Source organism: Euleptes europaea, chromosome 18 (genome assembly GCF_029931775.1).
Source record: "Euleptes europaea isolate rEulEur1 chromosome 18, rEulEur1.hap1, whole genome shotgun sequence".
Classification (NCBI taxonomy): domain Eukaryota; kingdom Metazoa; phylum Chordata; class Lepidosauria; order Squamata; family Sphaerodactylidae; genus Euleptes; species Euleptes europaea.
Genome location: NC_079329.1, coordinates 37,253,759 through 37,309,313, shown reverse-complemented (window position 1 = coordinate 37,309,313; position 55,555 = coordinate 37,253,759). Strand labels below are relative to the sequence as shown.

Below are 55,555 nucleotides of genomic sequence, written 5' to 3'. Positions count from 1 at the left end.
TGCCCTCTCTGAAGCCAGCTTGCTCTTCTGCAATTATGGCCTCCTGGTCCAGCCAAATTGAGAATTTATCACAAAGATGTTTAGCATACACTAAGTAGACTAATAGGCCTGTAATTTGCAGGGTCATCTCTCCTTCCCTTCTTATAAAAGGGCACCACTATTGCCATACCCCAATCCTTGGGTATATGTCCAGTTCTATCAATGTAGGTAAAGAATACCCAGCCCCCCTTCAGCCTCCCCGGCCCCTTCCCTGGGGGCACTGCCACCTTATATGAGTGATACCCATCAAGCTCCAAGTCCTCGATGGTCCATGTTTCTTGGATTAAGATTATATCAAGGTCCTTTGAAATGAAAAGATTTTATGGGCTACGGTGAAAGCATTGGGCCCAGCCTGCGACAGAACTCCAGCTGATAGAGATCAGTTCACCTGGAGAGAAAAAATGGCTGCTTTGACAACTGGACTCTATGGCATTGAAGCCCCTCCCCTCCCCAAACCCCACCCTCCTCAGGCTCCGCCCCAAAAACCTCTCGCCGGTGGCGAAGAGGGATCTGGCAACTCCATGTCTATAGCTGCACAGAGATGTCTACTTTGTGCCTCTTTTTTATTAAACAAATATTTAATTCTTATGCATGTATTTTGGGGGAAATGTTTTTATTGAATCATTTCTAAATGTAATTTTATTATTTATGAAACGTTTATTTATTTAATATTAGGGAAACGTACTGTTAAGATTAGGTATATTTAACAGGCATGTGTTAAGTAAAAATTATGCCTCTGGATCTGCGTCAAGGGAGAGTCCATGGCAGGTTTGCATTCGTTAACTGTTGTAATCATCACATTTATACTGTGACTTTTATTGGTTTTATAATCTTAGCTTTTACTATTTTTTTTTAATTTATAGCATAACCTGCCTTGAGTCCACAAGGGAGAAAGGAGTCTAATAAATGTTTTAAATAATAAATAACTTTATCAAGCACTGTGGAGGTTCCATTTCTGAAACAATTGTTAATTTATCTATTAATAAATATTCATTTTATTGGGCACAAAGCAGTTTGCAACGACAATAATAATAAGGCATAAACTTTCTCAGTCTAATTCCCAGATAAACTATTATTATTGTTAGGTTATCGGGATATATTATTACTAATATATGCCGCTATTATTATTATTACTAATTATTATTATTATACTGACGAACCTCACATAACAACGCATTTCTGACAGGAGTTGATGGAGGGTCGCTCATGCTGCCGCCCGCCCCTTTCCTCCTCCTTTAGCCAATCACCTTTCGAACACTGGGGTCCTCGCACCAATCAGGATTCTCTCTCACCTTCCTCCCTTTTTTATTGAGCGGGAAAAGGGGCGGATTTATTCCAACCGCCTTTTGCTCATTCTTATCTCCGGGTGAACACAACAATTCCTCGTCTTTCCCATTGGTTACAGTGTATCCAATGGTAAGGAAGAGCTCAGCCAATAAGGTAGGGAGCCAAAAAGCAAGGCGAGGATGAGCGTAGGTTGCAAGAGCGGCCGAATAACTCAAGCGCGTGAGGAATCGCGGGCTAAAAAAAAAAACACACACAGCGGAGAACCGTTCGACAACGGTCATTGGGCGCAGAACTGGAAGGGGGAGGGAGGAAACGTTGAGAGGCGCTCCTCATTGGTTACTCTGAGATAATACGAATAGGAGAGAGGGAGGGGGAAATCCGAGGGAAGAAGAAGCAGCCCTATATTGGTTGTCTCCTCATCCGCAACAACCAATCGCCTTCCGGGGCAGGGAAAAGGGGTGTGTGGGGGGGGGGGGAAGCCCTGCGAGTCCCCGCCCCCTCGCCTGTCCATCACTCGGTCAGTCAGCCAGCCAGCCAGCGGTGGTAACGGCTGTTCTGGTTCTTCTCTCTCCTCCCGGGCTGCGCCTCAGTCCAAGCCGGTCGCGGCCCAGAATCGGGGGGAAGGGACCGCCCGGCCATGGCGGCGGCCCCGCGCTGCTTCCCCCTGGCGCCTGGTCTCCCATGAGGAGACGGAGTGAGAGGCGCCCTTTAAGCCTGTGTAGGGGAGGGGATGGAGGTGAGGGGGTGGGCGAGCAGGAGCTGAGGCGGCGGGCAGGGAGGGAGGGGGCGAGGCGCTGGAAGACGTTGGGCGAAGGGAGAGGCGTTGAGGGGGGCTGCGGGGATTAAAGGAAGGGGGGCTTGTTTATTGAGGGCACTTCTCTTTCCGCCCCCCCCTTTTACGAATCTCAGAGCAGCAGCTTTGGTGGCTGTCCTGCCCTCCGCTCAATCCTCACAGCAACCCCGTGAGGTAGGTTAAGAACGACTCCTCAGTTTTGTGGCCACAACAGCCCTGTGAGGCAGGTCAGGCTGAGAGAGAAGGACTCTTCCAGTTTATCCTCACAATAAACCTGGGAGGCAGGTCAGGCTGAGAGAGAAGGACTCTTCCCGTTTATCCTCACAATAAACCTGTGAGGCAGGTCAAGCTGAGAGAAACTCCTCTCTTTTATCCTCACAACAGCCCTGGGGGATGGGTTAGGCGGAGAGAAAATTACTGCCTCGAGGTCGTCCAGGATGTTTTCACAGCCAGAGGGGATTTGAACCTGAGTCCAGTCCAATAGGTTAACTGCCGCACCACACAAGCTCTCCGCACTGGAGCATAAGAAAGAGCTGAGGAGCCATGTTTTGTAGTGGTTAGAGCACTACACCTAGGAATGGAGACATGGGTTCAAAGTTTCTCTCTGCTATGAAGCTCCCTTGGGGCAGTTGCGCTCTCAGCCAGTTTGCCTCACAGGGTGGTTGGGAAGATCAGTGGAATGAGGGGATAAACATGTAAGCCACCTAGAGCCTCTTGGAGGAAAAAATGGGGGGTGTAGAAGTAAAATGAAATGGGAAGGATATAGAAAAGGAGGGGAGAGGAAATAGAAGTTACTAGGATGGAAAAGATTGAGGAAGCGAAGAGATGTAAAAGAATTAAGACAGGAGAGAGTGAAAACTGAATGTGTGTGGTGAAGTCGGTACATCACAGGAAAACCACTGGCTGTATAGACCCAGCTACTTGCGTAGCTGGCTCTTCATTTTTTCTCCTCGGCTGCTTTTCAGTGGACAAGCATTTTGTTCTTTTGTTAGAAGTTTGGATGTGAGAGGCCAGATTTTTTGTTCTGGGTACTACAAAAAATGGTTTAACAAAAATATGTTTGAAAACACCTTTAATATGTAGTTTGAATAAAATAAGCATATTTTAAAAGGGTATTTGCTGTGTCAACTGCCATTTCCAGCTCCTATAAATCACCCATCTCTTAGACTTCTACAACCTAGCACAGAGTTGGCCAAATTCTCAAAGGCATGGAGACTAACACTTTCCATACTTCATGACATGACTAGAGTTGTCTTCCTTCAAACGAGAGAAAAATTTGAGGGGCTGTAAAGGTTTTTATTGATATAGTGATTCCCAGCATAGTGAGGAGTGCAAGAAATCTGAAGGGCTAAACATTTGGTAATAATGTAAAACAAGCAATTTAGATGAGGGTGTAATTATTTATCTTTTTCTACATTCATTTTTTTTCTCAGCCTAAGATAGCTTTCAGAGGTACCAGTCGCTATTGGACTAGTGCAGAGCCCAGTGGAAGACTGACAGATGTGTTCAATAACGTTATCATGACAGGTTGCAGCTCCTTCTATGATTGCTACAAGTTGCAGGTTCAGTCAGTTATTATATTTATTTATGTGTATATTTTTAAACAGAGGCACTTCAGAAATACACAACAGAGTAAGCATAATGAAGCCTTGTGCAGCAGTAATATGGTTTTGTTTAATAATAAACACTGCAATAAAAGTGCATTAGAGCTTGTTCTCATGTAATTTCTATACTGTGAGTGATCCTGTCTTTACCCTATTGTATTTTCTTTGCTTCCCTTGCACCTGTGTTATATAATGATGTTTCAGGAGGCAGCTGCAAGCATTCAGGCTCTTGTCATACCCAGAAGAGTGAGAACGGAAAGGGGCTAAATAAAAGTCTCTCCCATCGCTCTTCTATATACCTCATATTTTGTTCCCAAACTCTACTCCTCCATTTCTCAGAGAGCCACGCAGGAATTCGGGAGAATATCCTAAACATGATTTTTGTGAACAAAAAAGTAGCCTCTGGAATAAGCAGGCTTGAATAAGCCTATTCCAGAGTATAGATAAAATGACTTTAATTGCTTAATGATTTTAGAGTAGCATACAGGCATTTTGGGTTATGTCTCATCCAGGTACTGGCCAGGCTAAGAGTATTTAACTTAAAATATGACAGTATAGGCCATTTGTGACTAGGGTAGTAACAAATATATTCAGTGATTTTTAAAATTATTCTTAAGTAAGATACTGTACTAGTTAAAGTGTTTCAGAAAGCTATAGCAGTTGTTGCATTAGTGCCTTGTCATGCTCTTGGATATGATGAGCTAATGCAGGATGTGAAGGTGCAGAGCCATGTATGTTGAACTCTATGCACTACTTCACTGAAAAGTACATAGTCTCATACTCCTTTCCAGCTCTTTGGTGTTGATGCATCTTCTTTTAAAAGTTATATATTTGCCTTTAAAAATTGAAGTACTCAGTAATCTTTCACTTGCTCTTATCTAGCCTTAATTTTTGATGGGTTATTTTTAAGCATGATAACTTATGAAGCAATTTAAAAGGGTGCAGGTTTGGTGAACTAATAAGTCGCATGGCTACTGTAGTATGTAAAAATATATGTATGTTCTTTCCGGTTTTATCTGGCTAAGGGCCGTAAATAAATTATCTATCTATATGTATGTTCAGATAGAGTACTAACCAGACCTTAATTACATGCAGCAAGTGCCATACATAATGAATTCTGTAACCATAGTTGCTTATAGCTATGGCTATGGAGCTATCTTCATATCCCCACTTGCCGATGAACTCTAGGTGACTTCCGGTGAATCTTGTCTCTTCAGTTAGATTTCCAGTTGTCAGTACAGTCTTTCAGGTTGATGGACTGGGCTGACATCACATTGCATGGGCAGCTGAAATTTGATCCTGGTATCCATGCTAGGAAAATATTTCAATTTCCTGTTATAAAGACAAAGTGAAAATAATTGTAAAGTTCTTTGCTCATTAAAGGTAGTTTATGATAATATATCTGAATGGATAAATATGGAAAAGGAATAAACAGTCTTCAGCAATTCCAAGTTTAAGACATACATCTTAATCCTCATCTTGATTGACGTATGTGTAAGCTGTTGATTTTATATATAAATATCACAGTGCCCTAATTTTTAATTTTTGAAAATAAACCTAAATTATTCTAATCTGAGAATCTCAGGAGCTGCAGAAGATTGCACGCAGAGCGTTAACACCCATGGAAACAGTATGCCTGGTTCACAAATCTGTATACAGGCGTTCTCATGGAGTAAGGGAAGCAGAGCTTCAGGATTTCTCTCTAGATGTGACCTGTCTCCCAAGCAGCCGCCTTTCATGTATCCAGTGTAAAAATAATTTGCCTATGTGGAATGTGTTTCCTGGATTAGGATCACACAATGCACACAATTTCTATTAGTTGCAGAAAGAGTGAATGAAAGAAACATAACTAATATTTGATACAACACACTTAATGCCTCAATGGTAAGTGAAATAGTAACAAGTACTGTAAAAGGTTTTAATTCCCCATTGTTGCACAAAAAACCCTGCTGAACTGTGCTCAGTATCAGTGTATACAAAGTGTTAGGGCTTGCTACTATTTTTAGGGTTAATGTGAGAACAAATTAGAATATTTACTGTTCACCATGCAAATTGTAAATCACAATATTAACTGTTGGTGGTGTAAAATAATATCACTGGAACAGTAGGAATAAAAAGTCTCAAAGGTTTTTAAGACAAGAATTTGATACATTTGTGAATAATCTTCTGGCCCACTGAGACTTTCCCACAGATGGAACTAGCTAATTACCAAAGTTGGAGGATCCAGCAGTATATGGCATTCATTCATTACCTTTATTAGGCATTAAGCAGTATATGTCATGGCTCATTCCTAACAATTGTGTGAACCTACCTACTTACAGTACTATGTTGTGTCAAGAGATACTGAACCTTTTGATACTTTCTAAGCCGTTGATTCTTATTCAGTGATGACATTGTATTCTAAAATAACTTGCTGCTTTTTACAATTAATGATCTCTTCTTCTATTTAAAATACAGAGTGAAGAGAATATAGATTTGCATCAGACTTACAGTACTTCGCTTCCTACAGCCTCTGAATGTTCAAACCATGCTGACTCTTCTCTTTTCTATGTCCCGTGGTCTACATATACAGATGACATTAAACAACCCCTTAGTTCTCAGATTAATGTAAAGAACAGGTACATGAATTAACCAAATAAATTGAAAAGAAAACTACACGGTAGACTGGTATTGGTTGATACATCTCTATAGGACTGAAGGAGTCAAATTAAAACAAATATATAGCTGTCGAAGGCTTTCACTGTCAGAGTTCATTGGTTCTTGTAGGTTATCCGGGCTGTGAGACCATGGTCTTGGTATTTTCTTTCCTGACATTTCGCCAGCAGCTGTGGCAGGCATCTTCAGAGGAGTAACACTGAAGGACAGTGTCTCCTTTGTGACAGTGACAGAGACACTGTCCTTCAGTGTTACTCCTCTGAAGATGCCTGCCACAGCTGCTGGCGAAACGTCAGGAAAGAAAATACCAAGACCACGGTCACACAGCACGGATAACCTACAAGAACCAAATATATAGCTATCCAAATTAAGCCAGCCACTTCGTAATATTTTTTTACTACTGTCAGAGGCCAGCCAGTTTCCTTTTATTTGTGCTTGAAGTGCAGTTCTCAGAGGCCAGCCAGTTTCCTTTTATTTGTGCTTGGAGTGCAGTTCTCAGGTCAGATTTCCTAGTAGAATTGACAGTCTGCCTTGGTAGAATGTGGCATTGTTCACTTCTTATTTGGATGGTTTTCCTAAACTATTTTACTGGCATAGAACAATTTGTTCCATTCTTACCATCTGTTGTAGCATACGCTGTTCTGGAAAGTATAGTTAGTATCTGGAGAAAGTTAATGTGTGGAATATGTTTTAGACCAGGGGAAGGTGATCTAGATGATTTTGAGATTCTTTCCAGCCCATTGAATCTATGGTTTGGTTTAGATTTAACTGCAGAGAATGAGTGTGGGTCATTTAGGGGCTTGCTCGCTCTATCCCCCTCAGCAGGGTTTCAAGGGGAATTTTGGGCCATTGCAGGCGGAGGGCAGGCAGGGAATTCTTGCTCCACAGTGGAAATCCTTGTACTTGCAGAAATGTTAGTCTGGATCCAAGCCGGTGGTTGCCATTATATCTGCACCAATCCTATGTATTCAGTCTGGTTCCGGCACTTGCTTCTCCCTTTTTTTGCTACTTGTTCAGTGAGTTCACTATTTGTTTTGCCTACCTGGTGAAGCAGAAATGTTGACAAAAATTGTTGTTGCTGTAATATCAAAAGAATTACAAGATAGAGCTCAGTGACTTCGACAGTAACAGTTTGGATAAGGTATTAAAGAAATTAATTTTAATGGAGTGACTTAAATGTATTTATTACGTTTTGAATCACTTTTAGAAGATGGCACATAGCAGTGGCAGATTGGCCATTAAGACCATTGGGGAAAGTTGTGGTGGGCTGATGGTTGGCCACCTCCCACCTCAAGTGTAACCCCTGCCCCAAGTGAGGAGTGGCCCTCATCCTGTTTGGGGTGGTACTTATAGCTGTGGCAAGCCATTGGCTCTTACAGCCGTGACAGAGCATGGCTGCCCTGGCCCTATGTGGGGCGGGCAAGCACCTACCCTGGTGGAGAGTGAGATGACTGCCCCGCCCCCATGAGAGGTGAGTGTGCGGTGACAGCCAGCCAGAAGGCTTTTACTCATTCCCCCAGTCTATTGGGGGCCAGGGCCCTTTCCAGGGCCATTTTTGCTTCCCTGTCCACTCCTGCTGCATAGAAAAGCTGCTTGTATGAGAGTTTGTTTATTTATAATACAATTATATGATTGTACTTCTTTGTTTATTTATAATACAATTATATGATCATACTTCTTCGTAAGATTATGTTTTTAATCTCTGAAAAGACTGGTGTGCTGAGGTATCTCAACCGTTCTTGGAAGTTTGGCTATAAGCCAAATCCACATGCAGTCAAACTAAACTGGAGTGGGCAAGTTAAATTATTAGACTATTTTTAGGTGTTACTTTCTGGCAGCAAGTGGAACATATACTAATCTGTGCAGATTCTTGACGGTACAGCCTCTTAGTATAAAATGTATTAGAAATAATCTTAGCAAAACTGGATTTGTCAGGCCTCATGCTAAAACAGTAATTGTATATTTGGCTGTTAGAAAGTCAAGACAATAGAATGATATGGATCTCCATTTCATTTTTATAGATGGGGATCTCACAGCTATTGCCTAAGTCTCCAAGTCCATACCCATGTTTTAAATCTTTTATGCCATTAAAGGTATTTGTACTTGTACTTGTAAATCTTTTATCTTTAACCACACTAAAGCCCTCAAACAATTCTGTGAACTAGTGACATCTCTCTAAAACATTATTGGTGCTAAACAAGTAGTAGTTCTTGGGTACATCATCACATTTTGTGTGCAAATAATACACTAGGAGAATACATTTCGATATAATAAGACAAATTCTTAGTTGGTACTTAACATACTTTATTTGTTCTTAGGATTCAAGCAGAAAGAAGTGACTATGGCAGTGAAACAGACTTATATGGACTTGTATCTAACATCTTGGAAGAACAAGATAAATCACAGCCATATTTTGCAGAGGGGTTAGTATAATATTGGACATGGGCTAATAATCTCTTTCTCTGATACGCACAGAAACTCCACACGCATCTTCCAGCAGTGGAAGCTTGCAGTGTAACTCCTGATTCCAAGACAGTTGTGGTATATATTTATTTAAAACTTTGGACCAGGGGCTTTTATGTTTGTTTTTTTGTCAAGTTCTTTAAACAGTATAATGTACATCATTCAAGACATTATGTATATCAGGTGTGTGTTAAATAAAACAAACATGCCAGCTATGGGCAGACCTCAGGTTAAAATTTTGCACCTCCTATGTGTTTACTAAACCTTGAGAATCTTAAAGGCTGCAAACCAAATTGGTTCTTTTGAAGTTTTTGTTACCGAGCTTGATATATGTCATTATTTGAAATTACAATTATAGCACATAGATCATGGGACTTTCTAAAATTAAAAACAAAGTAATTTATTGGGATATAAACCAACTAAGGAATTGTACCTCTATTTGTCTTTCATTTTTTTGTAGGGCATGTGCCTCCAGTTTAAAATCAGTATGGCCTGTGAACACTAACCGATTTACAGACCCCCCTGACCTGCTGTCAGAAACAAAGAGACCAGTAGATGGAGCTATCCCTCAACAGGCTTTTTATGGTGGAGAAAATTTATCAGTGTTGGACAAACAGTATCTGCATGCTGGTAACCTAACTTTGCAACAGAAGGTGGATGACCTTTACCATGGGCTCACTAACATCGACCTTGAAGAGCAATGGCTGTACCCTTCTCGGAGTGATCATGTCAGTAGTTATACTGAGAATGCAAAGGCTCCACAGTTTCAAGATTTTTCCTATGTGAAAGCATGTTTTACCCAGCAAACCAGTCTTTCAGAGGCAATAAAAGAATCTGGAGGAGATGCTTTTGCTTATGGAAGGGATAAGGTGGGCCCCAAGGGACAAGATACACAGGTGAACCAAAAAAGAGCTGAGATATTTTTGTCACAATTTAACAGATATGGCGAATGTGCTGATTATTGTAGATACCCAGAGTATTCCCATCCAAATAAAGCAAAGAATAATAAAAATGTAAATTATGGTGTCCAAGACAGTAAAAAATTACCAACTGGAACACCTGAGTTACCAGCCTTAGAAACAGATAATTATAGTAAATTGTTCCAGAATAAGCCAGCTGTCCAGAAGAAAATGGAAGATGTTTCTTTGGAACAGCAAAATTTTACATTTCAAAAAACTTCAGGACTCATGTCAGAAAAGCAGTTTGTGAATGAAACTTCTTTTACCACGGACCTTGGTTTAAAATCAGATTTTGCCCTAAACTCTCACACAGCTGTCCCAGGGAGTGGTGATTTTACAAATGGTGCAGAAAATTCTGACTATTTCAAATCACTGAATATTTTATCAACAAACACAGGAACTACTTCCTCAAGCACAAATATAAGGCCAGCATGGATCAACATCCAAACAAAAGTAAATTCTGTCCCTACTCGGAATCAAGGCACCTTGATAAAGTTGAATAATAATTTATCTGCAGGTTCAAAAGGTTCTAGTCGTTCTTACGATTTTTCTCAGTTACCATCGACCAATGTAAATTTAAATAATAATTTGTTGCTTCAGAAATATTGTCAAGAAACACCCACAGTATTTTCCAGTTTTGATTTTAATGATGGCAGTGCTACAGATCGAATTCAATCTGCCAGTCATACAGAAGGACTGAGTAAGGTGGGAGAAGAAAGCCTCTTTGAGTCCATTATTGACAAAAAAATTAAGCCATCAAATGGTTTTTTTGATAACTATTCACAGCAATATGGGATAATTGAAAATGTGAACAAGAACAGTTTTCAAGCTAAGCCACAAAATGGACATTATGATGCAGAGGAAGGACACAAGACTCTAGATGGACTGTCACAGAACACTTACCAAGATTTAATAGAGTCTCAGGGCCACTTCAGTAGCCACAGGCAAGGAAGTGGTGACAATAATATTGTCAATAACCGTGTGAATCGCACTCAGGCGTCATGCTTTTCAAATAATTTCATGATGGGAGACTTGAGGCAAAGTCCAAGCATCTCGCAGCTTGGCTCCAACAGGTTTCCTATAAAATCCACCCACCCATTTGGACACTCTGTCATTCCTCTGATGGATTCCTATGATTTGTTCTCCTACGATGACTTAAGCCACTTGTATCCTTATTTTAACGATATGATGTATGGAGACCACTCTTTCACAGGCTTCATGCCAACATTTGGATTCCAAAGACCAATGAAAACTAGGAGTGGACCAGCCAGTGAACTTCATATTAGGTTGGAAGAATGTTATGAACAATGGAGAGCTTTGGAAAAAGAACGTAAAAAGGTAAGAGGTGATTAGCAAGGAATTACATGGTTAATTGTTACAATACAGGTGTGTGTGTGGGGTTGGGGTGGGGTGACAAATCAAGGAGAGAACAATTTGGAGACACCCTGTAGGATTAAGGTCTCAGGTACTTCTGAGGGATAATCTCTCCCACACACTTGCTTTTAACTGACTCTCAGCTGCTGTCAATATTCTATGCCTTCAAGAGTATTTTCAGTCTGTAGGAGGCTGTATTTGGGTGTTATTTCCCTTTGATTAATTTATAAAGTCACTTTTCTGCATACCTTAGGAATCCTTCGAGAATCCTAAGGTATGCAAAAAAATCCTTCTACTTTTCCTGTGGGTAGAAATCCTCCTGCTTTGCCTGTGGGTAGCCTGGTTTGGTGTTTTCATAATTGTAACAGGGTTCAGCCACTTTATTATGGGATATAGTGGTGATGATGATAAATGTGTGAGCTGCAAAATTTCTGTCACTCTAATGTAATCAATAAATTCATAATGGAACTAGGCAGATAAGACCAGGCCTAATTTTCAGAAACGGATGCCTTTAGTGGCAGTTGGTAGGCAACCACAACAGCATTGAAGCTTTGGTTTTAAAAAAAGATACCACAAATTAGGGCATTGACAAAAACTATTTTTCTTATTTGGATTTCATTATCTGTTCTTCATGCAGCACCAAATAGTTTAGTCAAAGCTTTGTAGATAATATACCTGTTAAACTGAACTTCTGAAGAGACAAATTATTCTTGCAGTCTCCTGGCCACCTTTATAAATAAGGTTTCTGTGTATTGGACTTAATGGAACAAAACTGGACTTGTTAGATCACCTGCCAACAGCAGGGCTTTCATTTTGGTTCTCATATTCCTTTTGACTAATATGTCAATCAGAAGACACAGCCAAACAATAAATGTTGCTTGGTTTGCAAATAATAATAATGATAAAGCTATAGGTCCTCCTTTATAATATTGGGGGCTTTTAACCCCTCCATGGATCTGTTTTAGATTTCAGGGTTTTTTGCACACCTGGGGCTTTTTTCAGCTGTCTGTTCACAGCTTTAATCTCCGGATTTAAGAATCCATATATTTGGATGCTTTTAGAATTAGATACACTGATGATTACCATCATAAGCAAAAACCACCTTGCTCTTAATTATGGAGAAATCCATAATTTTGGCAATAAGATGCAGAACTAACCTACATATTTATTAAGCAAGTTTAACTGTACACTCATTAAAAATCACTTTTGTATTTCAGTTGTAACTCTTAATTTACAACGATTCTTAATTTAAAATATTGAGTCCAGGTGGAATTAAAAAAATTGGACAGCTTTCCTGAAAATGCCAGTAGAATGTTGAGGCTTATGACATTGACCATTTTCACACTGGTTATTTGGGCTCAATGCTGTTGGGAAGTGGATCTTTTTTTCCCTACTTCACATCAGTGTGGTGCACTTCTACGTCTCCTAGGGATTCCCTGGCTTTTCTCCAGTCTTTCCTAAACCTGCTTTGCTGCAAAGTTTTGGGAGTGATCACAGCAAAGACTGAATGGCTGCTGTGAGGGTGGGAAAGTTTGGATATTCTTAATCCCACCCACATGGCAGCCATTTTCCTTGGAGTCCCCTTGCCACCAGAGTAGGGGGATTTTTAAAATTGGTTATAACAATCTCTGTATCAGGTTCTCTGAATTTCCATCTTTCATTTTAAACAAAGTAAGTATGTAGCCCTTTATATTGCAGAGCTATAAGGGGAAAGGCATATCTCTGCAACAGAAGGGGATAGAGACTTACTTTTTAAAAAAATTAAAGTTGGGAATTCAGAGATCCTGATACACAAGATAATATATTGTTATTATAATGTTAGTGCTTTTTGTTTTTAAAAAGTGCTAGTACTCATCTATTAGCTTGTGCTGAGTTCCACCAATTCCCTCCTCCATCTGCAAATCACCACTCGGTTGTTCCTGGAGGGTCTACTCTCTCTTTCTCCAGCTGAGAGGGGTAGGCTGGTGCCTATATCAGGACTTGAGAGAGCCCCTAAAAGGGTTTGTTAAAAAAAAATTCCACCTGGACTCAATATTTTAAATTAAGAATAGTTTGGAAAAGGGTTGCTAAGTACTGGTGAGTACTGTCACAAAAAAGCCCTGACAATATTAAATTACCAATTTAAAAAGCAGAAAAAACCCTGGTGACATGGAGGGTGGGTGGACGGCCTCTGCCAGTGGGAAACTACAGGAAACTGCCATTTGAAACCCTGTAGCTGCTGTGCTGTATTGGAAGCCACAGCAGCAACAGGGAAGCTACACAAGCTGGTCTAAGTGTGAAAAATACCTTCTCCTTGCCATTTATTTCTAAGGCTGCAGTCCTGTGCAGTGCCTGGAAGTAAGCATGATTAGGCAGGGTGGGCTTTGCTTCTGAATAAACAGGCATAGTATGAGTCTAAAATAAATTGAGCATTTGCTTAACAAAAGCTCTCTAGCCAATTGTAATGCAATATTTACATTACTAATATAATACTGAATCTTACAAAGATGTATCATAAATTTACGTTTCATCTCTTCTAAAGTTTTAATTAACAAATTTAATGTATTATGTTTTATTATGCTTTATTTTGGAAGCTACCTTGCTTCATCTCTTCTAAAGTTTTAATTAACAAATCTTAATGTATTATGCTTTTATTGTTCTTTATTTTGGAAGCTGCCTTGCACAGGCTCCTTAGAGAGGTTGTATAATTTTTTAAAAATCAAAACTTAGGAGGAGCCACTTCAAAGAGACAGAGAGAAGTTTTTATCCTGAGCAGGAAGTCTCCACTGAAGTTGGGGGAATTAGCTGGCGATAGAGAGCAAGAGGGGGTAGCTGGGATTTATAACCTATGTATACCAGGATCATTCGGATGAGAACTCTTAAATGAGTAGGCTGTAATTATAATTGGAACGGGTTTTATTAAAGAATAATAATTCTAAAAACAACAAAAAAATTAAGCATACAAGAGCTTAGAGAAAAGGGAGGAGGAAGTTGGATAGGGTTTCAAGGATGGATGATAGTTCCCAGTCTTGAAGGGATGTCCAGGGAGAGCAGCGCCAAGGAGGAAAACGACCAGTGTTTCCAGGAGCAAAAAAGAAAGGGGCCCACACGCAAGTGGGGGTGGGTGTATGAATCCAAGACACACACAATCAATGGCCAAAGGACCAATATTTATACCCCAAAATGGGACCTGAAGCAGTATGAGAAAAGCCAGAGACAAAGAATTGATTGCTTTTCCAGGGTTCCAACAAAAGGGTAGGAAAGGCTTGATGGGTCATCAGGACACAAGAGAATGCCTGGGCTATTCCCTTGAATACTGATTGATTGGTGGGATGAGTGCAGATAAGGTAAATAATGATCTGCTCGAAGCGCTGATTAAATCACCTTAGGGTGACACAGTGGAGATTAGCTGGCCCCGTTGTCCAGCCAGGCTCACCTTAAGGGCCAGGGGAAAAGTTCAGCTGCCCATCTCCCTGCCCAGGGCTTGACATACAAGATGGATCCCAGAACTCTCTGAGGGACATCCATTTTTGGGGGAGCAGTGTCTTGCTTTTATGCCAGTCTTTGACCCCCGTGCCTCCATGGCACCCCTTAACGGGAGGAGGGGTCCAATTGCTTACATAGTATCCAGCCAACCCTTTAACAATTCAGATCTCTTGGTCTTTTCATATACCAATTGTATATTGTCGTAACAGCACAAATTATTTCTGGTTATGATTATGTACCAACTTTTAACTTCATTTGCATGAAGTACAATTCTTACACAGTTTGATTGACTGGATCTGTCTCCCACTATTTTGATTCAAAAGAGTCCTCTCTAATTAAAATTAACAATACACAGTAATGTTCCTAGTATCTCTAATTTAAAAAGTTGAAATACCATAAAACATTTTAAAAACCCATCAAAAGAAGCAACACATGGTTCAATTTCTAGCCTTCAAAGCCAGGTGGAATAAAAAAGTTTGGATAGCATTACTAAAAACTTCAATAGAGAGAGACTGTTGGGCATACTTGAAACAGTGCTGTGCAGGATAAATTATATTTATTTTATTCAGTCAAGGTGGACTCCTGCCTACATTGCCTAAAGTTCACTAGTCACATTGTAACTACTCTTCTAAATTCAATGCTCAGCTACTATCTTTTTTTTCTTTTTTCCCTTTTGACTATGGTGACCCTGTAGGGTTTTAAAGGCAAGAGATGTTGGGATGAGGTTTGCCAATGCTTGCCTCTGTGTCACAATCCTGGTGTTCTTTGAAGGTTGCCCATCCAAATACTAATTAGGGCTGACTTGGCTTCTGAGATCTGATGAGATCAGGCTAGCCTGGGGCTATCTCGGTCAGGGTCACTACCGAAAAACACTTAAATAGCACCATTAAGTTCCCCATGCAGTTCTGATAGTAAGCTGGAAGCTTGTTACTGTGATAGGGAAACTGTGGCCTTGTCACTTTGAATTTGAAACTATGAACACTACATTGTTCAGCCATGGTTTCAACTTCTTGATCACCTACTGAAAAACAAGAAATTTTTGGCTTGGATGTTCCACCTAGCAAAACAGCAAATTACTATTGGATACCACAACACAGATTTGATTCTAAGGACTTTGCAAGTTCTATAGCTCTTTGAAGACTCCATTAGATCTTGAGTGCCAGCTGTGGTAATCAGACAGCCATCTGTTGACTATCCCACCACTTAGGGTGGCCTATCTGGCATCAGCCAGAGGCTGGGCTTTTCCCACTGTGGCTCCAGCTCTATGGAATGGGCTTCCTGAGGGGTGAGGGGATCTCCCTCTTTGGAGATCTTCAGGAGGCGCTGCAAGGCCTGCCTGTTTGCCAGGGCTTTTGAGGGAGTTAGAATTGGCAGGTTATCTTTTTTGGGGGGATTTGGTGTTGGTTGTTTTATTTTTGCTTTTAAACTGAAAATGTTAACTGTCATTGTAAGCTGCCTTGAACCATGAGGAAAGGTGGGATATAAATGTTTAATAAATAGATGCCTGGCTCTGATTTACATTCTTATTCCTGGAAAAGAAAGAGGACAGCTCTCTTCTTTAAAAGTGAACCATATAATCAGTTCTAGCATCTCAGGATCACTTAGGATGTTATTGCAGTTATTTTACAGTATCAACAGTAGAGATGTGGAGTGGAAAAATTGCAGTGCTTTATTTTTCTGAGGAAATTTTTCCATTTTTGAAGATAACATTATTTTATAAAATTAGTAAAAATGAATGGATGCCTTTGCCAATACAGTACAGGCATACCTCAGAGATATTGCTGGTTCAGTTCCAGACCACTTCTTTAAAGTGAGTCACACAAATTTTTTGGTTTCCCGGTGCATATAAAAGTTATGTTTGCACTATACTGTAGTCTATTAAGTGTGCAATAGCATTATGTCTAAAAACCAATGTATATACCTTAATTAAAAATATTGCTAAAAATGTGACACAGACACAAAGTGAGCACATGCTATTGGAAAAATGGCACCAATACACTTGCTCAAAGCAGGGTTGCCACAAACCTTCAATTTAAGTACATAAGAAAGGCCCTGCTGGATCAGACCAAGGCCCATCAAGTCCAGCAGTCTGTTCACACAGTGGCCAACCAGGTGCCTTTAGGAAGCCACAAACAAGACGACTGCAGCAGCACCATCCTGCCTGTGTTCCACCGCACCCAAAATAATAGGCATGCTCCTCTGATACTAGAGAGAATAGGTATGCAGCATGACCAGTATCCATTCTAACTAATAGCCATGAATACCCCTCTCCTCCTTAATATGTCCACTCCCCTCTTAAAGCCCTCCAAGCTGGCAGCCATCACCACATCCTGGGGCAGGGAGTTCCACAATTTAACTATGCGTTGTGTGAAAAAATATTTCCTTTTATCTGTTTTGAATCTCTCGCTCTCCAGCTTTAGCAGATGACCCCGCGTTCTAGTATTCTGGGAGTCCACTCCCTCCAAACCATGCATAATTTTATAGACCTCTATCATGTCTTCCCTTAGCCGCCTTCTTTCCAAGCTAAACAGCCCTAAGCGTCCTAACCGCTTCCCATAGGACAGTTCTATTCCCTTAATCATTTTGGTTGCTCTTTTCTGCACCTTCTCAAGCTCTGTAATATCCTTTTTTAGGTGTGGTGACCAGAACTGTACACAGTATTCCAAGTGTGGTCTCACCATAGATTTATACAAGGGCAGTATGATATCAGCAGTTTTATTCTCTATTCCTCATCTATTTATGGCCAGCATGGAATTTGCCTTTTTTACAACAGCCGCACACTGGGTTGACATCTTCATTGAGCTATCCACTACCACCCCAAGATCCCTTTCTTGGTCTGTCGCTGCCAGCACAGATCCCATCAGTGTTTATGTGAAGTTGGGATTTTTTTGCCCCAATATGCATCACTTTACACTTGCTCACATTGAATCTCATTTGCCATTTTAATGCCCATTCTTCCAGTACGCAGAGATCCTTCTGGAGCACTTCACAGTCCGATTTTGTTTTAACCACCCTAAATAATTTGGTGTCATCTGCAAACTTGGCTACTTCACTGTTTAACCCCAACTCCAGGTCATTGATGAACAGGTTGAAAAGCACCGGTCCCAACACACCGGTCCCAGATTTGTAAAAAACACAATTTGTAAAAAAGCACACTAAAACGAGGTGTGACTGTATTAGGCAACCTTGACAATTTTGAAGTTGCAATTAATATTTTTCGGGTGATGTTCCTTATGAATTGTGTGAGGAATCCTTAATCCCTACCCAATCTCCTGTGGACCCCAGTTTTTCCTGAAGTCAATGGACAATCCCAGCAGTCCGGATATTTATGGTCAATGGAATTGGACCTAAGCTAGACTCCTCTCTAAGATTTACAAGCTCATTTAGCCAATGCCAGGCAAAGCTCCATCTCTGATGTCAGAGGCTGCTGTTACCAATCAGAGGCTTATAAAATGACAGTCCTTCCCCCTCAAGCAAGGGTAATGGCCCTGAATTTCCATGTCAAATGGATGGCCTTGCCAAAACCAGATTGTCCTTTGTCCAAAAAGGATTAACTCTGGCAGGATGGTCCAGTGTAGAATTAAAATGAATGGAGTGTTTTAATGTAAAACCCATGTGTTCAAGATCCCAAATGTTCTAGGTGGTACTCTTGAGTCCTAATAAGTTTTTAGGGTTTCTGTCGTGGAACATGTAAATCTGTGAATCCAGAATATCTTGTTTAACCTTTTAAGATTCTGGGGCCATCCTTGTGCTAAAACATTTGCAGTTTTGGCCAATACTAAAACTGTTTTACAACATGGGAAGTCACAGTCCTTAGTTCATGTACTTATGATGGAAGAATGTCCTTCCAAGTCCCCTTAATTCTAAGGATGTTGCAAAAGATACTAGCAATCACTTGACATCCCTGTGGTGATTTCACCCATCTTGGTCTACCATATTTCTCCAGTTAGTGAGGAGCGAATTATTCTTCCACTGCAAGTGGATCTCAATTGTCAGTGTCATGGCAAGGTTCTCCAACAAGACATCTGCATACTGAAACTAACAGCTGCCCTACAGAATTCAACTTCCATAGTAACCTGTTAGCCATGGGAGTGAGGGGCTAGGGTGCTGGTCCTAAAGACAACAAAACTTTCCACCAGAAAAACTCTTATTAAGGCAAATTGATGCAACTCCTTTGATCCACTTTTAAGGTCTATTTCCTCTATTTTTGGTTGTGAAGGAACGGACATGCAAGTCCATCCTGTTTCTTCTGGTTGACCCCTGGGAAATCAGAAAAGCCAGTGGCTGTCCCAAGTCTCTGCTTGGTGACATCCTTTACCCTTCTTCCCCAGGAGTGGCAAAAACAAACTGGGTACCTGCTGCCATCAGTGTATCAGGGAGTAATCCTAAAGAGGTCTACTCAGAAGTAAGTCCTATTTTCTTCAGTGGGGCTTGCTCTGAGTAAAGTGTTCTTAGGATTGCAAGCTTAGAGTGCTTCTTGCTAAATGGAGTTGTACGTCTAGCACTCTGTACCTTGGTTGCTGTTTAAGGGCTCTGCTTAGTTGCCCTACCTCCTGCTACAAGTAAGCGCAACTCTGTACCTTCAAGATATTGCAAGCTGACCCACTGCCCCTCCCTGTGACCACATTTCATATTGCAAGACCAAGTAGGCATGATATGTTTCCAGAGACCAGGCTTAAAGCATCCAAAATACAAAAGGGTTTAATATATTAATAAAAGAATACACATGTTCTGGTTAGGCTTTAGGGCTGAGCAAGGGAACAAAGAAAAGGTGAAAACACACACTCCTGTTTCCCTCCACTAGGTACTTCCTAAAAATGTTTAAATAGAACAGGCTAGTTTTACTTTAAACTGCACAAGTATGAAGTTCATCATTACCTTAGTTCTCATGGTTAGGTCTTTTCTCCATTGTCCCTGCCTCATGGACAAAATGGAATCCCTAAGTAAAAGCTTCAGTCCATCATGGCTTGTACTTCCATGATCAGGATGCAAGAGTAATAGAAAAGCAAGAGAGCATCTTAGAATCATATGGAAGGGACCACCAGCGTCATCTAGTCCAACCCCCTACACAATGCAGGAAATTCACAACTAACCCCCCCCCCCCCATCTTCCTTGTGTCTGGATAATTTATAATCTACCTTGGGGCGTCCGTCCCATGTGGGGGGTTATTTGGATTTTCCTGCTTCAAAAGGAAGAGTTTACTTTAGTTATTCAGATCTTAGCAGTCTCTGTCTCTTTTGACTGACCTGGCAGCAGGGTGTGAGGTAGTAAGACATGGTCCTGCTTGGGCCAGAGTCATTAGCATAACCAAGAGCTTGAGTGCTCTGTGCTGGGAGTTTGATGATTCCTTTCTTCACTCTTCTCTCCACCAGCTTCTTGTCTTTAGTTGTGCTCCTGTACATGAACAGAAAGCTGCCCCAATAATTGAAATATTGGAGTGAATTCTTGAGTCGAGGGCATTTCTCAACATGGATTATGTACTGTTCCTGAAAAATTCATGTCTGGCTTTTTCATTGTTACACATTTTTGTACCATTGTCCCTGTGTTCACAGTTTTTTCACCATTTGGTGAAAAAAATTGCTAAGGCCCCCCAAAATCTTTTGTCAAGCCTCTACCTTCAGCATAAAGTCTTTCATTAATTTTACCTCAACTAATATGCAGACCATTTGAACTATGGCATCCTGTGACTTACATTTCTTATCCTTCAAGATGGCTTTCTTGGTAGCTTTCTTGATTCATGATGCTCCCCTTATCTTAGCATGTATAAGGACATCAGTTTGCATCCAGATTTGGCCTTCCTTGCTACGGTGGTTTTTAAGTTCTAGTTCACTCAAGATATTGGTTCTAGTTCTAGTTCACTCAGGATATCCAGCCATTTGCAGACTTTGCAGTGTGGTTTCCCTCTTCTTCCTGTCACTGCAATCCACTGAGTCCCCCTCACCTGAAATTAAGGAACAAGGGGGCTCTCCGGTGGCGGGGTATTGATGGAAATTGCCAGCTCCTCTCTAGAACTGCATCGTGGCATACTTGCCATTGTCTTTTCTGTTTTTCTTCCCTCATCCACATAGATGAACCCTCTGTGCTGGGAATGTATGTAGTGTGCTAATCTTACCGTTTATCTGGATAGACACCAGTTTTCAGGAAGGATAACTACCTCTTTGCTATTTTGAACCAAGTAGTTTTGCATGTGCACGTCAGAGATTTTCTTGTACATTCACTCTTTGCTCATCTAGCTAAGTATCCTCTGCCAATTGGCAATAAGAGCCATTGAACCAGAAATTTGGCTACAACTGCTGCCATCTTGAGGAGGATTTCTGTGACTGATTAGTGTAAAGATGCCACCTTAACCATACAGTTTGTTTTTGTGAAGCATTGTATCATACTGGATGGGCATGCAAAAGCAGATGCTATATTTTGCAGCATAATCTTGCATTTTCCTGAGGACTCCAGCATCTTCCTTTAAGTGTGTCAATCACTATTATGTGACAGTGTGTGAAGACCACAAAGACAACCTGTTCATCTGCGTGGCTTCTATGCAGTCCCACATTGGGGACTGCGCAGGCGCAGGCCAGCCACGGATAAGATTTGTCAGCTTCTAGCAAAATCTAAAAAGAGAGTGCTCCCCCTCCCCTCAGGGCATGCAGCGTTCCCGCCCAGCGGTCACATGACCCAGGGGGAGGGAGCACTCTTCCCTCCAGTTCTCTTTCTGCCGCCATGGAGAGAGAACGTGTTAGCTTCTGCTGGATCAATGGAGTCCAAAAAGGCTCCTCTATTCAAGAAATGTGCCACCTGTGGTACAAAAATGGCTAAAACACACACTCATAAAGAGTGCCTGTTGTGTTTGGGAGAAGGCCATATTTCTGTGTCCTGCAAGAGTTGTGCCAAACTCACTGCGAAGGCCCTGAGGGGCCGTTCAACTCTCCCACCTCTACAAAGAGTCTCTCCGTCCGGATCCGGCGGTAGGCCCTTCAACCTCATTGCAAGGTCAGTCGGTTGAACCCGGGCCCTCGTCCAAAACGGTCGGCGGGAGGGACTTCCAAGCGGGACAAACCTTCCTCAGTGGTTGTCCAACCCACTAAATTTATCGCGTTGGTGGCGCAAGATGGCTGCAGTCGGGGCTCCTCTTGCCACTCTTCTCTCTCTAGATCTCCACACCGCAAGTCGCCTTCATGGTCCCCGAGGTCGATTCGACGTCGCTCCCAATCCACCTCACCTCGCCACCGAACTCAGACCAAGTCTCCGCATCCACTGGCTTCTCTCGCCGCCGACGTTGCTGGGCGCCAGCCCATTACCATTGAAGACTCACCTCCTCATTCCCTGGCTACCCCCTCGGCTCCGACTCCGAGCAGGGCCCAGGAGGTTAAAGTCTTTATGGAGCAACACCTCATCAAGCTCTACAAGGACATGCCTTTAGTGGCCAACGAATCGGTGGCGCTGCCCGATACCAATACCGGCTATGTGTTGGGAGCTGCTCAGCCGCAACCCACTATCACTACGGAAACTCAGTCGGTCGCTGAAAAGAGCCCCGCAGTTTCGCCTCAGGGATCGCTTCACATCGAGCCCAGCCAAGCACCTCGGCCCCGATCCCGTACTCCAACACCATCCCAGTCTCGTCGGCATCGTTCGATTCCTCGACGGGGCCGATCAGCCCGTCGGAGTCGATCCACTTCTTGTCGGAGCCGCTCAACGCGTCGGAGTCGATCTGTATCTCAACGACCTCGAGTGGCTGACCCTCGAAGTTCACCTGCTCGTCAGAGTCGATCTGATTCCCGTCAACGCCGATCTGACTCCTGGTGGAGCTGGTCCACTCGTCGACGCCGGTCCACCTCTCGTCGAAGTCGATCCTCACGTCGGAGCCGATCTGCTTCACGTCGGAGCCGATCGGCCTGTCGAGGTTGTTCCGCCTCCACACGTAGGTCGACACGTCGTGGTCGCTCTCCAGGCTCCCGTCGACACCGAGGTTCACCTCGGAGCCGGTCTTCCTCTCAACGTCGAGACAGCTGTCGACGCTGACCTTCCCGACATTGACGTTCGCTTACTCCTTCCGTGTATTTGGAAGTTTCGGCTGGTCGCCACAGTCGATCGGGCACCCGCTCAAGGTCGAGGGACTCCCATCGACGTCGACATGTCTACAGGGACGGTCGTGGCTCTTCCAGACACAGTTCACGACTCCTCCCGTCTCGCCATCCTTATGACCTTCATCACCTCCCGTCTCGCCATCCTGATGTTAGCATCCTGGATCGCCCAAGGCAAGCGTCTCGTCGTGGACTTTCCGTGTCCAGATCTCCTTCTATGTCAAAAGACATTGCACTTTCGGAATATGACACCAAGGTGTCTCTGGACTCAGATGAAGAGTCCCGCACGTCACAACCCTCCCCGGAGGACACTGTGGGGGACTCTAAACCTATATCCCCTGCGGGAGACATCCGCATGTATGCGGAACAACTGATCTGCATGGCGAAAGCCCTTAATATTGATTTTAGGCCTGATGATTCCATTATACTCCACTGCCCGGATGCGGGTCCAGTGGCACTTCCTATGATAAAGAGTATTCTTGAAGTGGTTCATGCCAATTGGGCCAAACTTTGCTCCGTTCCCTCTTCCTCCAAGAGAGTGGAAAATTTATACAAGATATGCAGGGAAGGCGGAGAGTTTTTGTACCAACACCTTCCGCCTAATTCAGTGGTGGTGGTGGCTCTCCCTGGTAAATATAGATCAGGAGCACATTCCTCACCGCAGGATAGAGAAGGGAGAAAATTAGATACCCTCGCTAGAAAGATTTACTCTTCTAGCGCGGTGGGGTTACGCATCTCCAATTTCCTAGCGGTTATGGCTAGGTACCAGTATTCCCTGTGGGATAAAGTTTCCCCACAGATCTCCATCCTTCCTGATGACCAGAGGCCCTCGGCTAGGGCGATCCAGAATGAGGGCATGTCTCTCGCGAGACAACCGCTCACAGCGGCGCGCCATGTGGCGGATTCATCTAGTAAGGCCATAGCCTCCGCCATTGTAATTCGCCAACATGCATGGCTCCGCCAATCCGCACTTCCCTATGACACTCAAGCATGCATAGAAGACCTTCCCTTTGAAGGCACATCCCTGTTCAGTGTCCAGACGGATACATTCCTCGACCGTCTAAAGAAAAATAAGACTAATGCACGGTCGCTGGGAATTGCCCCTCAGGCATCTGACCCAAAACGATGGTATTTTGGCCGTCAGACCCCTCAATCTCCCCTCCCCTACAGATTCCAGGGGACCTTTCACCAATCTAACTTCCACCCCTCATTCCCACGTCCACAACAGGACAGGAAATTCCAGTCTAAGCCAAGAGGCCACAAAGGGCTCAGGGTGTCCCCTGGTGGTTTCAATAAGCCTAAACAGGCATGACTAGAGGTTCCAGTATATTTCTTAGACCGGTTGTCTGCCTTTTACAATGCCTGGGTTGCTGTTACAAATGATGTTTGGGTGTTGAAAATAATAAAGGTGGAATATTTCATGGAATTCGATGCTCTACCCCCTTATCGAGCCCCAGGCTGATCTACATCACCGCCCCCTGAGCCACTTTTGCAGGAGGTCGACACCCTCCTTTCCAAAGGGGCCATTTCTGAAGTCCTTCCCGCTGACCAAGCTTGCGGGTTTTACTCTCGTTTCTTTCTTGTAGACAAGAAGGGGGGAAGCGTCGTATACTGGACCTTCAAGAGCTGAATGAGTTTGTTAAGACCAGAAAGTTTCGCATGCTTTCACTACCGAAAGTGCTTTCCCTTCTTGACAAACATATGTGGTTCATGGTGTTAGATCTCCGCGATGCTTATTTTCACATCGCGATCCATGCTGACTGCAGGCAGTATTTGAGGTTTGAGTGCAATGGCAGATGTTATCAGTACAATGTCTTACCCTTCGGGTTGTCTACAGCCCCTAGGACGTTCACTTAAATGCCTTGCGGTGGTTGTAGCTCACCTTGCACTTGAGGGTTTTGTAATCTTCCCCTACCTCGATGACTGGCTGGTGGTAGGAACTTCACAATCAGGGCTGCTTGCTCAGCTTGATATAATCCTAGAGACCTTCAACAATTTAGGCCTCCTAGTCAACTTCTCTAAATCTAGGCTCGTCCCCTCCCAGATACAAGAATTCATTGGGGCCCGTTTGGATGCCTTGACAACCAGAGCTTTTCTCCCTACACAAAGGGCCCGTGCAATTCAGTCTATGGTCCTTCGGTTCACCAGGAATAGGTTCCAGACCGCCCTCAAGGTTCAGAAATTGCTGGGCCTTATGGCCTCCACCACGGCTGTGGTAGAATTTGCGCGTCTACATATGCACCCACTTCAGGGTTGGTTCCTCCGGACATTTAGACTTAACATCGACTCACAACACAAACATCTTTCCATCCCAAGATATGTTATACACTCTCTGCAATGGTGGTCTAGCGATTCCAACCTCCTTGCAGGCCTTCCCTTCCACCTTCCCTCCCCAGAGTTGCATCTTTTTACCGATGAGTCCCTATCGGGATGGGGAGCTCACTGTGATCACCTCAGGGCTCAGGGCATTTGGTCTGCATCAGAATCCAGACTACACATAAACCTGCTTGAGCTTTGTGCTATACGCCTTGCTCTGTCTTCCTTTACAGGATATCTGGAAGGGCATCACGTTCAGATTGCTACAGACAGTTCCACCGCTCAGCATTATCTGAACAAACAATGAGGCATACAGTCCGTTTCGCTCTGCAGGGAATCCACCAGCATCTGGGAATGGGCCATAGCACATCAAGTGACACTTGTAGCGATACACATCGCAGGCACAAACAACACTCTGGCAGACGCTCTGAGTCGTCATCCCAATCAAGCACACGAGATCACTGAGCACGCACTGCCTCCAACACCTATTCCATCTATGGGGTCGCCCACAGATAGATCTGTTCGCCACACATCTCAGCTCTGTGTGTCCACAGTTCTACTCAAGGGCGGGGGCGAGCCCAGATTCCCTGGGCGATGCCTTTCAGTTGACATGGAACGGGGCTCTGTTTTATCTGTTTCCGCCTTTCCCTCTACTTCAGAGAGTAGTGGCCAAGCTCAGTCACGACCACACCAATGCCTTAGTGATCACGCCCTTCTGGCCCAGGAGGTCGCGATTTGCAGTGCTAATGTCCCTTGCCCACGGGGAATTCATCCACTTACCCAAGGACCCTACCCATTACCCCCCCGGACATCCAGTTGGCAGCCTGGAGGATTCGACCCTAGGGCAGTGGTCTGATAGAGTAGCCAGAGTTCTATTACACTCACTAAAGTCTTCTACCCGCAGTTCGTACAATGCAAAATGGAAGCGGTTTTCTAGTTGGGCGACAGCCAAATCACTTTCTCCTGTTACATGCCCGTTGTCCTCTATTTTGGATTATTTGATGTCCCTCAAAGATGGTAGTTTATCAAATTCCTCCATTAAAGTTCATTTAGCCGCCATTTCAGCTTTTCACTGCAATATTGACTCCTTTTCAGTTTTTTCTCACCTGCTATCCAAAAAATTCCTTAAAGGCCTCACCAACTTACACCCTCCGGTTTCACCTCCAGTTCCGCAATGGAGCCTGTCGTTGGTACTCTCACAACTCATGAAGCCACCATTTGAGCCATTGGCTACATGCAAGCTTTCCCTACTGTCTTTTAAATCGGCCTTCCTAGTCGCCATTACCTTGGCGAGGAGGGTTAGTGACCTTTCAGCACTGTCACATTCCCCTCTGTATACTAAGTTTCATTCCAATAGGGTTGTGTTAAAGCCAAAACTTTCCTTTTTACCCAAAGTTGTCTCAGCCTTTCACCTTGGCCAAGACATAGTCCTTCCGGTATTTTTCCCTAACCCGTCCTCGAGTGTAGACAGAGCCCTACACCCCCTAGATGTTCGCAGAGCTCTCCTTTTCTATATAAAGCGAACACGCCTTTTAAGAAAGGACGGTAATTTATTCATCTGCTTTGGTGGTCATCGTAAAGATTGTCGAGCCTCTCCACAGACCCTCTCCAGATGGATCACATCAGCCATCAGGTTGGCTTACGAACTTGCAGGTCAAGACTGCTCTGGCATGATTAGGGCGCATTCAACCAGAGCGTATGCGGCATCCATCGCATTTTCCTCTAAGGTTGATCTTCACGACATCTGTAAAGCTGCTACTTGGTCCACGCCATCCATGTTCATGAAACACTACACCGTGGATGTGGACTCCGCTAGAGAAGCAGCTGTGGGACGTGCCGTTTTGCAATCGCTGTTTCGGTGATTGTCCCACACCCACCTCCTGGTAAGCGAGCTCGCTATTCTCCCAATGTGGGACTGCATAGAAGCCACTCAGATGAAAAACAGAGTTTCACTTACCTGTAACTGTTGTTCATCTGGTGGATCTTCTATGCAGTAACACATCCCTCCTTCCTTCCCCGCTGTGGGACCTCTCCGCATTCATGTGGTTGTTGGTTCCGTGGCAGCAGGTTGGAGAACTGGAGGGAAGAGTGCTCCCTCCCCCTGGGTCATGTGACCGCTGGGGGGGAAGGCTGCATGCCCCGAGGGGAGGGGGAGCACTCTCTTTTTAGATTTTGCTAGAAGCTGACAAATCTTATCCGTGGCTGGCCTGCGCAGTCCCCAATGTGTTACTGCATAGAAGATCCACCAGATGAACAACAGTTACAGGTAAGTGAAACTCTGTTTTTTCCCCCATAGCTGATGTACTTCTAATGTTTATTTGTGCAGTCAAATAACCTGTCCTCCTTCCGCACTGCACGTGTCTCATTTTTTTTTAAGAAGCATTTGTGTCACAGCAATTGCAAAGGAGATGAAATGAATGGTGCTTGGCCTTTTCTCTTGTGAGGCATATACAGGAGGACAGAGATCTTCTGTGGGGAGGGCACTTGAGTGTTGGCTTCTTGTATATAGCTCTCAACTGTTCTCGAAGTTAGCTCTGCACAGCCACAGAAACTCATGTGTGTAACTGTGCAGATGGTTACTCAAAGGGCTCCATTTATGGTATGCAAAGGAAGTAAATTGTGCAGATGAAGCATTTGTATAAATTTACACAATTGGTACTTTTGTTGTTGTTGCAGAATTTCAGTTTCTATTTTCTGTTGGTCAGTGGTGAAGAAAAGTTGAAGCTCAGAACATTTGTGGGCAGTAGGTGCTTTAGAACTAAAAATAAGGGCCAGTAATTGAGAGTGGTGGGGACTAGTGCTTGTGTATCCCATTTCCTGAGTGCTGGGAATTTTATGAAAGACATACAGTACTTCCCTGTAAAAAAAAAAAAAGTTTAATTTTCAAGATTCTAATCCCAGATACTGTAATCTATGCTACAGTCTGTAATTTCAGTCTGTGAGGACTTCAACCTAATGGCACTTCTTGGAAGGGTTGTCAGTGCTGTGACTACCAGTTCAGAACAATGGCAACGGGGCTTCCTAATGGAAGGTTGCCATGCATATTTCCTGCTTTACTGCAATCTTTCAAAAAATACCATGGTAACATACTAGGAAAGATGACAAAGCCAAGGAAATACTGGAAGGTGCATGAAAGCACCACAGAGTAGTATGGAAGTGTGAAGAAAATTTGCTTCCCACTAGCATCCATGCTAGAGCAAACCATGAGTCAGGAAGCGACCTGTCTTTCTGGCATTTCTATCTATTTTCATGACAGTGAGTAGAACAGAGCTCACCAGTTCAAGCCCCACAGTTGCACACACAACCTTCAAGTATGTTTCAATAGTTCTCTACTCCTCAGTGTGTAAAGTGCCGTCAAGTCGCAGCTGACTTATGGCGACCCCTTTTGGGGTTTTCATGGCAAGAGACTAACAGGTGGTTTGCCAGTGGCTTCCTCTGCACAGCAACCCTGGTATTCCTTGGTGGTCTCCCATCCAAATACTAACCAAGGTTGACCCTGCTTAGCGTCTGAGATCTAACGAGATCAGGCTAGCTACCAGGCTTCAAATCCCTGCTGGAAAATTTATGCAAAGTTGAAAGATACAAAGAATATAATACAGCATTTTTCACTGGGCCAACAATAAAAGATATACATTTTTGAGCTTATATAGATTCATTGCCAAGATTTTGAGGGTGTTCATGACCTGTTAAAGTCAGTAGGGAAACCACCCACTGATCTTCGAGGATTTGAAATGTACCCTTTCTGTGTAACTCCAGAGTATATGTTTTCCTACATCAACAGTGATATATATATTTTACCCCTTTGATAGTTATTCTCTTGGAATAGGAGTCCCCCAGTGTGGTGCCTGTTGGTGCCATGGTGCCTGCCAACACCTTTTCTGGCACCCACCAAGTGTTTTTAGGAAGTTGGTGGGACCAGGTAGGGTTTTTGCCCAGCAAAGCTTCTGATTGACTATTGGAGATTTGGCTGTGCAGGTTTTTTAAAATGCTGCTTTGGCAGCAGCTGCCATTATAGCTCAAGAATTTGCATTGTGTTGCTGAAGTTAAGCTGTGGCAATCATTTTGTGGCTGTGCCCACCATGCTTTGTCAGAATTCCAGATGTGCTCATAGGCTCCAAAAAGGTTGAGGACCCTTGTCTCGGACAATATGACAATGACAATAAACGCCATGCATTAGCATTATATTGGATGAAATTATTAATATTTTCAGTTTTATACCTCAGCTGCAGCACATTTAACTGCAGAAGGGGTAAATTGTGGATTTCCTTACACTTTAGGCCACTTGAGATTTCCACAGCTAGAAATGTAAGGTTAAATGTTGTAGACAGGTGCTGGAAGGCCCAGGCTTTTTAGTTTTGAAATTCAGGAGGTTGGGTGAATGGTTTTACTTCACAATCAGGATCTAACTAGTAACTATATTAGTAATTGATGCCATCTTTTGCATCCCAGAAAAAGAAAAATACACCTGCTTGCCACAAAAATAATAAATTGTTTTATCATTTTAAGATGATTGATTATTGTAATATTTTTTCAGACTGAGTCAGCTCTTGCCAAGATTTACCCAGGGAAGAAGGTGTCCAGTACTAATAATACTCAGATTCCCAGACTGACATCAAATCCATCCAGAGTTGATCGTTTAATTGTTGATCAGTTGCGAGAACAAGCCAGAGTAAGTTATTTAAATGTCAAAATTCTCCATTTTGATTGGCACAGGCCAAATCTTGATCTTCTCTCCCCCAAATGGCACATACAGTTTTCTATTTCTGCCTCTCCTACGTGTTAGTATGCTGACCCAAATGCTCAAGCTTTAATCAAGCTCTTCTCTAGCCTCTGCCAGTTTATCTTTTATTTCCTAGGGAATTCCTTTGACTCGTAAGAGTATTTCAGGATGAATAAAAAGAGTTAGAATGGGATTTCTACTGTCATAAAGATAGCATACCCCAAAACTGGCCACGGGTAGAGCAATCTGAAGCCTGCGATACCAGTGCATTACTAGCATGGCAGCCAGTACCCTAGGCTCACTCAACAGACAAATAGCGAAAAAGATCCAATTTCAAAGAGGTGAGAACATAACAAGTACTCTGGAACTGAAAGCAATGCCTTTCATACTCACCAGTCATGGAGCTGCATGCTGCCCCTGTGTTAGTTGTATAGAAACAGCCAACCAATGCACACTCATCCTGGCACACCTTCCTGGCGTCACCCTGCCCTCAAACAGACACAAGACATTACAATGGAAGGAACATAGGAAACAGTACCTTTCAGAGTTGGGAAGAGTATGGCATGTCTGGCAGGAGCCATGTTACTACTATACTCCAGGAATCTCTGCATATAGAGATTAACATTCCCTCCTGAAAACACATTTCTTTTTAACACACAGGGAAGAAAGTGTGTTTCAAGATTATAAGTCTGTCAGTTAGTTTGACAGGTGCAGGATAGATCAGTGAGATCTAAGGATGATGTAATCAGCCTGGAAAGTACCTGGGGAGCTAGAGAAAGCTGGCCTGATCCAGCTAGAGCCAGGTGGCTGATGCAATGCAGTAGCAATGCCAGGATAATTGGGTATCTACTGTGATTGGTGGCTGCAACCACCAGGTGTATATATTGAAGTGAAACCGCAGTTCTATGCGGGATCTTATGAGCGGAGAGTGTGAAAGGAGTATCTGTATATATTTCTGCACTGTAAAATAAACTACACTTTTTCTATGTGGCTGTGGACTTTCTGATGGGTATCCTGGACAAGACAGCTAATCCGCTTGGCTTCCGCGTCAGTGTGGCCATCCAAGGATATCACCAAGATACATCCAAAGTGTACTCACCAGAGTAAACATGCACACATACACATTGCTGAAGGATTACTGCTCCATAGTTACCTGGAAGCAGTGTAGTGATGATTCCACATTCTAATCCTGCTCTTCACTGTCCACACACACGTATGTCTACGGAGGGGTCAGTTCCATTTAGTGTGGTAGTGCTGAAGTCTCCTTCCAATCACCAACAATATTGAAAATGATCTTTTAATTGATTGTTAATATTCTGCTCCTTTCCCCCCTTCCCAGGAGGCTTGCAGACTCCTTGTCAGCTGCTGCCTTCCTTCTTCCTGGCAGTGAAGCAAACTGATGAATGGAATCATTCCTGATTGCTTTCTCTCCCCAAGTTGGAGAGAAGCATGTAAATACATATCCTTTGCTCTCTCATTTGATCTGTCATTAGCACTTTTCCACTCTAATGCTTTTTACGAGACAAAAGAGCTTGTGCTATTCCCTCCTTACTTGAATATTTGATCTTATCCTACACATACCACCACCATCACTCATGGATGGACCCAGTTTGCTTGCTGTTGCCTCCCTCCTCAGCAATGGAAGCGCCAGGAACCCCAGGACTAGAGCAACCTTTCGAGTGGCTGGTATAAGGGACTGCTGTCAGATAGTGCAACCTCAGAACAAGTTATATGCTTGTTTGATGTAGGAATAAATACATAGTTATCACAATGGAGGGGGAGTAAGCCTTGGGTTCCCACAAGGATCAGTACTGGGGGCAGTACTATTTAATTTGTTCATAAGTAATCTGGAACTAGGAGTGAGCCGTGTAGTGGCCAGGTTTGCAGATGACACAAAATTATTCAGGGTAAAAACCAAGGACAAATGTTAAGAGCTTCAGGAGCATCTCCACACACTGGGTGAGAGTGGCAAATGAAGTTTCAGTGTTGGTAAGTGTAAAGTGATGAACACTGGGACAAAAAATCTCAACTTCAAGTATAGGCTAATGGGGTCTGAACTTGCTGAGACTGCAAGGGAAAAAGATCTTGGGGTTGTAGTGGATAGCTCAATGAAAGTGTCAGCCCAGTGTGCTGCACCAGTGAAAATGGCAAACTCTATGTTCGGGATTCTTAGGAAAGGGATTGAGAAAAAAAAATGTCAATATTATAGTGCCCCTGTATAGATCTATGGTGCAGCCTCATTTGGAGTACTGTGTACATTTCTGGTCACTGTATATCAAAAAGGACATTGCAGAGCTGGAAAAAGTATAGAAGAGTGACCAAGATGATTGTGATGCTGGAGCACCTTCCCTATGAGGAAAGGCTGAAGATTCCATTTAGAAAAGAGACCACTAAGTGGGGACATAATAGAGGTTTATAAAATTGTGCACGGGGTAGAGGGAGTTGATGAAAAGAACCTTTTCTCCCTCTCCTAAAATACTAGAACTTGAGTGCATCCAATGAAGCTGATGTGCAGTAGATTCAGGATGGACAAAAGGAATACTTCTTTACACAGCGAGTGATTAAAATGTGGAATTCCCTGCCAGAGGATGTTGTGATGGCCACAAGCACAGACAGCTTTACAAAGAGAGTAGATAGATTCATGGAGGATATGAAGTGTTGCTGGCCATGGTAATTAAAGGGCACCTCCACATTCAGAGGCATTCAACCTCTGAATCCCATTGCCAGGAGGCAACATTGGGGAAATCCTCAGCCTCTATACCCTGTTGTCGGCCCTCCAGAGGGACTGGTTGGCCACTGTGTGAGATGGGATGCTGGACTAGATGGACCACTGGTCTGATCCAGTAGGGCTCTTCTTATGTTCTTAAATTAGAACTTTAATTGGTGACTAAGTCATGACTCTCAGTCCTAACTTTAACCTAATAGCTGCCTTTAAGAAAGACCAACGTTTTTTCCTAATCGTGTATGAGAGTTAGAGAACTTCTGTCCTTTTAATATTTTGTAGGTTGTGACTTTGCTAGGAAAAATGGAACGTCTTCGAAGTTCTCCCCTCCATGCTAATATATCTACTGCTCTTGATAAACTCCTGGAAGCAATTCACATTGTGCAGTCCCGTAGAAAGGATGAAATTGTTAATGCTTCACATCGGCAGAGACACGGAGCTCCACGATGCCAAGATGACAGAGGTGCAGTTTTCTGTGGGCATTTGGTTTGCCTCCAGTTAGGGTAAAACTGGATATTGACAGGGGTATCTGTGTATACTTATTCGGCTGTTCACATGGGAGGTGTGGGCGTGAGTGCATGTCTGTTCTTTTGCAGTAAATACGAATGCATGGGTGAGGTGAGATAAACTCCTTGCTGCACTTCATTGTTTGCAGCATTTTTCTTTCAGCCTTTCTCCAATATAGAGAGAGCTGGGATGGGAGAAAAGTTCTTCAAACCATGAAGATGCAGCAAGGTAAGGATGGGGATGCTTCAGCTCCCCTCATCTGCACTCTCTGTTCTGTGTTTAAAGAAAACCAAAAAAACCTGTCCACTCTTCATTTTACATATGAACAAGCGGATGTGAGTTGCAGTGCAGTCATAAGCAGTTATATCCAGATAAGCACATTGGACTTAGAAGAGAACAATTCAGTTTAGGCTTGCAATGTCGGATTCCAATGTAATATTGAGTTTGGTCCTCAGTTTCTTAGTGATTCTATGTTTAGAGATCCTTTATTTATTTTGAGTCATTTCGGGCATTTAGCCTAGAGGAAAGGGGAAACAAACTGATATTGAATGGCAGTTGATTTACAAAATAGTGTTGTAGTCAGTAGGATTTCTCCAAGACTATTTGATAATTACTATGGATAAACTGACTCTGACTGCTGAACTGTTACCACAAACTTCTACTAGCATTTCAGAAGTTCTGTATCAGTGCTGAACTTCAGTGTCGTGTTCAGAGTTGGGGTGCAGGCCATAATGATTTCTGTGCTCCATAGTGACTCTGAAAAAACACCAAAAAAGGGGGGGAATCCTAATGGAACTCAACCAAAATGCTTATTACAAACCAAAGAGGTTGAGCTGAAAAATGCTAAAATTGCAAATATATAAATTTTAATAAGGTGCACATATAGATTAAAAGCATCAAATTCCTAGTAAAGACAAAAACTAACACATTCAATATATACAAACATGTACAACTGCGATGTACAATTTTTCATTGACCAATATGAAATCCAAAAAGGACCAGACGTGTTTCGGCCTGGAAAGGCCTTCCTCAGTGGTCAGTATAAAATTATAACTTATCACACATCCTAATAATACAATCATATCATAATGGGCAGTAAGAAATATCTAAAAGCCCTTGTAGTACAGTGAAGCTCCCTGTAAATTTATTTACTTCTTATATGTTAAAACCTGGCTTCAATGTCTCACCTTCTGTTGTATGCCGGGCTCTTAAGGATGTAGATACATCAAGCAATGTGTTTTTTACCTAATACATCCTTAAGAGCCTGGCATACAACAGAAGATGAGACAGTATTGGATCTCATATTGGTCAATGAAAGATTGTACATCACAGTTGTACATGTTTATATATATTGAATGTGTTAGTTTTTTCTTTACTAGGAGTTTTATGCTTTTAATCTATATGTGCACCTTATTAAAACTCCATAGTGACTCATCATTGGTTCTTGGCATCATAGCTGCTGTGGTGACTTGACAGCCTCTTGGGCGGGGGGGAGTTCTTTTTCACGCATGTGTTTATAATGGTTCTGTTGTAATTTGAAAAAGGTAACTGGCTATAGACTATAGTGCTATCTTGATCTATTGCCACTTAGGTTTTTCAGATTTTAATAGAATCCTTATAGTGTTGCAACAATAGATTATTAGAGTTTTATAGTACTATAGCAACTACCAGTTTTGAAAAAAAAAATGGTGGAAAAATGGCACCCATGAGGAGCTGACAGAAAAAGTTTCAGAAATGCCTATTAGGTCAAAATCCCCTTCCTGTATTAGGGCTTCGAGTTCTTCCTGCTTGTTTCCCATACTCTGCACAGTAGTGTACAGACATCGGAATCCGTGGTTTATTTGCCCCATGATTTTCGTTTCTGTACTTACCTGTGAGTTTATGTTTCCTTGCATACATTCCACTCCCTGCACATCTTTATTGTTCTCGTCTCCAGGTATTGTCAGCATACAAGGCTTTAAATTGTTGTCTCGCTCCCCCATAGGATTTAGTTTAATGCCCTCCTGATCAGGTTTGCAAGGCTCTCACCAAACACATTTTTCCCTACCCTCGTGAGGTGTAAACCATCCCCCGACAGAAGAGCTTCTTCTCGAAAGCGTAAGCCATGGTCCAGAAATCCAAACCTTTCTTGACAACACCACCTACGCAGCCAGTCATTAATTTGGAGTATTCGTCTTTCTCTTCCTAAGCCACGACCTTCAACAGGTAGAACTGACGAAAACACAACCTGCGCCCCCAAGTCCTTCACCTTCTCACCCAGAGCCATGTAGTCTCTTTTAATACGTTCTGGGCTGTGCCGGGCGATATCATTTGTTCCCACATGAACAAGTAAGAAAGGGTAATAATCTGTGGGCTTGATGAGTCTTCCTACCCTTTCTGTCACATCCTGGATGCGTGCACCCGGTAAACAGCACACCTCTTGGGACAACAAGTCAGGTCGGCATACTTTAGACTCTACCCCTCTCAGGAGGGAATCCCCAATTACGAGAACACGCCTCTTCCTAAATTGTGGGGCGGAAGATCAAGTCCTCTCATGTGCAAGAGCCTGAGGAATTTCTTTCACGCTTTGGGAGGATAGCCCTTGTTCCAGTGGTCCAGAATCAGTATCTATCGGGAGATCCTGGAACCGATTGCTGAGCAAGAGAGGATCAGGATGTGTCCTGATTTTCTTACTCCTGTGGGCCACATTCTTCCATGCATCCTCCTCCTGTGTTGTTTGTACCTCCATTTGTTCAGATTCCTTACTCTCCTGCTCTGTTGCTCGCTAAAGAGAGCTTCATGAGTTCTGTCCATGAACTCTTCACCTTGCTTTAAAAAATGGAGTGTGGATAAACGTGCTTCAAGACCCTGTAGAATCAAATCTGATACATACTGATTCAGCAATTTCACACTGGAGTTTCCCTTTGATTTTTTTCTGCTGAATAGTGAAGACTCCTTGTTTTGAGAGGGAGGGCATCTTGACATGGATGATTCTCATCTGCCAGTCAAGGAGGCAGGACTACAATTCTTCTGTCCTTCCTGTCTTTGGGGCAGGGAGTCACCCATTTTCTCAGTTTGGTAACTCCTGTAGCATTATCTATACTAAAAAAACTATTTTAACCATTCAAACATTGGAAGGAACATGCTAGCACAGGAAGTGTGTTAGATAGTAACAGGAAATAGCAAAAAATAAAAAATGGTAATACCTCCCTTAATTCAAGGTGGGACAAGATGCCCTTCCCCACAAGTCCTTGGGGTTCCTCCTTTGTTAATGTCTAATTGTTCCATTATTCTTTGTTACTTATACTTGTTTTCATCAGTCTGTACCTCTTTCATGGCCTTTTGACTCCATTGCTTATAATTTCTGCCCTCTGTATCCGCACACAGCTGCACTTGTCAATTGAAAGCACACTTCATACACCTGAAGTAGCCTTTAGTGCAGGAAAATTTATATCAGACATCATGAGTCCTTTTTCTTTTTGCTGCAGTAGACTAACACAGCTACTTCTGCAGAATTTATAAGGCAACTATCACTCATTGTTCTGTTTGTTACATGGTTTATAGCACAGATAGGGATTATCTCTAGAATTTTAAGGATAATTCCCTAAGAACTGTTCTAAGAAATTGTCAGAACTTAGTCCATTCTTCAATACAGGAAAGTGCCAATGAAAATTATTTTCTGTATGATAAAATTATTTAAGTCTTTGTTAGTAAATCTGTTTTGAAATACTGAATTTGTTATTGTGGACCTTTTAAGTGGGTTTTAAAGGCGCTCCCAAGGAAAGTGTAGAATTACCATACTTTTGTGAAGTTTACCATGTAGATACTTGCAGATCAGCGCAGTGTACTAGACATTGCTTCTTCAAAATCCTAGTGAAAATGACAGGATTTGTTTCCTAAATGGTGATGCTAGTTAGTTCATGAGAGAGCAGCAAAATAAAATACCTTTTCCCTACCCCACAGATGTTTTTGCTCTTGCACTGGCTGTTAAAGAGATGTGCACAGCAACACGCAAAGCACGCACTATTCTGTGGTGTGCTCTTCAGATGTCCTTGCCAAAAACAGCCCCTCCATCCGGACCAATGGAGATGGATAAAGCTTTTCAAGAGATAATCCATCCAGAAGATAAGATGTATGAACAACTTAATAGTGGCCATCCTGCGATCCAGAGAGGAGAAACCAAAAAACATTGATGGAAAGTAAAAGAGACTAAACATGGATGTAATGTCACCCTGTACTAAACATTTTAAACGAACAAAACGTTTCTTCCACATTTTAAGAAATGAGATACATGAACAGAAGTTTGCCTGCTCTAATTCCAGCCACTGTCTGAGGAGTAGCTGTTAACACAAGACAAGTGTATGATGTTGACAGCTGCCAGAATCAACATATTGATGAGGCAGAATTAATGTGTTAGGTTAAACAAAAATATTTTTAACTTCCAAAATAGAATGTAATCTATTCTGCAATGCAGGCATGTGCCAGTGGGAATTTTGCCTGTATGATAAAGTTCTTCTTGGTTTCATTAGTAAATTGGTTTTCAAATAATGAATTTGAATTACTGTAACCTACTCTGGCTGCAGTCTAGTAAGACAAAAATTTGATTGTGATAAAAACACCTGTTTTCCATAGACTATGAATATCTGGAAACAGGAAGAAGACAGAACTAAACGAACCCAGTATGAATGTTACAAAATAAAAATATTTAAAGTACTTATTTATGGATTTGAAGTCTTAAGAATATAAATTTAAGTAAATAAATTGACCAGATTTTCTTAAATTAGTGATATTATCATAAAGCCATTATCCAACCATGCATGTTAGGGAATATTAAAAAAACACCTTCTGAAATCATTTCTGTCTATTCTTTGAAATAAAATATTCTCTGTTAAAACTATTAAAAGGTAATCAAAATTACATTTATGTAATCTGGATCTTTAGAAGTTGCATGCAACTGAAATAATGAGTGTTATTTTAATACCCTTGGTTTAATATTTTTAAGGAGGGTATCAAGTTATGAAGTGCACTTTCTTTTAAAGTTACTCTTTAGCCAGTTTGGTTTGAGATTGTTTGGTGTATATTTTGTTATCTTTGTTGTCTTAATTTGCTTCTTCATTCTTTAGCACTGTTGAATGCTTGGTTTTTTTTTTTCCTGTGTTTTTCAACTTTTAATATATTTTTATTAAATGTGAGTTATTTATTCAATTAATATGTTGATATTATGTGGCTCAGGAGATCTTGGGTTTTAACAATCTAGCATGAAGTTAAACTATATAATGTCTGGATAAAATTTACTGTCCTGCCCTTGGCTAGGTACATTGCTATTTTAAATGTGTGTTCTTCCAGCTTTTAAAAATCCTGGTATGCTGAAATGTGTAATCAAACCACATAAATTGCTGTAGATGATGTAAGGAACTGATTGAGATTGCCGGAAAAACTGTAAGGAACCATTTTGATCATTGATGTGACTTTGCATGCTGCCAAAATAAACTGCCTCTGGCTATAGACTCTTACCACCACACTATTATAGCCACTGAGCAAAGATGGGTTGAGTTTGACATTGAGATATGTTACATGTTACAAAAATAAAATATTGTACTACTTTAATCTCTCTCCTAATAAACTGGCTTTTGTTGTAAAACTGAGTATGATTCTGTGTTTGCAGTCCTGTTGTCTTTTAGTTGGAATTCAAGATTTTGACTTTGTCCCTTAATTATTTAAATTAAATAGCTGGGGCCCTACACAGCTGAGATAATCTATTGGTGGGTGCCTTCTGTTGCCAACTTTAAGACTGACAACTTTATGCCATTTGCAAGTCAGGCAGGCACCAAGATTATGCCCCATAATTATAAGCTTCTTTTCTTTGGAAGACTTGGCAAAATATAATCTGAGGATTCATTTATAATTTATGAAGGCCTCACATTTGTTGGAGAACACCACGTGGGCTTTGTATCAGTTATGTGATGGGAGTTTTGTTGCCTGTGAGACACATACTGGGTCTTTTCTGTTCACAGTATGCAGGGAGAAGTGGCTGTAGCCCCTCCCCCCTTTGTGTCCTCAAACATTCCCATAGAGCTGCTATTAGCTGCACTGTAAAAACTACATTTTACGTAACTCCATGTAAGCTTCACAACAGTGGTTGCAAGGGGCAGTTCAAGAATGCTGAAACTGAGTCTGAGGGGGCTACAGCCGCTTTCCCCTGCATATTGTAGTCACAAACAGGAAACAGCCAGTGTGGCTGAGAGGCACAAAACTCCTATTGCACCAGTGATATAAAGTCATAGAATTGGAAAGGGCCATCTAGTGCAACCCCCTGCTCAATGCAGGATCAGCCTAGAGCAGGGGTGGGGAACCTTTTTCCTGTCAAGGGCCATTTGCGCATTTATAACATTATTTGGGGGCCATAACCAGGTGTAGATCTCCCTGGGGGGGGGGGAGACTACGGTTTCCAGGTCTCCAGCCACCACCTGGAGGTTGGCAACCCCAGGGGAGACCACGCAGAGAAGGCCTGGAGGGCGCCCCCGAAAAAGAAGAAAAGCCTTCCCCCCACACACACACACCTGTGCACGCCAGCCCCATGTGACCAGGCCCCAACCTCCATGCTTCCCCCACACACACACACCCGGAGCTCCCGAGGGCCGCAGAAAATGTCCTCGGGGGCCGCATACAGCCCCTGGGCCTGAGGTTCCCCATCCCTGGCCTAGAGCATCCCTCACAAGTGCTTGTCCAGCTGCTGCTTAAAGACTGCCAGTGAGGGGGAGCTCACCACCTCCCTAGGCAGCCGATTTCACTGTCGAACAACCCATTAATGCGAGTCCTATCCTCTGCTGCCAACAGGAACAGCTCCCTGCTCTCCAAGTGACAGCCCTTCAAAGAGCAATCATGTCCCCCACAACCACCTCTTCTCCAGACTGAACATTCCCAGCTCCCTCAGCCTTTCTTCATAGGGCTTGGTCTCCAGGCCCCTGATCATTCTCGCTGCTCTTCTCTGTACCTGCTCCATTCTGTCCACATCCTTTTTGAAGTGGGGCCTCCAGAACCACACACAGTACTCCAGGTGTGGCCTGACCAATGCTGTGTACAGTGGAACTATGACATCTTGCGATTTGGATGTTATACCTCTGTTGATGCACCCCAAGATTGCATTAGCTTTTTTAGTTGCTGGGTCACACTGGCTGCTCATATTTAACTTACGGTCCACTCGTACTGCAAGATCTTGTTCACACACACTGCTACCCAGAAGTGTATCCCCCGTCCAGTGTGCATGTCCCTCATTTTTGGTTACCCTGATGTAGAACTTGGCACTTAACCTTGTTGAATTGCATCTTGTTCACATCCGCCCCCTTTTCCAGTGTTCAGGTCTCGCTGAATTCTATCTCTGTATGCTCGCTGCTCCCAATTTGGTGTCATCTGCAAATTTAATGAGTAGCCCCTCCACACCCTCATCCAGATCATTTATAAACAAATGGAAAAGTACTGGGCCCATAACCGAACCTGTGGCACCCCACTGGACATCTTTCTCCATTCAGATGAAATGCCATTGACAACTACTCTTCGAGTGCGGTTCTCCAACCAGTTCCCTATCCACCTAACTATCTTAGGGTCCAGTCCACAGTCCTTTAGCCCTTGTTGTTCCCCAGCAAACATATAGAATTTGCAATCTGTAGATGGAGCCTAAGTATATTCAGCAAGTGGTGTTGAGTTGTGGTTGGGATTTTATTTTAAGGGTGGACTCCAACTTGGAGCAGTGAGGCCAGCCATGTTTAAGTTCCTTCTCTTAACGCAGCGCATCACCAATCTTTCTTTGGAAAGGATCACTGTGATACAACAATGCAGGTAACCTGATTTTTCTGTGCTGAGTTTTCCTATTCCTTCCAATTTCTCACTCAACACACTTTACCTAAAAGCAGCTTCCCTTGACGTTGGACTTTTCCACATGCTTGACTTACTCCTGATTTTTGGGGGGAGTCAATCCACAAGCACTGGAATTGGTTCAGGCACAGTTCTGTGCACATTTGTCCTCCCTTCACATTTCACAATTGGGGAGTCAGTTTTTCTTCCACACGTGCCTTAAATAATCAGGATTTTCAAGGGAGGATTCTGTTGTCATTGGTGGTGTCATCAGTGACATCACAGCACCCCTTTTTATTTTTTGTGCGCACTTGGAGCAATATCATGGCTGCATTTTTAAAGGCACTAAAATATCAATATACTGCTGTAATGATAGGTCAAGCAGGTTCTTTGAATTCCCATATTTCACTGTAATAAAGCTTCTAGTTCCTTCTCTTGTGGAGAAATGCCTTTTTCCGAACAAGTCCTGTCCTACCTAACACTCTTCTGCTCTGGGCTCAGCTTAGGAACCGGCATTCAATCAAACCAGTGTTTTTCTAAGCATCTCTCCTTTCATTCTATCTAGTGACAGCTGCAGAATCATTCCCAAAATAAACTTTTGCAGAGCTCTTCCCAAAATAAACTGAGGGAGGCTAAAGCTGCCCTGGTAGGAACTTCAGTTGCCTCAGGAAAACAGCCGTGACCAGCACTACTGAGATGGGGGGATTTAAAAACAGCCTGGCCCCACATCCCTTCCACCCTCACCATTGCTGACAGCACCAGCACAAGGTTTATCTTTAGAGAGGACTTTATCTTCAGAGAGGACTTGAAGCCAAGATCCGCTTGAGCTGACCAACCCTTCCCTCAAGTTCATGTATGTCCCTTTTCTTTATGCTATGCCCCTTTCCCATCAGCCCCTAGGGTCTCTAGCCCTGAGTATTATGGGAGAGGGAGAGGTTTTTCTCCCTCTCCCATAATACCAGAACACGGGGTCATCTGCTAAAGCTGGAGGGTGAGAGATTCAAAACAGATAAAAGGAAGTATTTTTTCACACAACACAGTTAAATTGTGGAACTCCCTGCCCCAGGATGTGGTGATGGCTGCCAGCTTGGAGGGCTTTAAGAAGGGAGCGGTCATATTCATGGAGGAGAGGGGTATTCATGGCTGTTAGTTAGAATGGATACTAGTCATGCTGCATACCTATTCTCTCTAGTATCAGAGGAGCATGCCTATTATTTTGGGTGCAGTGGAACACAGGCAGGATGGTGCTACTGAACTCGTCTTGTTAGTGGCTTCCTAGAGGCACCTGGTTGGCCACTGTGTGAACAGACTGCTGGACTTGATGGGCCTTGGTCTGATCCAGCAGGCCCTTTCTTATGTTCTTATGATCACTACTTTCTGAGAACCTCTGGCCACTGAGATAAACCCCCCCCCCAACTCCTCCAGATAACCAGCCAACAGGACTCTTCTCCAATGCGGGACCCTGGATATTTTGCAGCAGACAGCTTTGCTTGGGATGCTTTTCATCTCTGAGGCACTTGCTGAGTCAATCAACACTAGAGGAATCACCAGCCACCTCGCCCATTAGAAACCCTCCATGGATGAGACACGAGCATGCTTCATGTTACCGAAATTCATAGACATTTACTTAGACAGCAATAATCAAGGCTGGTGGACATTGCCCAGATTTACTTGACTCATCCCCACAAGAAGAAAAGTCTAGATTGCTTTTTGGCTGCTGAGAGCCAAGTGAGGGCACCCCAGGCTCTGAAGATGACGTCAAAATGTCGCCCTGGCTTTTGCACGCTGGAAATGGGGGCTTTCTTCACAGCTCCAAAACAGCTGTTGGCCACAGAGAACATTTCAAACTTCCCCCTCACCTTTACATTTTTTCTCGAAGTGGCTAATAAAAATAGAAAATGAGGGAGGGGGGATGTAGCCACCATACAATTCTTTGGTTACAGATGTTGCCACCACCAGTCAGCCTAACATCTGGGCAGCAAAATGTGTACGCATTAATTTTCTTTCGGTGCTTCAAGGCAAACAGAAGTAGTCGCTGCTCCTTGCTTAGAGAGCCCGTTGCTGCTTTGTAATCCCAGGGCCAGGCAAGCGAACAGCCCCCTTCTGCTGAGCCAGGAAGAGGCGAGTGGAGAACGTGTGATGTGGCAGCACCTGGCCCATGCTCTGCTGAACACTTGATGAGAGGGGGGAGGGGGCTCCCCAGCAGCTGCAGAGAGGAGTCTGGGAGCTCTGCCCAGCTACCGCTTCCTCTCCCCTTTCTGTGTCCTCTTCTTCTCCTTCTCTTTGCGCTCCTGCTTGGCCAACTTGTCCTTCTCGCGCTGGAGCTTGTCTTGCTCCTTCTTCCGCTGTGACTCATCCCTCAAATGCTCCCTTTCCAGCTTCCGGGCGTTCACAACCTCTGTGAGGTTGGTGTTTTTGAACAAGGCTGATGGGAGGAAGTTAAGGAGAACAAGAAATTTGACGGCCACACTTTCAAAATACCATCTCTGGGAATAACACTTCTAAAACACCCTCTCTTCCACAACACGCCTCAGCGGGGGGGGGGGGGGGTAGCTACGAAAGCCAAGCACATTTATTCATAAAGAAAAGGGATCTGGCCTCAGCCTAGGGGAGGTAACATCAACCTTGGTGTATGAGGCTTCTCATATAGGTTCGCTTAAGTATTATTCTTTTTCAAGGATCAGTTGCTATTACTGATTTTTCTTCTGTAAACCACCTTGAGAATTTTTCTTAACGAGACAGGATATACATTTTCCCATACAAGATAAGCTCATGTGGGGCTTTTCTAAGGAGAAATACCAAGACAACAGTGTATTACACAATACAAGGGCATTATATGCATTATTTGTTGTCATTGGCACACAGAGTTGCCAACATCCAGGTGGAGTCTGGAGATCTCCCAGATTTACAACTTATCTCCAAACTGCAGAGATTAGTTCCCTGAAGAAATGGGTGCTTTGGAGGGTGGTCTCTATGGCATTGTATCGCACTGAGGTCCATCCCCTCCCCAAAACCCGCCCTCCTAGGTTGTACCCCCAAATCTCTAGGAATCTCCCTGATGCTGTACTGCCGCATGATCTAAAGCTGTCCATCCAACAGGTCTCATTTGTGAGGTGTGAAACAGGCAGCTCTTTTATGCAAAAAGGAGCTCTGAACCATATGAGCTCCCCAGCAACACCATGCGAGAGGGAAGGAGATTCCCAGCCTCTCAAAACATCACAGGCTGAGGCCCCCCACTATGCGAAGACCCTATCCTACGGAGAGGTGCAATTGCAGCAGTTCTCCCCCCCCCACCCATGAAGCTTCTTTTCCTCTCAAGTAAAATCTCTCTCCTGATGTTACCGACCACGCATGGCTTAAAAAAAGCAGCCCTGAAAGGATACATTGCTCAGAGTTGATGGTCATCGCCGCTGCGGCTGCCCCAGAAACATCTTGACCGTCAGCCTCGGTGGGGTGAGTTAAGGACAAGCTTTGATTACATGGGATAAAGAGTGCTGTAATATGAAGGAGACTATGGGCTAAGGGCAGCCAGGCCTACAGCCCTCAGGAAAGGTGAGTAGGGGTGCGAGGTCCCCAGTTATGTGCAGGGGATGCGCCTGTCATGCCTTGCATTCCCCTGAGCCTCAGACCAAGAGGGAACAGGGCTGACAGGCACCCTGCTTTTCTTCCTCCCCACGGGCTTCCACCCTGCGGAGCCTGATACCACATCCTGCTTGGTCTCCTCCCAACCCTTTTACAGGAGATGCACTGAGCCACGCATGCTCTTCGTTCACCAACAATATGGAGACACCTTGAAAGGAACTGCTGTCTAACCAGCCACCCAAACACAATCCCAGCCCCATGTCGTAGGGCTGGAAAATGCCCCTCCCAGACATAAGGATCATGAAGCCAAAGGGGGAACCAAAGTTCCATTCTCCCATTCTCCCACACCGGCTCCTGGAACGTTCAAGGCATTTATTTGCAGGTTTTCCGAAATCCATTTGCAACCACAAGCAGACAACCTGTTCCTTCTCGCACTTTTCCCCCAGCCATTATGGATAGTCCATGAGTATGTAGTCCTTTTTTTTTTTTTAAGTCTCCCATGTGAGCATCCAGCACATCTTGTGTCAAGTCGTTTATCTTTGGGTGACTTTGCCTCTCCCTGATGGCAACTAGGCTGTAACCTTTTTGTCCCTCGCTCAGCACTTACCTTGCCCCCCAGACTCATGACACACGTAGCCCTGGCCCAATCAACAGCACCTGTTCTTGAATGCTCTTCATTGGAGAGCCTTTGGGAAACAGGGACCTCCCGCGATAATTCTGCATTCTCACAGAGCTCCCTCAGGCCCGTGTGATGAAGGGAGCTTTACATAAACAGGAAACCCCTACATTTCAGGTCATCTTTTCTTAACCCTTCTGAAATGCACAATGAGACAAGAAAAGCCAAGGCTTTGGCCCCAGGGACAACCCAGCCACCCCACAAAAGACTACAAGGATTTCAGAATTTTTAACGCAGAAAGGATATTCTTCTTCATCCGTCACCTCGGCGTACTGGGCTAGGAGGGCGGCTTTCCGGAGCGTCTCCTCCTTTGAGACCTCCTTGGGCTTCACCACAATCTGTGCCTGTTTCTCAATCATGCTGGCAATGGCTTGGATCTCATCTGCAGGGGAAAGGGGTGAATCAGACAGGGGAGAAGATGCACAAGCAAGAGGGACGGCGTTAGTCCCTCCACAGACACAACCTGCGTTTCCTGTGAAGCTCACCCTTGAAGACTTGATGATGTCACGGCTTGGCCAAAATGCTAAGAGTACTTGGCTGGAGGGGAAAGGAGGGGCGTCAAGAGAGGGAACCATCTTAAAACCTTTGCTCCCTCTGTGTCATCCGTTTTGTTTCCCTAGGTACAGCATCTAGTAGTTTTCCCCACACAGGCCCAATTTTCTGTGTCTCATAACACCAGGTGCAGATGTCACCATCAGGCCAAGCTTCAAGGTCTCTCTCACACCATCCTTAATTGGACTATGAGAAACATCTGTGTGGTGAGACAGAGGGGTGAGATCACTCATTTCCCCTGGGAGCCTTACTCCAGGTCAAGCCCATCTGAAGCGCCTAGAGAGGTCTCCCTGGGAACCACCATGATTGGGAGTTAAGGGCCACCTGTTCATGGCCTGCTTTTCGATAAGTTCCAGTAGTTAGAGATGAAGTTATTCCTTCTTCAACTTCCTTTGTAGTATGCCACTCTGCACCATGCTCGGCTAATGCCTTAAGATCCAGTTCTCTACCATGTAATCGTTATAGTAAGTATTTAGCTAGCTAGACTTGTTTGTTTTATCGTTGCATATGCCTATGACCTTGTAACTTGCATTTTTAAACCCTTTTGACTAATTTATTTCAATGAAGCTTTTAAAGCTAATATTGGTGAGTTTACTGACCACACTCAGGACAGCTCAGTCATGAAACCAGCAAGGAAACAGGCTCTCTGTTTTCACAAGGGGACAGACCAGTTTGCACGAGAGAAAGGAGGGTTTGCTTCAATTCTGAGCCAAGGACTCAACATTTTGTCAGGCCTGCTTTCCACAGCTCTAAGCAGCCTGTCAGACTCTGACCGTTTTAGTTTCGATTCTACCAGGTGCCTCTCAAGGCCAAACTGCTAGCTGCTGCATTTGTGTTCCAGTGCTATCTCCTGTGGGAACGACTCCTCAGTGGAAGGGGGGCCGCCTTGACCTGTTGTGACTAATACTTTCCCTTATAGGCCTACCCCGTGCTCCCAATTGCCATTTGTGCCAATGTACCTGTAAGCTCTGCAATACCTGTGTGTTTTCCATTAAATCAGCTCTCTTTTGGACTCTGTCTCTGGATGCTGTTTGTGGGACTACCACGGGACAAATGCTCACACATTTAGAGCCAGTGCCAAAACAGTCAAACATTTAAAACAAACTCAAAGATATAGTTCCCCCCCCCCCATTCACCCCCAGCTGTGTTCAGTGGGATTTTACTGTCTTTACTGAGCCAGCGTGGTGTAGTGGTTAAGAGCGGTGGTTTGGAGCAGTGGAGTCTGATCTGGAGAACTAGGTTTGATTCCCCACTCCTCCACAGGAGCGGCGGACGCTAATCTGGTGAACTGGATTTGTTTCCCCGCTCCTACACACAAAGCCAGCTGGGTGATATTAGGTGAGTCACACTCTCTCAGCCCCACCTACCTCACAGGGTGTCTGTTGTGGGGAGGGGGAGGGAAGGCGATTGTAACCCGGTTTGATTCTCCCTTAAATGGCAGAGAAAGTCCGCATATAAAAACCAACTCTTCTTCTCCTCCTCCTGGGAAGATACTCCCCGCCCCCCAATCCAAGCAGAGCCAGGAAATCCATAGACGCTCATCCTGGACTCACCCTGAATGCCTGCAGTTGACAGTCATTTCTTTGATCTGTTTTGAGCCGACTCCTCTAACGATTGCTGCTCTGCCAGCCAAAGGGTGGTTGGTGGTCTCACCTGCTCCTCAGGCTAACAACTCCTTTTTCTTTGGGCCTCCCAGATGTTTCCTTGCCACACAGGAGTGTTCCTTCCCTGTTGTACCCTTTTATTATTTTCTTGGGATCTCTGGAAGATTTGCTGAAGTCCCCTGTTCTCCTACTGTTTTTCCCCCCAGGCGGAAGAGCTGCCTCCAGATTTCTGGATCACTCCCCTTCAGTGAAATGGATGCAGCTCAGCAGACTAAGGATAGGTAAACGCCTCCTCTTTTGCAGGACTTGGAATTTTCATTTATTTTCTCTCAAGACTCCCCTTTCCCCTTCGTTAAAACCCCTCTCTTTTGTGACCATTTCTCGGCACAGAAATCTTTCTCAGCCAGCAGCATGACTGCCTCTTTCCTTCCTCTCATTTAACCTTCCATGCACATGTCCTTCTGGACACCACCATTCCACTTCTCTTGTGCTTTGAGTTCCTGTATGCCTGATCATTTCCATAAATAAATTTTAAACCTTATTTTGGAAAAGCCCTGGTTGTTTCATGGTTACTGGTAGCCTAACAGAGGCACTCGGAGCTTGCTTGCTTGCCATCCAGGTAATGATTCCTAAACCACACGTTCTGCTCCTCCATAATCGATGAGTGTGTAAATTTTCTGAACTAGCCAGGCTGCGGAAGTGGGAAGAGGTTTCCTGACACTGAGATGAAATTCTCCCAAACTGGTTGCGGTTCCAGGCAAGTGATGTGAACCCATGTTAGAGTCCACATGCATCTAAGGATACACGTGAAGGGAAACTCATGTGGTAACACCCCCCCATCACTGAAAGTGGACCAGCCCAGCAATTCCCACCGTCTGCCTCCTCCTTCTAGACTCCCCCTTTTGTCCCCTACACTATTCCTAAGGGTCAGCAGTTCCCAAAGACAAAATGGGAAGGCTCCATGGGTGGCAGTGGGGGGGGGGGGGAGAGTTGGTTTTTATATGCCTATTTTCTCTACTTTTTAAGGAGAATAAAACCGGCTTCCAATCACCTTCCCTTCCCCTTCCCTCAACAGACACCCTCCCTGTGAGGTAGGTGAGGCTGAGAGAGCTCGAAGAGAACTGTGACTAGCCCAAGGTCACCCAGCAGGCTTCATGTGGAGGAGTGGGAATCAAACCCAGTTCTCTAGATTACAGTACACCACTCTAAACACCGCTCTTAACCACTACACCACGTTGGCTCCCATAGAAGCAAATCCCTTCCTTTCCAGTGTAAGAACTGACAAATAGCTGGTTAAAAGGTAAAGGTAGTCCCCCTGTACAAGAAGAGTTGGGTTTTATATTCCGAATGTGTCCTTAGGGTTGTACTGTTAGGGTTATTTAATTTATGTGCTACCTTTCTTCTTCCCGAGAAGCACTTATGGTAGCCATCAATTAAAATATAAAATTTTGTATGGAAAGCCACTCCCATGGCTTTCCGTAAACTATGCAAAACTGAATTATTCAAGAGGGTTTTCTACTCAGGCCATAGACTTGCACTGAACTGTTACTTAGAAAAATTATTAGGGATTGTGGTCTATACTACTTTGTATAGTTTACTGAAACTGGGATCCTACTATGAGATTTTGCATCATTTAATGTGTCATGTTAATACTTATGCTTTGCTTCAGTTCTATTTTTAGACTTCTGTTAAAACAGGAGCCAATCTTATTTAAGCCTTCTTTCATTATTTAGTCGTTTCCAAAATCTTTTATCCCCACTCCTTTTATGATCTCTTATGGTAGGATCTCTTACAACAGATATCAGCTTTGCTCTCCCTAAGAGATTCAAAATGTGCGGCATATTCCTTCACATAATGTAGCAGACATAACCCCAGGATCATACATGTATTTCTAGCTCTGCTCAAATTATCACATTAACCATTCTCCAGTACCATTTCACTTTAATGCAGCCCCTGAAAGCATCTCAAGTTTCTTTTGGTTTCACTGGTTTGCCTCTGTGGTACTAAAGATCTGCTGTATTTCTCAAAGCATAAGGTCTATTTGTGCTACAGTTTTAAAGACAGTTTTCTCTTGTAGTGAGACATACTAGAAAATGTGCACCTTTACCAAATTCTACAGAGCTTCTGATAACCATTCAGAAACCTTTCTGCCATTTCCACTGGCAAAACCGGATCATTCTCTGCCTTCTCATTCCCTCAGATGCCCCTGGGACCTGAAAAGGCATTTGTAGGGAAGAGGCCCTATGAAAAACCCATGTGGTTTGCAGGGGGTTGCAATGAAGAGGAGAACTGAGATGACATAATACAGGGGGGAAGTCCTTCTTCAGAGGATTTTGCACACCATTAATCATACTTTTTAGAGCTCCACAGGGGAAAGATTTCTGATGGATGTTCTTGACAATATTTTGCACTTAAACAATGAAGGAGAAAACCATGTATTTGACAACTGTCAGAGATAAACATTTAACACCCACAATGGCTGTTTGTGTGGGTAGCCTAAAGAAAGAGACACAGTTGCTCCTCCCAGGCTTTCCTGCATACACCCTATACTCACTGGCATAGTCACCCCTCATCCTGCAGATAAGACACAAAGCCTCAGCTTGGATTCCTCCCTCCCCTTCACTCCACCCACTGTCTACTCAGTCAGTCTGCTTCTCCCTGATCTCACGTCTCTTCCTCTCTGCCTCCCACTTTAGTCTTCTTCCACCTCGCCTATGGCAACATTCTCCTTTGGCCTTTGCAGCATGCTTGTCCAGAACTCATGCACCAAATTAATTCACTCTTCTGTCATGTGGACCACATTGTGCCTCTCTTCCCATCCCTTCCTGTCCAATCTAGCATAAAACCTCTTCTACTCCAAGGTAAGAGCCAGCTGTTAAGGTGTCAGACTAGGACCTAGGAAACCCAGGCTCAAATCCCCATCCGCGCCATGAAAGCTTGCTGGGGGACCTTGGGCTCAGGCACTTTGATAAATAGAAAGGCAAGCTGTCCCGGTAAACAGAGGCAAGAAAGTAGAAGTGTGAGGAGAGAAACAATGGAAGATGGAACAGGAAATGTGGACGTTATTGACCGGGAGCTTGAAAACAACGCTGAAAGCAAGCACCAACCATGACAGCAATCTCAGAAGGAGTGACATGAAATACCTTCTTTCTTCTCTTTGGTTCCAACATCCTGGGCCTCTGACCACCTTTTTACTATTTCCCTGCAAACCTGTTGCAGCACATCTTCATCCTGGTTAAGAGGAGAAAGATTTTTTCAGTTGAAAGAGAATGGCTCATCCAACATGAAAAGACTGAGCTCTTAAGCACTCCCGTGGGGATGCTCAAAGAGGGCTAACCAGGGGCCTTCCAGCCAATCTCCCTAGGCCTTGTGATGCTACCCAAGGTCAGCTAAGAGAAAGTAGGATACTTTTTCTGTTAGGAGGAAACTAAAACTGGCCTTCTATTTTAAGAAATACAAGTATGCCACTCTTGAATTCTATATCACACTACTTGATTTCATCTGTAACATTCATGCAATAGGTAAGTGCAAGATTGTGGCTTAGCAAAGATATTCTCTAATCAAGTTGGCACCTTCTAGCCCTTAACGTTAGAGGGTGTTAACTTTATTGAAGGGCCTGATCATTCATTGAAGAGACCAGTCTGTGCAACAGACACACCTCCCAGCCCACAGCCTAGAGGATACGAACAAAGTCTGTCCTCTGTGCTTCCCAAACTAAAGAACAGGGAGCACCTAACTCATAGACATAATTCCTGACAAAAGACAGTACTCTCATTTTTTAGTTTTTAATGCAAGTGTTGACATTTACAGTGTATGCAATTACAGAATCACAACTTGTGAAACATATTGCAGCATACATGGCTTTTTAATAGGACGGAAAAATATAGGAAAGAGAGGCTATAATCCTAAAAACATTTATGAAGAAGAGTTGGTTTTTATATGCCGACCTTCTCTACCACTTAAGGAAGAATCAAACCAGCTTACAATCACCTTCCCTTCCCCTCAACAGACACCCTGTGAGGTAGGTGGGGCTGAGCGTATGTGACTAACCCAAGATCACTCAGTTGGCTTCATGTGTAGGAGTGGGGAAACCAACCCGGTTCACCAGATTAGCCTCTGCCGCTCATGCGGAGGAGTGGGGAATCAAACCCAGTTCTCCAGATCAGAGTCCACCGCTCCAAATGACCACTCTTAACCACTACACCATGCTGGCTCTCAGTAAAGAAAGTAAAATCCCACTGAACCCAGCTGGATTTTTGCATAACCATGCACAGGAGAGCCAGGCTGTTAAAACTACATGGATTGATAGTAAGGGGCCATCCAAAGACAGAATCCAAAGGACAGAGAAAGACTTCTCGACCTAAACTGTAGCAAGGTTGATTTCTGTCTGTAACCCCTGCCCCCCATGAGCTATACAAATGCTAATATAAAAATTACAAAGAGTCTAATGATATCTTGCAGACTAACAAATGAATTGCGGCATAAATTTTTATAGGTAACACATCCAATACAGTAAGTGCTAGTCAATGAAAACTCATGCCAATGTGTTGGCTTTTAAAGTACCACAGTAACAGCCACTCTATATGGCATTTATACTGTTTAAAGTGTTTGACATACATTTATTGTAATCTTTGCAGTAACCCCACAAGATGGCTCTAGAAGGGTCACTGTGGTAGCCGGCTGCAGCAAAAACAAACACGAGCATTGCGGTTCTTGGAAACATAACAGATTCTTATTCTAGCACAGGTCAGCTGAGAGCCCGCATGGTGTAGTGGTTAAGAGCGGCAGACTCTAATTTGGGGAGCCAGGTTTGAGTCCCCGCTCCCCCACATGAGCGGCAGACACTAATCTGGAGAACCAGGTTTGATTCCCCACTCATACACATAAAGACTGCTGGGTGACCTTGGGCTAGTCACAGTTCTCTCAGAACTCTCTCAACTTCACCTACCTCACAAGGGGATTTCCAGACTCAACATTCAGCATCTTAGCTACTGCACTTTGCAAGACTCTAGTTACTACTGAGCCTGTACAACAGACTGACACGGCATTCAAAATGAATTTATCCCTCAACAAATACATAGCTTTTAAAAAAAAGCACAACTTAAGAGACATGACTGAGATCTATCTACACAATTACACATGGTATGCTGAAAGCAAGCAGAATTCTTTTTCTCCCTGCACCATAACGCTAGACCTCAGGGTTACCCTCTGGATCCGGTTGGCAGTAGACAGGAGACAAACGAAAAGTGGTCTTAACTCACACAACTGTCAGTTAGCTTGTGGCAGAGAGTTCCGCGAGGTGCAGCGACATGGACACATGAAGCCGCCTTATACTGAATCAGACCTTTGGTCCATCAAAGTCAGTACTGTCTACTCTGATTGGCAGCGGCTCTCCAGGGTCTCAGGCAGAGGTGTTTCACATCACCCACTTGCCTAGTCCCTTTAACTGGAGATGCCGAACCTGGGACCTTCTGCATGCCAAGCAGATGCTCTACCACTGAGCCACGGCCCCTCTCCATGGCTCTCCAGGGTCTCAGGTAGAGGTCTTTCCCATCACCTACCTGCCTAGTCCCTTTAACTGGAGGTGCCGGGGACTGAACCTGGGACCTTCTGCATGCCAAGCAGATGCTCTACCACTGAGCCACGACCCCTCTCCATGGCTCTCCAGGGTCTCAGGCTTTCACATCACCTACTTGGCTGGTCCCTTTAACTGGAGAGGCCGGGGATTGAACCTGGGCCTTCTGCATGCCAAGCAGATGCTCTACCACTGAGCCATGGCCCCTCTCCAGGGTCTCAGGCAGAGGTCTTTCCCATCACCTACTCGCCTAGTCCCTTTAACTGGAGATGCCAGGGATTGAACCTGGGGCCTTCTGCATGCCAAGCAGATGCTCTACCACTGAGCCACGGCCCCTCTCCGTGGCTCTCCAGGGTCTCAGGCAGAGGTCTTTCCCATCACCTACCTGCCTGGTCCCTTTAACTGGAGATGCCGGGGACTGAACCAGGGACCTTCTGCATGCCAAGCAGATGCTCTGCCACTGAGCCATGGCCCCTCTCCAGGGTCTCAGGCAGAGGTCTTTCCCATCACCTACCTGCCTGGTCCCTTTAACTGGAGATGCCGGGGACTGAACCAGGGACCTTCTGCATGCCAAGCAGATGCTCTGCCACTGAGCCATGGCCCCTCTCCAGGGTCTCAGGCAGAGGTCTTTCCCATCACCTACCTGCCTGGTCCCTTTAACTGGAGATGTCGGGGACTGAACCTGGGACCTTCTGCATGCCAAGCAGACGCTCTACCACTGAGCCACGGCCCCTCCCCAACACAGTTCAGCAAGCTTTATAAGGAGATTCAGAAGACTCGCGGAGAATAGGCTAATGGCCAGGACGACTGAATGGATCCTCTAAAACCCAGGTACTGAGAAGCAACGACCGGGTGGGGGGACGGGGAGCTGTGGGACCCTGCCCCCTGCGTGTGGGTTTCTGTGGGGAGCCTGGCCCACAACTGCTGTTCCTTAATCCAGCGTACAGACTGGAGCGGGGGGGGGAGGGGGGGTTAGGGAAAGGGCCGCCGAGCCCCCTCGTGCAGCGAGGCTGGCGGGAGGAGGCGGAGAGGAGGGACGCGCCGCCTACGGGTCGCGGGCGGGGCCAGCCCCTCCCCGTCCGCTGCCCCCCTCACCGGCTCCCCCGCAGCCAGCGCCGCCTCCAGTCCCTCCAGCCGCTCCGCGTCGCTCTCGGCCTCCCGCAGCAGGCCTCGCACGTATCCCCCGTACACGTCGCCGTCCAGCCCCAGCGCCTCCAGCCGCGCCTCCAGCCACGGCCCGAACTCGCCGCGCGCCGCCATCTTGGGTCGTCTCCAGCCCCACAGGGCCAGGGGCCGTCACTGCGCGTGCGCGGTCCTAGCGGCGCCGCGCAGGCGTAGTGGAAGCGAAGGGAGGGAGGGTTGCGTGGCGCGCGCTTTGGTGACGCCGTTGCAACGGTGTCGTCGATTTTAAAATATGACGGTTAGAGGGGGGCGGGGCAGAATGTCAGGCACAGGCCTGAGAATGGTGTGCTGTGGTTAGGCCAGGTGCCGACCAAGGCCGGCTCCCAGATTGTCTTGACTTTCTCCAGTGGGAACTTCCAAAGCTCCTGACAACTCTAGGGAGGGGGGTTGTGACGCGGAAGCCAAGCGGATTAGCAGTCTTTCCAGGATACCCATCAGAAAGTCCACGGCCACATAGAAAAGTGTAGTTTATTTGTACAGTGCAGAAATATATACAGATACTCCTTTCACACTCTCCGCTCATAAGATCCCGCATAGAACTGCGGTTTCACTTCATTATATACACCTGGTGGTTGCAGCCACCAATCACAGTAGATATCCAATTATCCTGGTATTGCTACTGCATTGCATCAGCCACCTGGCTCTAACTGGATCAGGCCAGCTTTCTCTAGCTCCCCAGGTACTTTCCAGGCTGATTACATCATCCTTAAATCTCACTCATCTATCCTGCACCTGTCAGACTATCTGACAGACTTGTAATCTTGACAGGTTGCTGAAGGGAAAACACACACAAGTGCATTTTGATCAGTGAGAGAACCCGCTCCACCATCTGAGTGGAGCTCCCAGGGTTTTATTAGGGAAAACACATGATGAATAGCGAGGTTGATCAATACTTTTAGACAATGGACTTTAGGCAATGCATACCACGATTAATAATTAACAAGATCAAGTCATGGCAAAGACAATGGTACATTCCTTCCTTGTAGCCAGAATCCTTTGAGTACACATTGGCTGTCTGTTACATAGAATGATGAGATTAAAAGAAGCTAATCTCTTTAATCCCTTTAAGGTTGCTGTACTGAGGTCATTAGGCAGCTGGTGAACTTTGCACTGTACTTTGACCAGGAGTATTTCTTAGGCCTAGAATTTATTGTGAACCATTATTTCAATAAAGCAAGAATCAGTGTTCAATGGAACCAATATTAAAATGGCGAGGGTGTGGAAGACGGTTGTATCCAATGCTTTCTTGTGCCAAGGGCCTGCCCAGCTGGTCACGCAAAATACATACAAGAATCTTCTACAGGTTGCCATGGTACCCAGACCTATCTCCCCTTTGCCCATCTATTTATGCCATGTATTGAACTTATGAACTTTACTAGTATCCTTTTGCTCCTGGCTTCTGCTCCCTGTAGATGTTCTAATAAATCAGCTTTCTCTGGACTCCCTGCCTGCTGAAGCCTGTTTATGGGATTATCACGGGACTAGAGCTCACAACACCTGCGATTCTTGTCTTATTGAAACGAAGTGAAATGTTTTCTCATCCTGTCTTTGAGATCCTTGTGAGGAACCAGTCTG

The 55,555-nt window shown here is 44.2% G+C and overlaps 2 protein-coding genes across 2 annotated transcripts; one reads left to right on the top strand and one right to left on the bottom strand.

Annotated features, from left to right (window-relative positions):
- The first annotated feature begins 3,555 nt into the window (after positions 1 to 3,555).
- MEIOC (meiosis specific with coiled-coil domain) lies at positions 3,556 to 37,151 on the top strand. The gene is made up of 7 exons (XM_056863495.1): positions 3,556 to 3,681; positions 6,181 to 6,341; positions 8,697 to 8,801; positions 9,302 to 11,138; positions 29,565 to 29,699; positions 32,755 to 32,935; positions 36,922 to 37,151. The coding sequence occupies exons 1-7, from the start codon at positions 3,640 to 3,642 to the stop codon at positions 37,149 to 37,151; spliced, it is 2,691 nt and encodes an 896-aa protein (XP_056719473.1). The 5' UTR covers positions 3,556 to 3,639.
- Positions 37,152 to 42,999: 5,848 nt separating this feature from the next.
- Positions 43,000 to 54,071, bottom strand: CCDC43 (coiled-coil domain containing 43). Its single transcript, XM_056863744.1, has 5 exons — positions 53,894 to 54,071; positions 50,367 to 50,454; positions 45,314 to 45,449; positions 44,193 to 44,257; positions 43,000 to 43,234 (listed from the first exon to the last, which is right to left on the bottom strand). The coding sequence occupies exons 1-5, from the start codon at positions 54,056 to 54,058 to the stop codon at positions 43,047 to 43,049; spliced, it is 642 nt and encodes a 213-aa protein (XP_056719722.1). The 5' UTR covers positions 54,059 to 54,071; the 3' UTR covers positions 43,000 to 43,046.
- Positions 54,072 to 55,555: the final 1,484 nt, after the last annotated feature.

Excerpts from the sequence above, each read along its gene's own strand:
- CCDC43 (XM_056863744.1), bottom strand. The coding sequence starts at position 54,058 with ATGGCGGCGCGCGGCGAGTTCGGGCCGTGGCTGGAGGCGCGGCTGGAG. Across the intron at positions 44,258-45,313 it reads GAGGTGACGGATGAAGAAGA|CGAGGCTGACGGTCAAGATG; the intron begins ATATCCTTTCTG and ends AACTCACCCCAC. Across the intron at positions 43,235-44,192 it reads GACCATCAACTCTGAGCAAT|CCTTGTTCAAAAACACCAAC; the intron begins GTATCCTTTCAG and ends TCCTCCCATCAG.
- MEIOC (XM_056863495.1), top strand. The coding sequence starts at position 3,640 with ATGACAGGTTGCAGCTCCTTCTATGATTGCTACAAGTTGCAG. Across the intron at positions 8,802-9,301 it reads CAGCCATATTTTGCAGAGGG|GGCATGTGCCTCCAGTTTAA; the intron begins GTTAGTATAATA and ends ATTTTTTTGTAG. Across the intron at positions 32,936-36,921 it reads ACGATGCCAAGATGACAGAG|ATGTTTTTGCTCTTGCACTG; the intron begins GTGCAGTTTTCT and ends CCTACCCCACAG.